Genomic DNA, 72,089 nt, shown 5'->3' with positions numbered 1-72,089 from the left:
CAGCAAATCATGGAGAAATCAATCTGCTACATTGCAGAATATGTGAACTGAACTCTTTTGATTAGTTGGCTGCCCTGAAAAGGGCAATGGACTACAAATACAACATATCAATGCAATGCAGAACAAATACAACATATCAATGCAATGCAGAACAAATACAATAGACTAGATGACATTTCAGCAAATGTATGTACACAAGCTAAAAATACAAAACAATGAAACAGTTGCCAAAACTAAATAAATTACAATTTGTAAAGAAATTTATCTAGCATGGTAAGGAATAAAACATGACTCGCACAAAGATACTCCACATGCTAGGCATCTAAATTTCATTATCATCATTTCGCCTTGAGCAGCACTTACAAACTCTATATTTTGGTTTTTTATTTTTTCCTGGACTATTTAGCACTAGTCGATGAGGGGAAGAAGTTGAAGCGCAGGAACTAGTGTATTTGCGGCAAGATCCAGTGTATTCAAATATCTGTTCAATTAATTTATTTTGAAACTCTACGTCAGTTATTTTACAGCCGCTATGTACTCTATAAACTATGACTGCATTATACACACAAATATCTAATAAGTGAAAAAATAATTTTTTGTACCATTTCATGGTTTTACGCGCAGCGTTATAATAATGCAAGTTTTGATCTGATTTGTCAACTCCCCCCATGTATTTGTTATAATCCAAAATAGCAGCTGGTTTGCAAATTTTACCCCCTTTATAATTTACTTTGCCTGTATCTACGACTTCCAAGTTTTTATGCATAGTTGAAATTACACAAATAAATTTTTTATCTATCCAACAGCCAACCATATTATCACCATTAGAAAAACTCGTTGTTTCACCTTTTTTAATAGTTTTTCCATTACAAAATTTTAAATCTTTAGGAACACCTTTTCTGTTTGGACGCAGAGTTCCGCAAACATGAGTGTTATTTTTTATAAGTTCAGCAGCTAACTCTGGCGAATTATAATAATTGTCCATATATAAGCAACGACCTGTATTCAGCAAACCATTCATTAATTTCATTACTATATTGTGGGTGACTCCTCTGCCGGTACCTTCAGCTTGCTCTCGCTCATCACCTATGTACACAGACAGCTTGTGCACGTAGCCAGAGACAGCATCGCAGAGAGCAAATATCTTAATTTCAAATCTGGATCTTTTAGATGGAATATACTGTTTGAAGCTAAGCCGTTCTTTCCAAGCCAGCAAGCTTTCATCTAAAGATATAAATTTACCTGGCAGTAAAACAGAAGATAACCGCTCACATATCATGGATAACACATTGCCTAGCTTGAACAATTTATTGCCAGCAGGGTTTTCCGAGTTGTCAGTGAAATGTAAACAGTTTAAAATTGTTAAGAACCTGTCTCTTGAAATTATTTTCCCAAATATTGACGTAGATAAATGGGGACGGGTAGACCAGTAAGATTTTAGAGTAGGCTTTTTGACAATACCCATGAGCACAACTAAACCAAAAACTCGCCAAAAATCTTTGTCATCGACAGGCTCCCAGGCATCGCGATGTTTTTGAAGGCCATATCTATTTGTTTCGTTAACTATTACATTCATGATGGCCGATGTGATAAAAAGTTTTAAATAATCAAGAATACTTATCTGTCCAGGAATTCGACTTTTTACTCCTGCCAAGCTTTCATCAAAATGCAAATCTTTGGGTTTTAAGTCGGCTCCTCTTTGAAAGCCGTAAATACTCCCTGTTTCATCGCCGGCCGTTTCACTCTCATTTTCGCTATCAGATTCACTCTGTTGATCTTCTATTTCACATGCATCTTCTTCCCCACTTTCTTCTGACCTGATATCCTTTTCCTCATATTCGAACCAGTTGATGTCTTCATCTAAACGTACTTTTTTGGCTGAGCTGGAGCAATCACGTTCGTCCATGTTGACTAGCTTTCCAAAAAGGAAAAGCAATTTTTTGAAACGTGTTCTTCTTGCACATGCGTATTAGGGATTACTTTTCAGTCTCAAAACATTACTACAAAACCTACTGAAATTGATGAAATAATTTATTTTATTTTTAAACGCTATTTTCTTAAAAAATAAAATGTTTTAAAAAAGGTCTATCGTAGACTGATTTCTAACGGGCTTTCACGTGATTCGGCCTCTGAGACATTGCCCGTTTGACGGGCTTTCACGTGATTCGTCCCAGAAGAGTTAAAACGTTTTAATCAAAAAGTATAGCAATTTTTCTCTCACTTGAAATTGGTTTGTTGTTTGAGGTGATGTTATTGCCAGGACGTTTTTTTAGATTGACATTGGCAAAACTTGATCGTTGTTGAAATGCTCAAAAGAAAAGACATATTTTTCTTTTGAGCGTTTTACCCACGATCAATTTTGCCAATTTTTCTTTAAGTATATGCAAAGATTACCTCACGTTACTTTGCTTCCGAAGGGCGATCGCTAAGCAATTATGTTTGGTATAAATCAAATTTCACCAAACCTTTAGAAAAGACGTTGACAAAAATATTTTGCCGACGGTGGCAATAACGACGCTTATGAATTACGAAAAGTTGAGGTTTACCTCTATGGCTTGGAATTAAGTGATTTTCTAAAGCGATAACAACCGTTTCGGTAGCCGTTGGGCAAAAAACAGTTTGAGTTTACAGTGTTGAGTTCGAGTTATCTATAGCAACTTTTCATTACGTAGAAACAGACCAAAAAAGCGTTCGAGTTACCGTGTTCAAGCTCTCCGTGGGCGAGTTATCCATGTTTGACGGTATTCGGTTTCAAAAATGTCAATTTTTGTTTCTGCAGGTAGTGAGTATGGTTTGTTTATGTCACTTGTTTGTGAATGTATGCATTTGTAACATCTGATAAATTATTACTATAAAGCTTATAAAATTCCAGATTTATAGCATATATTATATAATAGCATTCTTGCGGTTATCCCAACCAGGCTTGCAATGGGTCGACCATCATAACTCCTCTGCTATTGCATGTAAATGTCAGATTAGACTGAACACTGTAGCAAACATATTGATGAATGCGATGAGCTTGTATGCAACTATGTTAAATATAAATATGCAAAATAAAATAATTCGAAGCACTAACAAATTGCAAGGCAGGGCAACAGAATAACGTGCTATACGTATCATCGCAGGTTAATTGCAAGCAATAGATATCAACCGGTAGAGATATTACTCGGATTCCCATGCTTGTTATTTAGAGAACCTCAACAAGTTAGCAGATTTATTACTTTCAAAAGAGTGAATGACATTAAGGGTAAAGACATTGACTTCGTATGTAAAAGGGTCGAGCTTAGATTCCAAAATTCAGACGAGCTACATGTATTTGCAAAATACAACACCACCGTCTGTTGGACTGCTATTATAAATAGGGAAAAGGTTAAAAATAAAATGCAATGTCGTTCAAATAGAGGTTTCACAGTAATTTTAGCAGTAAACAATTCTAATTTATAAACCGAACATCATCTGACATACCCTCCAAGTCAACTTGCTCTGTCATTCAGCCAAAGTTCCTCCGCAGATGACATAGTTTCATATGAGCAATGTACAGAATATTCTCCATGTATAGTGAGAATATATTGTCAACCTTTGGTTGGGTGTATCTAATCCTCAGATAGTTATTGATGAGTAATAAAATTCTTGATGATATCAAACTTTTTTTCACGTTGACCTGAAATTGTAAAAGAAGATGGAACTGTCCTGGAAGATTAAGCATGATTGCTACTCGCCATGATGCGCCTAAGATAAGAATTCCATATAAACACATAGAATCTTTGACAAATAATACAGGTGTGACGCAGGATGGAATTAAAACATGTGATACCACTTTTCTATATATTTAGAAAGCAAGAGAAACAGAGCTATAAACAAAATAATATTAATAAATTACTAGTTACAGTTGATAGCTATAAAGTACTATAAACTTTACTAGTATTAATATTATAATTACTATTATTACTTGTTACTATTATGTCTTACTGAGAGTCTCACCATAGAGTTGACCTCCAGCCCTCTGTATCACACTCAAAGCCCATCTACTATCCTCTATTGTTGAACTCCAACTGACAGTTTGTAGCTATTGCCACACAAGGAGAGACCACCCAATCTACAAGTTGAGCTATTTTAAGGCAGTGAATGGAAATGAAGAGAGCACTCAACCAATGTGACCAGCTGGCATTCACCAGATTGTTTTCAGTGTGTTACTATATGCTGACCCTCACCTCTTCATCTTGTGACAATCACCACATAAATTAGGTTATCTAACACTCATTGATAAACTAGGTTAAAAGACTTGCAGTGAAAAACCTGCAGGTGATGACAGTATTTTTGGTAATCTATTTAGTAATATATTATAGTACAAAGATATTCTTAGGTTGCCATATTAATTTCATGTGACCATCCCCTCTCTTCTTTTGTGAAACGAACAATAGAAACACTGTATGCCTCGACAAAAGAGCGTTCCAACTGGTAAGAAATTTGAGATACGAGATGAATTATGAGCCAATACATGGCTTGAGATATGAGACAAATTAGAGATACTAGCATACGAGAGAGTTTCAATGTTTACGAGAACAGCGTCGCTCATTCTTTCTCGTCGGATAAAAAGGATAGAGGAGGCTAGCTATGAGTGAAAGTGATAAAGAGTCTAAAAGTGAAGTGAAATGATCCTAATCGGAAAATATAATAAGCAAAAATGAAATTTGAATAAACTTAAGGTAAAATAAAAACTTATTCACAATTCTATGCGTAGTCAGCTAAATTAATTTAAGTTAAGTGTAAAGTATATTTAATGTTGCGTAGCGTGACAAAAGTGTAGTGCTCAGAATGAGTTGTAGTGAAGTATTTCTTGAACCACTGCTAGCCTCTACCGTCTGTCTCAAAGGTGAGAACTCTATACAGTACTGCATATAAAAATGTTGTTTTATTGTAGTTTGTAACCATTAGATAAGTACTTGTTACTCATCTAATTACCTAAACAATTCTTATTTTTTTATAATTTTCGGTTTTTTGATACATATTTTTTAAGAGATATTTGGCAAGTAAGTTAGCAGATTTATTGCATCCCAAATGTTTAATATCGCTCCACTGGTGAGGAGAGCAAAATATAGGCGACATTTGCTTTGCCCGTAACAGGGCCAATTTCGTTTTCTGAGAATTCTGACGAGCCATTACAAAAAAAGAAACACCGCCAGCCAATATTTGAAGGCCGCCTCCAATCGACCGCTACTGCAAAAAGGGTCGAATAGAGCACCATGGCGTTCAATTCGAGTTTTTACGGTAATATATTTTGATAAATTAGGTAAATTTTTTAAATTAAAACGAGGAAGGTTTTTGAGGCGGAAAAATCTGAAAGAGTCAGAACATTTCTCACTCTTGTTTTCTATTGAACATGACATGTACTAAGCCTTCTCTAAAGAAATTTCTGGGATGCTGAAACCGGAGCCAACCACTTACCTATCTGGCACGACGCTATAAATGCCAGAATAAGTGAGTAACTGGGAAAGGAACAGCACACAATGTAACAGGAAGGTTACGCAAGAACTATGGTAGCTATTTGTGATGATCAAGGTACATGATGAGCTGAGATGAGCAAGTCTTGTGGATGGTGAATAAGTAAACATCTCTTTAAAAATACAGATTAGCAATGACATGAAATCTCTGGAAATAGGTAATGCTTAAATGATATGATAATGAAATGCTTGTTATAGAATATTCATGGTTGACGAATGTGACAAATGCTCTTATTAGAGTCACTAATTGATCATTTCTAAATCATTAGGGAGATATGCATATGGAGAGTGTAACTCCCAATTTACAGACATGTGCAGGTCTATCTGATAGATAATCAAGTGTCTCTAATCTATGATACAAATCTGAACAAAGGCTGAACAATCAGATTATTTAAACATTGAAGAGTACATAACTCCTGAATATAAAAAATCGTATAATAGCAAGACTTTTTGATGCCAGCTGTCATATTGTAGACTGTAATTAACCAAAGGGGCAGATTAGACTTGAACTATGAAAATTTTATAGAAATAAAATGTTACAGTGGCAGTCAGAGTAAACTTAGTCTTCAGTTCATGGTTTGTTCTGATTTTAAAATATGGCTGGCAGCATCAAGCAGCAGCACTGATAATGTAAACATCGAGTGCAGATGTATGTAGATGCTTCAAATGAATGAAAAGATGAAAACTTTAAATTTGAAAATAGGATTTGAAATACAAATAAGATGACATGTCGTTTATGTCATGTGACTTAACACCACAGTCATTGACTATCGTGTTGATAGTCTAAAAATAGAATAGGGTAAACTTACTAAATAGATGATAAAGAGAAGACAACTGAATAATAGAAATCAATGGAAATCTGAGACTAGAAAATAAACTGATATGTTTCTCATTTCATCAGACTTTAAGAGCATGAAAACTCACAGTCAATATTAAAACTGATGATGAGTGAATAATGAGGCAGCAAAACCACAAAGTTTTACTAAAGAACATAGAAATACTATTTGTCAAGTGTTTTGACATCTTCCAAAACATCCAGCTCAACTTGAGGTTTCAACAAAATCGTTTTGATATTGTAGCTTGCATACGATTAATGAATCTAGCTTGGCTGGTTGGGACTGCATGTGTGTACACTGCAAATAGCTTGATGAAAGCTTTGGCTTATTGGAATGACGTCATTCTAAGAAATAAGGAGTGGAAAAGGCACCGACTGAAATGGAAACTAGTGTTTAGGTGTTGTGAATGTGTTGGAAACTAACATAACTGACTTATTCATAACATATTCAGGAGTATATTAATGAGCTTATGATGGTAGAGCTAGCTGAAGGACTTGGATGAAATGTACCTGATAATAGTTCTGTAAGAGTGTATATCTATATGTATAAATCTCAAAATATGTCACCAGCCCAGTGACAGCGATTAAAAATTAGGAATCAAAAGTCCGCCTCGCAGATGATTTGATCTCAGAATCTCCTTGTCGGCAGGCCAGCAATCTAATCCACTACACTATGATAGAAAAACTTTTAATGGCTGCTAGAATTTTTATTGCATTGGTTAAAATAATCAAGCTTGAAGCTCATGGAGTCATTACCTAAACAGTTGATTATAGTTACGCAAGACGTAACTATTATTTAGTCGTCTGCAGACGCAGTCATTGTTTTAGTAAAGATAAGTTTACCTTCGCTGACTTACCAAGTATGTTACTCAAATTCATCGGGTTGTTGTTTATCACTCGCGCAACTCTGCCGGGCATTTAGCTAAAATATATAAATGTGGGAGTCTGTCTGTCCAGTGATAGCGATCAGAATTTATTGACAAAAAATACGCTTCACAGATGATTGGACCTTGGCACTTCTAGAGGCCATGAGCTTACCCATTAGACTATGCCTTCAATTGAGTACAGCAATCAATAAATTGAAGATATTCATTACGTTGGTTATAATATGCATAACGTCATTGCATCTCACGCTTGGCTCTCAGCCTCACCAGATGATTGCACGATGTAGCAGGAGTAACGAAAGCAGCTTTTAAACAGTTGTAGGTAGTATAGTGTAGGGATGGCATTTGTTGTTTGAAAACGTGTTATCGACTATCGTTGGAGTTGTCCCACCGATAGCAATAGTATCGAATTATCAATGAGCAGACAGAGTTCACCGATAGTTATCAAGTGATTTGGCAGCTGGTAAAACTATCGAATTATTGTGCCTGAAAAGATCGAGGATTGTGGGATAGAATAGGAAAAGGTGTTCGAGTTATCAGAGCGTTCCAGTTATCAGAGCACTGACAAAAACTATCACAAGTCCATATATTTATTAGTAGATAAATGTACAAACTATATATAAATCAAACCCGTTGACAGCTTGTTGCAAATTAAAAGGCTTCTAGTGTGAAGTTTAAAAAAAATTTCATCAGGAAGTATCGAGACTTTTCTATCATTTGAGATTGGTTGGTTGTTGGAACCATAGAGTTATCTCCCCCTAGAGTGATAACTACACGAGCGTTTCCGGTGCCAACAAGGAGCGTTTAGGCCACGCCTCTTTTTTGTGCTAGTCAGTCGTAGTGATTGACTAGATCAATAACATCAGCCATGAGAAGGGTTAAACAAGGATCATGAATTTCCAGTTGAGATAGTAATTAATGCTCATATTAAAGAAATGATGATTATAGTTTATTACTCTAATATATGCTTATTATTTAAAGCAATTCAATACCTACCAGGGATTGCTAAACATATTATGGAAATGTTTACTTTTTCATCTCCATAAACATAAATATTTCCATAATTTTAGGGAAATGGATATGGACATTTTATTTTACAAGTATGAAAATGGTATGAAAATGGAAATAATATGGAAATGAATTATGGAAATGCTATGGAAATGGAAATAATATGGAAATAAATTATGGAAATGGAATTAATATGGAAATGAATTATGGAACTTTTATGGAAATGGAAATAATATGGAAATGGAAATACTATGGAAATGAAGTAGGGAAATGGAATTAATATGGAAATTAATTATGGAAATGGAATTAATATGGAAATGAATTATGGAAATGGAAATAATATGGAAATGGAAATAATATGGAAATGAATTATGGAAATGGAATTAATATGGAAATGAATTATGGAACTTTTATGGAAATGGAAATAATATGGAAATGAATTATGGAAATGGAATTAATGTGGAAATGAATTATGGAACTTTTATGGAAATGGAAATAATATGGAAATGGAAATAATATGGAAATGGAAATAATATGGAAATGGAAATAATATGGAAATGAATTATAAAAATGGAATTAATATGGAAATGAATTATGGAACTTTTATGGAAATGGAAATAATATGGAAATGAATTATGAAAATGGAAATTGTGACATACACGTAATCCCTGATACCTACATAACTTGCCAAGGCACTGAATAGATAGTGAGTGAAAGTGAAGGTAATGCAAGCAGTTACTCATAGATAAGATAGATAGTCATACTGGGGTTGTATTACATTAGTGTGATGGGAAGCTAATCAACTGCCATCAACTATGAGCTGTACTACCCAGTGTTGCCCGAGTAATAAAAAAGTATTTGGACAGAAAATTTATTTTTATATAACATTTACTATTCTAACTTTTAAACTTCATATCATGAGAAAATATTTTTAAGCAGTTTAAATGAATTAAGAGGAAAAAGAAAACAACTCTAAAGGTTTGCAAGCTTTTTCAAACAACTACAACTTTTAAATTTCATATCATAAAAGAAGTGTTTTGTTGAAATAAATTAGGAAAAAAAATAAAACTGTAAATGTGTTTAAATGTAAAATAATTAGCAAGTAATGGCTAGATATAATCTGTTTAGCTATGATTACAATGAAAAATTATTTAATAAATAAGGTAATAAAAAAGTCTATTTTATTTTTATATAATTATAGTTAGTAGAATTAAGTATAATTTATTTTTATTTAACATATAACAACATTTACCACTTTAACTTTCAAACTACATATTATGAAAAGTGTTTTGTGTAATTGAAATAAATGAAGAGAAGAGAGAAAATAAAAACAATGGTAAATGTTTTCAAGCTTTTTCAAACAACTGCAACTTTTAAACTTCAATCATGAAAAAGGTTTTTTGTTAAAATGAATTAAGAAGAAAAATGAAACTGCAAATGTGTTTAAATGTAAAATAATTAGCAAGTAATGCTAAATATAATCTGCTTAGCTATGATTACATGTACAATAAAAAATTATTGTAATCATAGCTAATTTTTATTACTTTATTTAATAATAATTTAATTTAAATTTAATAATTAATAAATAAAGTAATTCACAACTACTTTTTTATTACTTTATTTAATAAATAAAGTAATAAAAAGTCTATTTTATTTTTAAATAATTATAATTTAGTATAGTTAGGTATAATTTATTTTTATCTAACATATAACAACATTTGCCATTCTAACTTTCAAACTTTTTGCTTGCTTACATCAAGCAAAGATGTCCACTAACTAGTGGACATTTTTGCTTCAAGCTAGTCTATGTATTTGATATGTATTGAAATCTAATATTACATGCAAGGGCTGTTTGTGAACTGAGGTGACAATGAATCACTCTATCACCATACAATGTCAATACTTTCAGTTGATGGCAGTCGATTAGCTTCCCATCACACCAATGTAATACAACCCCAGTATGACTATCTTATTAGTGAGACTATGAATAACCAATGATATACAGACCTGCCAACCCAAGAGTGGGGCAATGCGTGAGATTTGGTTTTGGGGCAATTGATGTATCAATGATAGTATGTATAAAACTGTGGAAATTGGGGCAAAAATCTCACGCATTCTTATTTTTTCATTGGGGTGATTGCGTGAGTCTCACGCCCAATGCGTGAGAGTTGGCAGGTATGATGATATACTGCCCCTCATGTGTGGGGGCTGTATATCATTGGAGTAACTGATTGCATTAACTCACTTACTTAACACCATCTATTCAGTGCCTTTGCAATGCATGTAGGTATTGAATTGCTTTTAATAATAAGCATATATTAGAGTAATAAACTATAATCATCATTTCTTTAATATGAGCAATAATTACTGTCTTAACTGGAAATTCATGATCATTCTCATGGCTGACGTTATTGTTCTGTCGATCACTACGATTGACTAGCACAAAAAAGGGGCGTGGCCTAAACTCTCCTTGTTGGCACCGGAAACGCTCGTGTTGTTGAATGCGCAGTTATCACTCTAGGGGGAGATAACTCTATGGTTGGAACTGATGTGATTGCCAGGACGTTTTCAGATTAAAATAAACCAAACTTGATTGCTGTTGAAATGCTCAGAAGAAAAGACATCTTTTTTTTAGCATTTTAACCAATGATATTGAGCTCCCAGGAATGATATACAGAGGGGCTGTTTATCATTGTTTTAACCAAGATCAAGTTTGCCAATTTTTCTTTAAGTTTATTCGAAGATTAGCTCACTTTTCTTAGCTTTCGGAGGGCCATCGCTAATCGGATGATTGGCAAAATTAGATTTTTTCAAACCATTAGAAAAGTTTACATAACATGAACACTGTTGTCACTTTTCCAGAAGAAAGGGTACAGCAAGTCCACGATTGCTTTCTATCTCTATGTTACAAAAAAGTTCCTCTTTGTGCCCTTGGCGTACTCTCAAAATATATTGTATTTTCTATACTGTCTCATTTTTGTGGATGTCTTTTCTAACAGATCATATAGCTACAATTACTCTAGTCTCTCAAAAGAAATAAACTGTTTCGGAGGAGATTGTAAGCCTTAGCACCTAAAAAATCTACAGTCTGGACTACTACCCGCAAAAATTAAATTTCAGGATATTCAGAATAATTTGCAGTTAAAATTAGATAAAATTTCCAATTAACTAACGGGACCGTATCTCCTCACCTGGAAACAATTTGACATATTTGAGGCTTACCGCAGCAACTGCCCTCCTAATGTGCTAGTCATAGTAGTACTCGGAGGTTTAACCAAAGTTCATATGCTTATAAAACTTTTATAATAACTTCGTGAACGTTTGATGGAAATTGTCCTATCTTGTAAAAAAATTTTTTATGAAGAAAACTAAATAATTAGATAAAATATATGTATTTGGAAAACTGATTTTTAATTTAATTAGCAGCGTTTTTATAGTATTTTTTCTTTAGATTTATAATCAAAAGCAGCATATGGTGATTAGATGGATAGATATCAAGCTTGCTCAGGAAATAAACAGTAGTTTGCTTGAATACAGCAGAAATGTTAGAAATGAAATAAAGCAGGTATGTAGGAGCTGCGAGGCCAAATCTCAAAGAGTCTGTATCATATATGTAGTTTGAGTTATCTTGCCTATTACTAGAGTCTATGTCTGTATGTAGTTACAAGTAGTTGAGTCAGTTTGAGTCACTTCATTCCAAGTATTTATCAAGTTAGTCCTTGCGTTTTTTATAGAGTCGATAGCCGGTGCGTCGGGTAATGCTAGTGAGTATGTCTAGAAGTTTTTCTTACCATAGTCTCGGAAATCTTGCATGAGACTAGGCCTTGCAGTGTTGGTAGGTTTGTTAGTTCCAGTAGAAATTGAGAAACTGAAATTGAAAAGTAATCAGAAAAAGGAGTCGTTTAGTGAGTTTGTGGAGAAACATCGTCTCAGCTTGTGAAGACTTCTTGTCAAATGGAAAACAGAGTTGAATGTTTACAAACAGAATCATTCAAATCATAGTTGTTTAACAATAGCAATTATCATGGTTTGCAAACTTGAAAATAATCTTTTTATATCAGCACACGAGAAGCAGTATTTCAGTTCATATGAAACTAAACAGCCAACTAAAATTATCATGTAACACAATTCAGAGGTCTATGGATGATCTGCTGACATTGTTGTAAGTCCTATTCATGTTAGTAGGATAACTTTAAAATCAGCCACTCCTAATTCTAGCTATAGATAAACCATCTTTATTACTACACTTTTTAAGTTTTCATTAACCTCCCTAAGGATCTGCTTAAATACAAAATAATAACTCAGTTGGTCACTCGTTGGTCACTAGTTGGTCACTTAGTTCCTATAATGTATGCCTATAAAAAGCTTATCTCACAATTGGAAAATCTAATTTTTGCATACTTTTAGCAAAAAGCTCAATACCAAAGGATTTTGATTTGGTAATTAGTAAAAGTTAATCTTATACAAATAATTGTTCTATATATATTTTAGTAACATGACCCTCTACCTTAAACTGTAGTGGTTTACACATTAGAGGTATCGCTAGATGTGATAAATCTACAGCAAAGAAAAGGAAATGCCATAATTGTATTGCTGTGTTATTGACTTTGAGTTATAATTCCATTGTAAGTAGGGGTAGAGATGCCATAGAACTTGAGCTAGTTGTACAGTAGATTAGAGAAATATACACTGTGTAGCTATAAGATTACTAATGAAGTAGAGCCTTGGGAGTTGTACAAAAGGAAACTGAATATAGATGTGATGTGAAACTAGAGATAGCCGTACCCTAGGACACTTATATTTTGCTAGTATTTAGTTTCGTGAGTGGCTCACAGAGTAAAATTTCGAAGCAACTTAATTTCGCAGCTCTGATGAGTGCGAAAATATAGTGATGTGAAAATTTATGCAGTGGAACAAACATAATTAGATTCCTCAAGTTCAGTTCACCGATAAAAAAAATTTCAATTTGCGACTAGTTTGTAATTGTGAACCGCAGGTAGAATGGTGTGGGCAATTAAGGTCGATAATGCAATTTGATCGCTTGCTGCCATTTGTTTCTTGGACTATCAACAGGCCCGTTTTCACTGGGGCAGCTGGCCGGCTGAGCCGCCCTAACTTTTTTGGGAATTTTTTACGGTAAGTACAGTCCAACTCGGATAACTCGCTCTCAGATAAAATGTAACATTTTATCTCAAACACAAGGTCAACTCAAACGGATTTGTTTGGTCAGTTCCAACACAATGATAAATTCCTTCAGATAACTCGACCTCAACATCATTTATTCGAAAAGTTATTTGCCCAACGGCCATGGACACGGTTTTTATCGCTGTAGAATATCACTTCATTCCAAGCCATAGAGACAAAAATCAATTTCTAGTAGTTCTTAGGCATCATTATTATCAACATCAGAGGCAAAATATTTTTGTTAACGACTTTTATAAAGGTTTGCAGAAGATTAAGTTTTATCAAACACCCGCTTGGCCATGTCCCATCGCAAGCGTAAAAGCCTCCGAATGAACTTAAAATAAAATCCGCAAAATTGATCTTTGTTAAAAAGTCCAAAAGAAAAAGATGTCTTTTTTCTGAGCGTTTTAACTGTGGTCATGTTTTGCCTATTTCAATTTAAAAACGTATCGTCAGTCACATCACTTAAAACAAAACAAATCTCAAAAAATTACAAGTTATTGAAGAGGTGTCAGTGGTGAATCCAAACTTTTCCAGAGCCATGCTGCTTGTGTAGTACTGCGAGTGTCAGTGTGTTTTATTTTATTTCAACACACGGTGCTCACTGCATTGATTGATGTCCCTAGCAAACGATAACGCTACTAATGCTGTGTGCATTGACATCAAATTCCTATCATTATAAATCATTCTTAATGGGAAAATAATCATAATTTTTGCAAAATAATAACATAATAAATCTTGACAGTCAGACTATTTTGTTGGTTTATATTTTAACGATGCTATGGTGGTCGTTAAAAACGTTAAAATAAATGTCGTTATAAAATTTCATTCTACAGTATCAATGAACAAAGCTATTTAGTTTCGCTTTTTCGCTCGTTTATTATGATAGTTTAGTTTCGCACATGAAACTTTCGCGAGAGGATGACACCGCGAAAACGCGAAAGTTAGATGCCGCGAATACATAAGTGTCCTAGGGTACATCGACGTTTTGGGTATAGATAAACATGTAAACCAAAAATGCATATAGACACAACATAAAGCAAGTTATTAGTGGAGCATTGCGCATAAGTCGTTTACCAATAAGTTGTTGCTGTATTTTGGCAATGACTGCAGCAAATTTAAGCATGTCTGAAGTGTGCTCACAAAATTTGGCTATGCTCACTATGCAAAAAGGATCCCCTCATTGTGAATTGGTTAATTTCAGCAGAATTTGATTTACAATCTCGTGAGTCGACTCTAACACAACATGAACAAAGAGTAAATTTGATATCTTCAAATACTTTTGGTACCTTCTTGGTTGTGTCCATATTTAAGATTGCATATTGAGCAGTATCTATTTCGACAGCGTGTTGGCCAGTATGATGATATCATTTTAGGTGCTAGTTTCAGCAAGTCAAATTCTAAAATTAAGTTAATCAAGTTTTATGAGTTATCTTCTCTTATCAATGTAATTATTATTAGGTCCAAGAGCCTTTGGCCTAAAATAATCTAAGAACTTAATTCAAAACAGAAATTACATAGTAACCTTGTGAATAAACAGCATGACTATGTAGTATGACCATATAACTGCTGACTTTCTACAAAGCTTACATTTTAATAAGGCAGCGGACAGCGATGACTGAGCGGTGGGTGAAACTGGAAACAGAAGAAAACAACTTTCAAATCTCAAGAAAAGCAGCTTTTGTTGTTGTTGCAACTGAAAGCGCTATTTAAACAGGATCTATGACATCATTAATTTGTGTGGAGTTCGTGGCCTCTATATAATGCAGTCTCATTGCCCTATTTCAAGGTTAAGACTTGATGCTTGTAACAAGCTGTGCTGGTTTAAAAGGTTGACAGTGTTGAGCAAGTGTTACTCATTTCAGCTAGAATCAAATACAGGTTGTAAATGAATAAAATTGATCTTCCTAGCTACATATAAATTGGTGCAATTAGAATATTCGCTATAGCATCTAGAGTTGGTAACTTCAAAGGATAGGCTGTAGTGGTCAGTTATAACATGCTGTTGTTATGGTTTACCTAGTTGTTATGGTTTACTTGGTTGTTATGGTTTACTTGGTTGTTATGGTTTACCTGGTTGTTATGGTTTACTCAGTTGTAATGGTTTACCCGGTTGTTATGGTTTACCTGGTTGTTATGGTTTACCCGATTGTTATGGTTTACCTGGTTATTATGGTTTACCTGGTTGTTATTGTTTTAGCGGGTGGTAATGGTTTACCTGGTTGTTATGGCTTACTTGGTTGTTATGGTTTGCCTGTTTGTTATGGTTAACTTGGTTGTTATGGTTTACCTGGTTGTTATGGTTTACCTGGTTGTTATGGTTTACCCGGTCATTATGGTTTTCCCGGTTGTCATGGTTTTCTAACTATAGATGTAGCTAGTCTGTCCCATTAGGTTGCCTGTTAATGGTATGACTAAGGTATAAGATTTATACATCAATATTTTAATTTCAATATATGCTATTCCAGCAGCATCAATGTATCTTCTGTAAAATGTTTCAGCCTTAAATTTGTGACATTAACCATGGAGGTGTACAACTTATATAGGGAATTAATATGACAATGGGATCTACTGGTATTGCTTTAATAGCTGACAAAATAATAACACGTTTTACATTGTCTGTGCAAAATAATTTCTTGTTTAGAGCTCAAATTAATATTAACACTTGAGTTGTCACCTCTTCACCATGCTTCTTGAATATGCATTCTTTGCTGACAACCTTGCTATGCTTTCGGGTGGGTAAAAGCAAACGTCCCTGTTAAACCCTGGTTAATTAGCTTGTACTAAACATTTTAGGGGGGAAAAGTTGTTGTTCCACCCTATCTCTGTGGTCCTGAGATTTCGATGCTTACATAACATGAACACTGTTGTCACTTTTACAGAAGAAAGGATACATAAAGTCCATGATTGCTCTCTATTTCCTTAAATATTTTCCTTAATGCACCCTTGGCAAACTCTCAAAATATATTGTATTTTCTATACTGTCGCATTTTTGTGGATGTCTTTTGGCTACAATTACTCTGGTCTCTCAAAGGAAATTAAACGTTTGGAAGGAGATTGTAAGCCTTAGCACCTCCAAAGTCTACAGCCTTGACTAACACCCAGACAAATTAAATATCAGGGTATTCAGGATAATGTGCAGTAGAAATTAGATAAATTCTCCAACTAAAGTTTTAATGTAATAAAAAGGCAATTTCCCCTCTAAAAAACTGCCCAAGGCTTGACTGTTCACTATGACTTCCACAATTTGCACATCTATGCATATAAATTGGCATCCTGCAGCAGAAGACAACTCCTTTTACTAGCCAACTTTTACCATCAGGCCTGTTGGTACCAGAGCAGTAATCAGTGCAGGTATTAGTGTGGCAGTTAAACTATGAGTTGTGAGTTTGAACCCTATGTGAAACAATCATTTTTTGAACATTCAAGCCTTTCTTCAGTCAGGCGGATGTACCGTATATACTCAATTATAGGACGCACCCTAGTATAAGACGCAGCATAAATTTCAGCCAATTATTGAGAATAAAGGGTGATTCAAGTATAGGACGCACTTCAATTGATTTTTTCACAAGTGAAATTTTCGCACGATCAATCGATTGTTTTCTCACTTTGAGGGCTCAGTTGACTGACAGGTAAGTTTTAACGCTAGAGTAAATTCAACTGAAGTCTGCCGGCAATCAATTTTGTACCGTAATTGGAATCAATAAATCTTTTCACACGCGCTGTTTTTTGTGTTGTTTTTGTTTGTCATGAATAAATCTTTTGAAAACGAATCTGGTTGTTATTTTCTTGTCAGTCACGTGACTATCTTGGAAGTGAGCAATCATTCTTAATCTTCCTTATAAAGGCATCCGTTTGACTCAATAATAAAAAGCTACAAAAACGTGAAATAATTCCATTTATTTATCACCTCACTCAGACATAGAAATATGAAATTCATAGCAATTTTTACAAGTAATTGTATACATAACAAAGTGACAAATGTTTATTTTCAAATGCCGTGGAATTCTTCTTCATCAGATGAATTTTCAAGGCGTTTCTTGGTTTGTTCCTCGGTGAGTACATCGTCATAGATTTCATTTTTGTCATCAGTGTCTTCATTTGTGTCGTTCACTTGATCAGTCTAGAGGATGTCGTCTTCTGTTCCGTCGAGGTTGTTACTGATAGAACATTCATTGAAGGGTTTTTCGATCATCGGCGCTTTTCGCTCATCGGCGCATCATCTCACGCTTGTTGACTGAAGACATTTTTGCGAGCAATAAGTGGAGTTAAAAACAGTTAAAATCGCCGCATTTGTCTTCCGTCTACCGAGTGTCCGTCCCCTCTCATGTCCATGGTATATGGTATAGCAGTGACCTGATAACCGGTGCTGCTTCATAGAAACACATGGCCCCTCGTGGTATGTTGCGATAATAAGACGCAGGTGAAATGTAGGCTGATTTTCAAGTCAAAAAAGTGTGTCTTATAATTGAGTGTATACGGTACATGACTCTTATTATAGTAAAATCATGGAATACATCTGCAGATGTCTATAACCAGCTGGATTGTGTGGCTTCTTTGTATAGAAAACAAGAGAGTCCAGGGTGACTGACTGTGTTACAAATACAATATTTACTGTAATGAAACTCGTGTCTATCTGAATCTAAGGTTGGAGGTGAGGATAAAAGACTGCAATGGATATGACTTGAACCCTGGACATTCAACTTTGTAGATCAAAACTCTAACACCTGCGCCAAGCATCAGCCTTCAGACATCTCTGAACATTTATTAATATACATGTACTTATATGCTGATTTAGTTTTTGCATAGGATTTTTTGTCTAGAATTTTGATCATTTCTGGAATTGTCTTCCATTTTGTTTGAAGTAAGTCATGGGCATACAACTTTTTTTGAATCAAAACCAGTAATTTTCAATTGTTCCTTTGTTTGTAGAACAAAAGCTGAATGTGAAGAAGCTTGCCCACCTGCAGTGATTATCACAGCATAAGGACCTGTTAATACTTGTCAGTTGCCATTGGTGGCAGGACTGTGTAGGGTTAACTTAGGATCATGGGGAAGAAGAATAGATTTCAGCGAGTAAAGTTATCAACAAATCTTTTATCAACAAATCAGTCTGTTCTATAACCAGAGCCATGTCTGTCCATTATTTTGAAGTCATGCTGAGAGCATTATGCAAAAATACATGTATTCTCTGCACAGGAATCTAGCCCGGCTACTCGACTTCCTAACTAAGCTATCTACCACCTGTGCCACTCGACCACCTTATTGCTTTTTAAAATTATTGTACACATACTTATTACACATGACAGTCTCTCATAGCGGGTGAGACTGCCAGTTACTAGTCTGTGATCATTGCTTCATATCTGTTTATGGTTTAAAAGCCTCACTTATGCCTCACTTTCTCACTTATGCCTGATAGTATAACTTGCTTACATTAAATGTCTTGTTAATTACTGTAATTTGGTTAGACTAGTTTATGCATGCTGAACAAGGATAGGCTACATAGTGATGTATTTATAATCACAGTTTGGAAGTTGGAGTAAAATATTGCCCTGTAGAGGATTTGAACTCACAACATGCTGCTTGGTTGACAACACCTTAACAACTGCACTAATCGATCATTCATGAACTTTACAGAATATTTGTACATAAATCTGTCGATTAAACTTTATCAAGTGACTGATCTCTAACAGCACACTAGGCTGTCACCCTCTCAGAGTACTCATACTGCATAAATTCAAAAATTAAATGTTGTATCAAAATAAAATAAAATAAAATTCTACAAAATTTTATTGCTGTTAAAACTTTTCAAAAACTATTTTTATCACAATTTCTTCTAAGCAACAACGAGCCATGTCAGTCCCATTACGGGTACAGAGTTTTCACTCAGCGTACATCAATAGACTTTAAGTGCATTTTATTGAACAATAGTACTGCAGAGAGTGATTATTTTATTGTTAGCTGTAACAATATTGATAACTCTTTCGACTTGGACATGCTCACAGTAGTAGGGGAAATGGCTGATAAGGTGTCCGAGTTCTTTCTGCAACACATTTGGGGCTTTTTTTATGGCATCATCTGGTGTTTAATGTTATGCTGAATAATTTGCTATTTAACTGTTTTTTAGACTATGAGCTAAAGTTTATGACAGTTTATATGCACTTTTGTCAAATATTAGTTTTCATCTTTGCAATTATGTCCTGGTAAACGACTTCCTTTGGTAGAGAAAAAGTTAAGCAAGAAATCTTTACTATAAAAAGCTCAGTGTAAGTGTGAAGCCAGGATCTGAGATTAGGATAAAAAATTGCCCTGGACAGGACTTGAACTCATGATGTTTAGCATGGTAGGCAGACACTGTAATACCTGCACCAATCAACTTGACCAGTCTGTGATTTATCATACCACTTGATGATCTCTCACTACACTCTAGATTGTCAGGGTACTAGTAGATATTTATATTTATTTGGTGGTTTAAGTTGAGGCTTTTTTTCATTCTGTTATTGCAAATCATCTTCAAAGGACTTTTTTTTATTCTGAACTATGAGCAATATATTTTCATTCATAGAGTTTTTTTCACAATCTGCTATTAGCTGTTATTTAAAACTTTAAAAAGGTACAATGTTTATTGGCATTGTTATTATATGCAAACTTTTCTTGCATTTATTGAAAGTTTCAAGGCAATAAAAACAAAATTGCCACATTAACAAATGCCCAAGGGTTGACTGTCTATTATGACTTCTGCCATTACGCACATTTATGCATATAAACTAGAAAACTGCAGCAGAAGGCAACTTCTTTGACAAGCCAACTTTTACCATCAGGCCAGTTAGTACTTGAACCGTAAACTGTCATATCAATGTGACTAAAGGCTGTCATATGGACTCATCACTACTAATTATATTAATAACTAACACCCTGGTAGTCTGGTGTGTTGTGAGAAATTGTAAGGGGGAATAACTAACTGCATGATTATTACTAAATGTGAAAAGGTGATTAATTAGTGTTGGTATTGGTGTGTTGTGCGGCTGAAATAAAAGTAGTGAGTTCGAATCCCATGGGAAGCATTCTTTTTTTCATATCTAACATTTATACATTTAGATGTGGCAGCCATGCAAATAAAGCTAAATCAATTATCATATACCTACAGACTCCTGATGATATGAATTCTACTGATAATCATTATCACAATACAAACAGTTAACACTCTCATCTTTTCCTCTATATCTTATATTATATATATTTTATTTATGTTTTAATATTTTATTACTGTACAAGTAGCTAGCAAGGCTTTTCATGTTTTTCATTTTTGTTTTCTCATTGTACATGGATAAAGCGCTATTGCACTAACAGTAAGGAACAATGACTCTCTGATTTTTGCAGGGAACACTTGCCCTGGAGTATGAAGGTTTTGTCTGCACTGAACATGCACACTGTGCCCAGCGCGGCGGTATGATGTGTTTAATCATTTTTGTGGCAGTTAATAAAGTTATTCTCGTTGTAACCTGGTGCATATTCGTATCTTTCCATGAAGATTAATAAGGATACAGTTTCATGCAGAGGTGTACTTATAACAATCTCATAGACAAGTAGTACTACTTATAGTCATGGGGAAACATGACAAGAAATAATTAAGAATCACTGGTCTAGACTAAGAAGCACATTGTAATCTGCATAGTATTAACCAACCATATAAAAAAGTCTATCACTGAAGATATTTTGATCCAGCTATTTTTCTGGTGATATATAGCAAGAGTAGATAATTCCTTGAGCAATTGTGCACATGATTGTTTAAAACTGAAAAAACGTTTTGCATCCCTTTTAAGCCTATGCATTTTTGTAGCCTCAGGCCCTTTCTCTCATAAGTAAATTTATCGAAATCTTTTAAAATAGTTAAAGGGTGTGAATGACTGATATACTACAAAGAGCTGGAGGCTTTTGACGAGCGTTGAGAGCTAATGCGTTTAGATACGAGCTTGGAATGCTTGTGCTGGTTTATTAGTTTGTTGCCAGGTGATAAGATTATATACAAAAAAGAACTTGTTTTACTGATGAGCTGGAAAATATCAATAACAAACCTTTATCAATCTACTTAAGTTCATCTAAAAATCAGAAAGTAGCCAATTTGGTTGAACCTAGTGCTGTGCAATATGACACCATATGCCAAAACAATATATTGGCCCTGTGAGCTATCTACCCTACAGGATGAATTCATTCGCGGAGTTATATTTCGCGAAAATGGTCTTTTCATGCATATTCGCAGATGAATTTATTCGCGGCAGAAAATTGCCACTCTCTAGGAAAAGTTAACTCTATTGCGGCTAATAATATATATATTCCTACGCATGCGCACACCGCGTGTTCCGGTTTATATTTAGCTTACAACTGCTAGGCGATCGTGCTATTCTACAGTAAACAATTTTTGCTGCGTCCAGAGGTTTTCACGAATATTCATCGCTTTGGAGGCCTTTGATAAGCCAACAACTTGTGGTAAGTAACGAGTTTTTACATGTACTAAATTAGTTGAATTTTACTTTGGCTCTTCGGTAAAACGCAATACTAATTTTTTTCATCCCTACTGCTTCATTATTTGTTTTAGTGTGAGAGAGATTTTTCATCATACAACGAAGAGCAATGATTGCAAGGGTGGTAGATGTCATTCTTAGAAGATCACCAATCATTCAGGGAGGTCTGGAAATTGAGGTTGAAGTGACCGCAGCTACTTACGAGAAGAATATATCTGTTTTTAAAAAAGGAACAAAAATGCCTTTACGAGCACAAATCTTTGGCCAACCGGCAGAACTTTGCAATAGTAAGCCACGAGGAGAGTTCTGATGATAACTTCCTTACCAGCCATGTAGTAGCGAGAGAATCTCCTTCAACACCTACCCAAGACGGTGACAGCGACAAAGCTGCTATTACCAAAACAACTAGTCAGAAAGCATCATTACACGCTAGTATTCACATATCAAGAGTACCAGTTTAATTTTATTGCTAGACAACCGCCATATGGACTATTTATATTTATTCCATTCATCGTTTGTAAAATTTTATTTGTATTTGAAATATTTTATTTGTACACTCAAGTTTGTAATAAATTATAGTACATCTATACATGAAATAAAATATATAATTTGATCATGTTTGCTACAGCGTTATCAAGGAGTTGTTGTCGATGAAGGGGTCTAGGTTGACTGGTTGCCTCTGCCAATATTCCTGCCTTGATGAATATTACTACTTGTCTCTAGTTTTCGTAATCGGAGTAGGTTGTTTTATTCTCAATCTGCAGTAATCACAAAAAGAAAAAATAATAACGAGTGTTGAGGAAGTACAAAAACAATAGCTGAAGGATTTGATGAAAGCGATCAGTTTTTAAACAAAAGAATTAACTAATGCAGTTGATTATGGAAAAACGTATCTGCACTGCAAATCAAATACATAACATAATGTCCAGATCAGAATCATGATCGTCCTTGACTTCGGTATTAGAGATTGATGGAATTGATTCTAATGTAAAAAGACTAGGAGAGCTTTTTTGCTATGCTGAAGCCATGCCGAATAACTTGTAAAAACCTTGAATAATGTTGTAAAGTTTGTCGCAATGGCAATAAAGCTCGAAGCCTGGCGATGATTTTAATGAAGTTTTGGAACTCGGCTACGTTTAGTACTTCTGCCTCGCGGCTATTTTTGCGATGACGCCATTCTGCATATCTTGTGACAACCTCGAATAATTTTGTAAATAAATGTGATGCATTGGCAATGATGTTAGCTCAAAGCTCAGGCAATGATTTTAAAAATGTTTTGGAACTCAACTACGTTTAGTATTTACATTAAAAACTAGGCTAGCGACTAGTTTTAAGTTTGATGCAGTAGTTATTCTCTCTTGTGATTAAAAATAGGAACTAATTGTTCACTGAATTTAATAATTCGCGGGATTGACTGTTTGCGAAATCGCGAATTTTTATGACCAACGAATATTTTCATCCTGTAGGGTATATCATTCAGTATCAAAACTTTGGAGTTATGCTCTCTCGATATAGAGTATTGTGACGTAGCGCACAAAAAACGAAATACAAAAGCGATAATCGTGTCTAAGCACCAAAAATAGGAGTTGTCTTTTCTCTCTAACAGGGTGTTAAATTGCATCTAAACTAGCAGAGGAATGGAAATTGAGTATATTGGATTAAATCTGCTTCATGTCTAATCAGCTTGAATTGAATGAAAATCTTTCTTTGAGAAACAACCAGCTGTGACAGTGCCAAAAAACTAGCCTGTCCCCAGGCGCTGACTGTGCAGCAGCTGGAACTTCCCGCACAGTGATGGGTGCAGGGTTGTTGGCTGTTCCTTTGTATTGTCGATTTGAATTAAGCAGATTTGAATTAACAAACTACAGGCTAAAAAATTCGTTCATTGTCTTGGCTGGAAGGAATTTTTGCTGCATTGTCTCCATAATTGAGGATTGACAGGCTTTTATCTTGGTAGCGGGTCTCGAGGTACTTCTAACGGCTGGCACTGGTGAAATCTCATCATGGTTAGCAGGATGATAATAACGTAAGTGTGAACAGAGGTTTGTGGTTGAGCTGTACTTGGTTTTTACTCTGCTGGTCTGTGTATTGGCACACAACTGGCATATTACTCAATTCTTATTATCCTTGGATTTTAGAGAACAATGCCCACAGAGGTGAGCGTTTTCTGGTGGCTATAACTTCAACATTACTTGTGCTCGGACTACTCAGGGTACTACTACTAGCTACAAGTGTGTCAGACTGTGATATCATCTGAATATTGAACCCGCTGTCACCCTCCGTTTCATTCAAGCACAGCAACCTGCAAAACATCAACACGGCGCATTATGCTTTGCATACCATAAATATATGATGCACGCAACATAGACGCACCATAGATGATGCATACCATAGACATATGACGATGATGCATACGGTATTAAATGAATTGATTATTAAAACATTTCGTATTTCATGCTTATAAATATCTAAGAGGATGAGGTAACACTTTTCCCCTGATACATAAATGTTACTGACTTACTATAGTTACTATGTCCGCCGATTTTATTTCAGCATTTGACATTTAAACTTAAATTAATGAAATAATCACTGTCATGAAGTTTATCTTCAGTTCCTCCAGAGTTGCAACCAAACTGATACAACTACAGTCACTCACTGTATGTATGTAGTAATTGATTTATATATAATAAAAATTGACTTTGAATTTAAATAATGATAATTGGTAAATAAGTATTATTAATAATGTAATTACTTTTAGGCAATCAGTGCTGCGTTCTCTGGCCTTATAATAATGGTAATCCTATTCAACCAATTTTATTATTTGTATAATAATTATTATATATAGTTTTCTTTACTTAATGGTAAACAGAAAATAATTTAATTAAATTCAACTTAATTATTAATTAGTTTATATATTATAACATACAGACGAGTGGCAATAGTTGTGATCACGTTTTCTAAACACACTTTAGGTTAGAATAGATTAGAGAGCGATCACTAAAACCTGCTTTGTTTTACTACTTCAACTGTTCAACTTCACTTTGTAAAATAATGAATAAAATTATTGTTTATGAAACTTTTTGTCTACCTGCCAGCCTGTTTCTGGAAGATTCCCAAATGAGAAAGTGAATTTTCGGGCTTGCAAATGAGTTTTCAGGAGCTAGTGCTGTGCCGATATTGAGTCACGAAAACCCTCAATAACCGATGATGGTTCTTTCAATTAAAGACAGATATTTCTCATCTTCACAGAATATCGAAAGCGTGGATATACCCGATTACAGAATCGACCCACAAAATGCCCCAAAATGAAATCATCCCACACGAAATCGACACCTATCATGCAAAATCGTTTTATCGTGCAGCACTAGTTGAACCTCGTATACTATAAAACCTCTATTTGACTGTAACTATAGAAGAAGAGTTGAACAATAGAGTGCTACCCTTTAATTGAACGCCACCTCTAGTTGAACCACTAGTTTTAGGCTAAAAGTTGTGCATAACTCGTATGCGGCTAAAAGTTTATCATCACATGTATTTGTGCAAATTGCACTGTGTAAAAGCTTGCCTCTGCTAAAAAATACTTTTGACGTTAACATCAACTAGTTCAGCTGTCTTTGCGCTCGTCATTGGCTTGTTGTTCCCTTCATTAGCTTGTACCATGGCTGGCCGCACCCGCTTTCCGTAAAGTTAAAGTGGCCGAGTGTTTCTGGCTGGGCGTGGTTGTACCTAATGACCCCAGATGTTTTCTATCTTGGCTAAGAAGCTGAACTGGCGCTGGTTTGGCGGGTTCACCTGGGTCTCCTGAAAATTCTCTTTTTTTAGTTATTTCTCCAGCTCCTGGTTTTTTCCTGAGCTCCTGAAGCCGGCCTTCCAACTCTTTACTGAATGCAGGGAGGGTGTAAGCTTCTATTTTTGGCTTTGCTATTTCCAGCTCTGCTTCTACCTCTGGGCTCCTAGCCTTTTCCCCTTTCATGTTGGTCCCCTCTTCTTTGTTCTGCCATAGCTGGTGCTTGTCCAAGCACCTCTAGACAGGCATGCAATGGTTTCTGTCTGCTTTCTTCTGCACCAAGAACTGCCCCTGTCATTCCACTAAACATGTATTGTTTGGCTAAACCTTTTTTATTTAAAAAGGCCCTACAAATTTAGCCTACAATTTGGAGTTGTCTCATCACCTTCTTATTTTGTTTCTTTAGAAGCCAGGCTCAGTCTTCCGGTGCATATAGTGGAGGCATGGCTAGGTCCTCTTGTCAGATGGAATTCTGCTCCCCTAAAATGGTCGTGTGTCCTTCCCCAGCAATCTCAACGTCCTCACCATACCTTCATCAGAGGGCTGGGCCTCTGTTGGTGGAGGATTGTATTTGATTGGATTAACTGTCTAGAGCTAATAGAAGTTTTTTGTTTAACCTGGTCTTGATACTTCAAAATACAGTACTCGCTCTTACAACATAAATTATCTGCTCCTGCAAGTTTTATGTTATAAGGATTTTACGTTATAAGAACAGTAAACTGTATGTAAACGAGCTCATTTGTTCAAAGATCTTTTTAAACTCACACTTTTAGCCATACAAAATAGAAAAACTTGCCTGAGCTTTTTTGTTTGCGGGCTGCTCCATAACTGCTATATTATTGATTTGTATTAAATTATTTTCTCGTTTTCACTAATAAATATCACTGGTTTTATAGACCATTGTTGTGGCAATTCATAGAAGTTGATAGAAAAGGCTCATCGTCGAAATTCAACCACATAGATTTGCTTACTTTTTTATTTGAAAACATTTGAATTAGAAAACACACCCGACTTGACACTTTATATTACATGAAACATTTTTGGTGTTACAAAAGTAAAACTTCCCATAACTTATTTAAGTTATCTGAAACTTACGTTAAATATTATCTTCTCTACCTTTATTTCTGGAGCCATTGTTTGGCTTCTCCAGCTTTGCTTCATTTTTATTATTTTTCCTTTTTGGTCTATTTTCTTGATTAACCCATTTGTTATTAGTATTTTCATATCAGATTTATTTTGCCATAGAAGTTGTCTTCTCTTAGAAACAGTGTTACATTCTAAAGATACTGTCATGAAGCACTACTATTGTTGAATAAACTTCCCTTTGAGTCTCTGTTGATAAACATTGTATTTGGTAGTAGGCTACTGTATTGTATATGTATAGGTTATGTACACTGTGATGTACCTCCTTTCCTTTTCTCTTTCTTTACTTTCTATTGGTTTATAATATTAAGTGTAAACTTTTAACAAATGAACTAAATTTTAAATTTTAACTTTTTCTTTTCCATTCATCTTACACATGTACGAAAGCATGTAATCAAATGTTAGGCTACTGCAGAGTACATTGTGGTAGAAGTGATGTATTTTTACTCATTCTTTATATACATTCATTGTATTTCTCTTTTCATTTAGCATTTGTATTTACCATAGGTCTTCTGTCACAATGCTACCACTTCACAATTTTTTATCTAAAAGACGAGGTCGTAACTCCAAACCATTGAAAAAAACTGGCTTGTACTTGCTAGACATCTCAATCATCTATGGTAAATTTTGATCTGTGTCATACATTGTCTCACAACCAAACGAGGGGGAGTGAAGTTTGAGAGTTTTTTATGATGAATGAATGTGCACACAACTTACGAAAACTATTCATCAACAATGAGACGAACCAATGTTTTGAAATCTCATCAACAAATTTAACCATCGTTTTGTAAAGTCGTTAAAGTATAGTAATGATACAAAACACATTTAAGCCTAATAAAATATGTTATTAAGTCTTTGTAAACCGTCGGCATTATCTTAAAACTTACCCATCTGATCGGATTATACACAAATAAACAGATTAATTTGAACGAAAATCGCCACAAAATGCTTGAAAAGCTTGGTTTAATAACAGTTAGGACCGGCCGACGATACGCCAAAAGAGAAGGTAGAACTATTTAGCAGTGTGCATTTTACGAGAAAATCGTGCTCATTTCACCAGTCTATGGCATTGTTTACTTGTGATCGAAATTATACGAAAGTTTCTGTAATAAACGTAGACCGCTTGAGGGGTAGGCAAATTACAGTTACGAAATTGTGGTTCACAGTTTATCAGCCTATGTTTTGCTGTCCAATCACCGAAGGTTTCATTATTTAAAACGTTAGCCAAAATTCTTTACAACTTATGTTCAAGCTAGGGCCAAACTAGAACGCCCCTTTATGACGAGACCATTTTTTATTTTGCTGCAGTTTGCAGAAAACTTTCATACGCTTGAATACTCATTCTTGCTTTCTGTTAAAAGCGCTATCAATACCATTCTACATTCAATACAACCAACTTTCAAACTGTGTATAGTACACAGTAGCTTGCCATTTTACTTCTGCAGTGTACTTTTGCATTTCAGAGTCATAATAAATATATTTCCTTATTGTTTTTGTTAAAATACATACATTACAGTAGGTTAGGCCTACAGCTAAAATTAATATTTTTTTAATCGTTCTAAAACAGGTTTGAGATAATAGTAGATTAGATGTGATTTTTTGTGTGATTAGGTTTGATTTATTATTGTATTAAACCAAGCTTTTCAAGCTATTTCTAGAACATTTCTATTTCAATTTCTATTTCAAACAAGTCTCATTTACACTATACTCTGTCAATTCCTGCTGAGAACTACTTTTTCAACAACCAACAGTACCCGTTCTTTTTTCCATTATCACTTTGGTCGTGGGCTGTATGACAGTCGAATTTCTAGTTTATAGAGTGTTTATTGTCAGAATATATGACACGGTGCTAGCAAATGTCGTTCTATTTATTACGGAAGGCAATTTAGTCTATTAAGGTGCATCAGGCGTAGACATCTTGTTGAGCGAGTGCACTTTACCTGTTGCACAATATGGTTTGGAATAATATTTATAACAAACCAGTTGCAGTTTGTGAATTCAATCTTTCTGTACCAATCAGCCTGAATTGCTTAGCTAAGAGCTCAAATGGAAATTGATTCCCTATCCCTCTTTATCGACTATGCTATAGGAATGTTTGTTCCTCATCTGGTATTATACAAAGTGACAACCATGACAGGTAGCTGAAGTGTGTAACCAGACAGGTGGACTAGTCATGACTGGCATCAAAGCTCTGATAAAACAGATCACCTCACATACTCACAACGCCCCCTGATATCTTATTTATTAAATAAACCTGACATTAAGGATCCTTATGTATACAATTCATGTCAATGACTGTCTTGTCAGAGCATTGCAACACCCATAATGCCGGCTGTTGCCGAGTGATCATGAGAATAATATAGTTTATCTGAACCATATGCGGCAATACTTCCACCTTATCATAGTGATAGGAAGTAGCAGCTTCTGACCCAATTAAAGAAGGCGTAACAGCAGTAAATATCCGACTTTACAAAACTTGTCTCTTTTACTTTTGACTGTACAACAGCCAGTAAATTATAACTGATGATGCAAGTTTCTCTAATACATAGCCTAAGATCATCAACCGATCGTCTAAAAGGTTATTGGATAGTAGAATATTAAAGTTGCACACCGCTAGTAAATTTATTTTTGGGTTAATATTGGTTTTTGGTTTTTTGGGTATTATATTAAAGTAAAACTCATCTAAAAAGTCTAACTTCTGGATTCTTTGCAAATCTGACTCATGGTGTCTCTCATCAGGTCCTCATTCTACTTATTACTAGAGTTAGTCTAGAGTTACTTTGTAACTTTGACTATTACTTCCTCTTATTTATATTTAGTCATGTAATCACTTTTGAACATAGAGGGGAGATAACAACCATTTGTACTTGTTCATGCTCATATAAATGTATTATCTATTTTTGGTAATATACGCCACCTAATTGTGTCAAATGATATTGTAATTATATATTACAATTACTATAATTCATACACTATGACTGGAGTACAATGATTATCATAATATAATATATTTTTTCTGAACATTATCAATGCACCGTCTGCTTGTAAAAAATGGTGTAGGTATATTAAATATCTTTCCTAGCATAAATCTTGGGGATCGAGAAGATAATATAGCGGAGCAACAGGCTTCTTTACATAGATATATTTTCTTAGCCTCGTTTCCAATAGGTATCTAAAAATTCACAACTACGAAAACTAATTCTCAGGCTATGTCAGGCAGCATCTTATGTGCATTTTCTAAACAACCAGGCCAACAAAAATTACCAAGACAACCAGGTCAACAGAGATAAAGCTAACAGATATAAAAGCTACTAATTATAAGTTATTTTTTAATATATTTCAGTGAGATGCCCTGATTATACTATTATATACATGTATATATTGTGCATATGTATACAAAAACTACAGTCAAACATGGATAACTCGACCACGGATAGCTCGAAAACATGGTTAATTCAAACGGTTTCTTTGGTCCGTTTCTACGTAATGATAAGTTGCTATAGATAACTCAAACTCAACACTGTTAACTCGAACTGTTTTTGCCAATGGCTACCGAAACGGTTGCTATCGCTTTAGAAAATTACTTTATTCCAAGCCATAGAGGTAAACCCCAACTTTTAATAGTTCATAGGCGTCGTTATTACCAACATCGGCAAAATATTTTTGTCAACGACTTTTCTAAAGGCTTGGTGAAAATTGATTTATACCAAACATCCGCTTAGCTATCGCCCTTCGGAAGCAAGGTAAAGTTTGTTTGTGAATATTATTTATTGAGGTTTTCATGAGAAAATAGTGTTCTGTTGACCTCATAGTTAAAATTGAGGTAATCTTTGCATAAACTTCAAGAAAAATCGGCAAAATTGATCGTGGGTAAAACGCCCAAAAGTAAAAGATGTCTTTTTTTAGCATTTCAACAACGATCAAGTTTTGCCAATGTCAATCTAAAAAACGTCTTGGCATAACATCACCTCAAACAACAAACCAATTTCAAGTGATAGAAAAATCTCTATGCTCTTTGATAAAAAACGTTTTAAACTTTACATTAGAAGCATTTAATTTGAAACAAGCCATTTGTGCTTTTGATTTATATTATAGTTTGTATATGTACATGTATTTACTAATAAATAAGTAAATACATGGACTTGTGACAGTGCTCTGATAACTTGAATGCTCTGATAATTCGAACACTTTCGCTAGGTCCCGTGAAGTTCGAGTTATCCATGTTTGACTGTACTTCTGCTGTGGTATCAATGTGAAGAGGTTAGTGTAGCAACATATTTGATTGGCTTATACAAAGAGGAACATAAATTAAAATAGTAAAATTGAGCTGGTAGCTATACTTTCAAAATATTAAAATAGTTATAAATAGTTTTTATTATATATAAAGACACAGGAATATAATTGTATCTTCAGCTTCATATTGTTTCCATCAAAGGCTGAGTGAATGTTTAACAACTACATGTGATTGGCTAGTATAAACTAGTTGTTAGTTTCACTTTCTTTTCAGTAGATGGTCTAAAGCAGCGGTGCTCAACCTTTTTAGACATGTGATCTACTTTTATATTTGCCTGCCTTCAAAGATCGACTAGTCTAGCGAAGCCCCGAAACAAAAAATTAAAAACAAACTTGAGCCTGTAGTGGTGAGCCTATCACCTTTATTAAGTTCCACATATATGCTTATATAATGCAGTGATCCAGTAAGTAACATAATTTTAAAGGAAAAACATTCATTCTCTACCTTAGTGAGAAACCTGGCACTGGGAGGATGCAGCTAGTTTCTTATAGTCAGGGTAGTAGCAGGTTGTTGCAAGCCTCATACACGCCAGTAGGTGGTCATCTGTCATGGTGGATCTGTATTTTGATTTTATTATCTTCATGTAAGAAAATGCAGATTCACACAGGTAGGTTGATCCAAAGCAGGCTGATAAATTAAAAGCACATCTTCTTATGTTTGGATACTTCTCCTCTAACAACAATCCCCACAATTTTTCCCTCTCAGTGGTTGCCCTGGATTTCATCTCTATGTCATTTTGAAGGGAGACTATTTCATTTTCCAATGCAGTTGTATCCAGCTGAAAGAGTGCTCCCATTTTGAAGGCAATGTCCTCCACATCTATGTCTGTGGCAAATGGGAAACACATATATGTGGCAACAGGCTCAACTGATGCAAAGTCATTGAAGCGCTTGTCAAACTCTGATGAAATGCTTTGCACCTGCTGAATGTAATGTGCACTATTGAGTTCTGCAGAGGTTTTGCCCTGACGCGCAAGTTCGGAGTTCATGTGTTGAAAGTAGCGCAAGTCCTGGCGTTCAAGCTTGGTTGAGATCAGCTGTAACTTGCGTTTAAATGCGTTCACAGAGCTGATCATGTTAATTACATTTTTGTTTTTTCCCTGCAGCTCTAAATTCAGCTCATTCAGAAGAGCAGTAATGTCAGTAAGGAAAGCCAAATCCATGAGCCACTGTTCATTTTCAAGCTGTGCATATTCCGCATGTTTAGATTGTTTGAGAAACTCTTTTACATCAGGCAATAGCTCTCTGAATCTTTCCAAAAATCTACCTCTGCTCAACCACCTCACATCTGTATGAAGCAGCAGATCTGTGTGTCCTGCGTCAGCCTCTTCCATATGAGCGCGGAAAAGTCTCCTCTGTAGGCTCCTTGCTCGAACTGAACAAACAATCTTCATGACAATATCCATCACCTCCTGCATGTTTAATACTTTCCCACATAAAGCCTGCTGGTGGATGATGCAATGATAATGAATAAAGTCTGGAAAAGTGTCATTCTGTTTGCAATGAGCTATAAACCCATTACTACAGCCCACCATAGCGGGTGCCCCATCGGTTGTAATGGAAACAAGCTTACCTAGCGGCAGTTGGATTTTGTTAACGAACTCCATGAATGCTTGAAATATGTCTTCACCTCGTGTATGTCCTTTAAGAGGCAAGATGCAAAGCAGCTCCTCTTTTGCAGTCATGTTATCGAACATCATTCTTATGAAAAGGCACAACTGTGCCACATCCACAGAGTCTGTTGACTCATCAAACTGAAGTGAAAAACACTCACACATGGCAATATCTCTCTGCAACTGGGCTGTGACGTTCTTCTCTATTTCCTCACATCGCCTTGTCATCGTACTTCTCGATAACTGAACGTCTTTGATTGCGGACATGATTTCATCTTTGTTTTTAAAATCCACAAACAATGAATCAGCAGCTTCCATAAATGCTTCCTTGACCATTGCTCCATCTTGAAATGGTTTCTTATGCTTGGCAAGAACTTGGCAAACTCGATATGATGCTATCTTAGCTGCTTTGCCTCTCGTATTTGGCCTGGTAAAAATAGACTGCTGTGCAGCTAGTTGCGATTTCAATTCCTTTAATTTTATTTTCCTTAATTCACTTTGGGCAGGAAAATCATTCTCGTACCTTTTATGCATGGTTGTGAAATGCCTTTCGAGGTTACCCTTCTTAGGAAGCGAGATGATGGCTTGGCAGATGAGGCACATGCATTTAGAGTTGGAAATGACAAAGAAATAATCCTCTTCCCATTCCTTGTGGAAGTGATAGGTTTTTTGTCGTTTCAGATTTGTCTTAACACTCATTTATGGGTTTATGTTTTTATTCAAAAAGAAAAAACGAGATCGACTGCTAGCAGAAAGCTGCATAACATTTTAACAAAAGTTATTTTGGGTGCATGAAGAACTATACACGGTTTTGTATCGAGTGCGGACCTATCGGCTTTTTCTGCGGTCCTGTGCTGGGAACTTATGAATGGCGTTCACGTGTATTTTTGTTGGTCTTGAAATACACAATCAAACACGACTATACATAAACAACGATAATAGGTAAATAATGTTATTATTAAAACTACTTTTTTAGTGCAGTAGTTTAGTAAAGTGCTGTGCAGCAATAGTAGTTGCTGCTAGTTAGTGAATAATTATTATTTTATGTTGTAATTATATGTTATCCTAAAATCATCCCGCGATCGACTGCCAAGCACTTGAAGATCGACTGGTAGATCGCGATCGACTGGTTGGGCACCCCTGGTCTAAAGGACATCTAAACTTTTACTATAAACCATCTGTTATAAAGGGATCTTCTAGAGAAATCTACATCTCTCTACCTTCATAAACTAGCTAATTAGTAACAATATAGCTCATAATTGTTAAGATTTATAAAAAAAATAGAGCATTTCATAGAGCTACTCTCCTAACATATAATAATATTCCCTCTAATGACAGCATCACGTCAGTCATGTAATTTTGAGCTATGCAATAAAATAGCCAGTGATCAGTTTTCTACTCATCAACCCTCCACACTGAGCAAACTTTGGAACCTCTATTGTTTATTCGCAGTCAGTTGTTTGTCAAACATTAAATACCATCCTGGCATCTGTTCGGTGTACAGCTGGTAATAATTATAAACAAAGAGATCTAATAGGAAGTTGAGGTATGCACACAAGGTAAGTGATTATTTATATATGAAGTTCTGGTAAACCTCAATGACTCACTGATATCAGTGTATGGCTGTCATTTATAGTAAACAAACCAATCACAGTTTTTCAAATTATTATACTTCTGCATCCCTCAGCTTGAATTAATGATCCGGCTAAGAGCCCAAATTACGGCTGGTTATTTCTCCCTTTTATGAACATTGCTATAAGAATGTTCATAGCTTATCTGATGTTATACACAGTGACAACCTTTACAGGTGGCTGATGCATGTGGACCAGGCAGGTGACTAGTCATGGCTGCATCAATAATTTTATAGAATAAATCAAATGCTGACAACAAAATTCAAGAGAATCTTATTATCTGTACATGCCATGAGTAGGATGATATGCTGACTGGTCTACTGCAACTAATATTAATACTAGGGTGAAGGACTTTAGCTAAATCATCCCTGTATAAGATGTAATCCCTATAAACGGTCTATACAAGCAGTGATTTCCACATGAGTAGTAATTCATGTGAATAATCAATCAGCATATCAAACAGTTCAGTGGGTTTCTGCTGCTAGGAGGAGAGTTGGCCATCAAGCAATCCAATCAGAAGCTACTCTCTACCCCACCATCCATTCGTCATGCTTATATAAAAGGATGAGAACCTTTGAACCCTCCGGCTGACCAACTCTTACAACATTTACCTGCTGTTCTATTTGTTACAAGAAGACATAAGAATCATTTTCTATATGTTTACTGATATACAGCCACCTGAACGGGCATGTTAGTGTCTGTATATCACTCAATACAGCCAATTTTTCACCAAAAACTAACAAAGACCTGCCTACATATTGGCAGAGCATCAATCACTTTCACTGAGTTACATGATGCTCCATGTTATTCTATTAATTGATGTCCATGCAGTATCACATCAAACACAACTAGCAACTAGCTATTAGTATCTTTACAAGTTGGCTTTGGAACACTTTGGCTCTCGGCCAACTCTGTTATCGACCAATAAATTGAGACTTGTTCATCTCGGATCTCAAACATAAGTTCGGTTCTCGAACAAAGAAGAGCATGTGCATTGCAAGTAAGCGTTCAGAACAGCTCCAGAAACAGCATAGAAAATAGCTGTAGAGCTGTTTAGACGTTTAACGACAGTGCTATAAGCAAATTTCGGAAGGGTTTCAAACAAAGGGAGAAGCCGGTTATGTTTCATAAATTCTTTACAGAATAGAAGGAGCCACCGTGAACGATGCATCTTCTACCGAAGATATTTTCTCAAGAAAGACAGCCGAGTTACGCTAAATTATTTTGCATGAGGATTCTCCTTCAAACATGTGAAATAAATGGGTCATTGCTGTTTATTCATGCTTTCTTTTGTACGCAATTTTTTATGTAACTGATTGATTTCACTTTTTGCCAATTCCTTATCAATTTCTGAAATGTTTGTTATTGTATCTTAACCTTTAAGGTTTTCAATGTTCTGAGAGCAATACATAAGTAATGTTTACTTTTTGTTTTATTTTTTCATCATGATAATAAATACTTTACTAAAATTAAACACAATCTTTATCTGCCGGTTTTTATTTATAGTATGCAGTGTACAGTTTACAGTGTAAAACGTTAAAAAATACTTTCTTGAAGTGGATTTCTCGACTTGGAACGGATTAAAATTTACATGCATTAATTCTAACGGGAAAGATTTTTTCGGATCTCAAACAACTTGGTTTTTTTAACAACCTTCTGAAACGGATTATGTTCAGAATTGAGGTTTCACTGTACCAGTAATCCTACCAATTGTAATCATGGCCAAAAGTATTAATATTCTCATCATTTTGTGACATTAATTAGGTTTTTGCTGTTTTAGTGCCACTGTGTGCCCAGACCAGACATACATTTTTTTATTTTTTAAAAACAAGAGGTGTTATGTCATTCTTGTCATCAGCACTCCCCCTCACTTGAGCTCCGGCAGCGCTGTGCTTGTTGTGCTCTTCACTGGCTCTCACCATGGCTGATCTCTCTAACTTTCCATAACGTTCAGGTTGCAGAGCATTTCTAGTTGGCCGGGGAGCAACATTTTTTTCTCAATCTGGTTTACCTATGGCAGTAAAATCTTGGCTCCTTATTGGTTTACAGATACATGCGTAATGAATATTCATATTATGAGCTGTGAAGGTAATACTAATAGGGTAATAACATCAATACTATACTTATAAAGTTGTAAGTGATGTAGCAGTGATCGTTAATTGGCATTGTGTGTACCGCGTCCACGATCGAACGGTAATTCAACACTTTGTCGTTGATCGATGGCACAAAACCGACATTAATATATTATAAACAATGTGGTAGTTTGTGGTACCTGTAGCCATACATAACATATTTTATGTAACAATCTTCAAGAATTTACCAGTGAACAAATCTTACATTGTCGAGACAAGTTCAATGTATTCCTGTGTGTGAATACGCATGCATATCAATTATCATGATTACAATATGTTCAATGCATGAGTAGAGCGCAGTTCATGTGATCTGAACCAATCAGGAGCCAAGATTTAACTGCCATGGGTAAACCTGTTTGGGAAAAAGATTTCGCGGCCGGGAGTTGTACTTACCGACTCCAAGTGTTTTTTGCTAGCGACCAGGAAGCTAGAATGGTGCCGGACTCACGGGCGCAGCTGGCTCTCCTAGAATTTTTTCTCGTTAGTCATTTTTCCAGTTCCTGGCTCCTTCGGATCTCCTGCAGCCGGTATTCCAGCTATTTACTGAATGCAGGGAAAGTGTAAGTCTCTGATCGTCGCTTTTCCATCTCAAGCTGAACTTTTTCCTCCTGGCTCCTAGCCCGTGTACCTTGCATGTTGGGCCCTTTTCTTGGCTCTATAGTGGCTGGTGCTTGTCCAAGCTTCTCCAGACAAACATGGAATTGTTTCAGCTTGCTTTCATTCTGCACCAAGAACTAGCCCCACTGTTCTACTACGCAATTATGATTTCACCATACCTTTTTTACTCGGAAAGGCCCTACAAACTTTACTTTAAATTTGGGGTTGTCCCCTCGTTTTTTCTTTCATTCAGAAGCCAGATTCAGTCTTCCGATGCAAATAGGGGAGGCTCTTTTTGGTCCCCTTGTCCGATGGCCATATGTTCCTTTCAAAGAGTTGGGTGTGCTTCCTTCGGCCTTTTCAGCATCTTCACCACATCTTCATGAGAGGGCCGGGTCTCTGGTGATGGAGGATTGTAATGGTTTGAATTAACCGCCTCAGGCAAATAATAGTTCCTTGTTTAACACAGTCGTGATACTTCAAAGTACAGTACATGCTCCTACAACTTAAATAATATGTTCCAGGAAAGTTTACAATGTAAGGATTTATAAGGAAGTAAAATACAGTTAAATTGGCTAATCTGCTCCAATATCTTTTTAAACTCACCTTATAGCCATACAAAAAGGCAAAACTTTACTCAACTTTTCTAATTGGTGGGTGTACCATAACTGCTATATTATTAGTTTGCATGAAGAACTTTTTTTTACTTACAGCTAAATCTTACTGGTTTTATGAACCATGGCTGCCATAATTTTATAAGAAGTTCATAGGAAATGCACATCTTCGATATTCATTAACAATGATTTGTCTATTTTTTCTAAACAACAAAGTCTATTCTGCAAAGTAAAACTAATAACAAATATTTTATACGTGTCCAATAAACCGAAACAGCAAAATATTTCTAATATTATAAAAGGTACTGTCTGTTTGTCGTCTATCTGTATGCAAGGGCCAAGATTAGGATAAAAAATAACTTTTGACGATACTCCAACTCGTGACATTCAGATTGTTTGACCGACACTGTAACGCCTGCATCATTCTATCGATATTCAGCATTTATAAACAATTGTGCAATTATTTATTCCCATTTTTGTTGATACAGCTGACAATCTATCGCGACAAACTAGAATGTCATGGAAGTTGTAAATATAATAGATGTAACGCTTTACATATTTCATTCTTTTTCTAGCGAATGCGACAAGATTTGTTAACATTCAAGTTGAAACTGAAAACACACCCGATTTGACGCATTACATTATGAAAAATTTTTGATGTTGTGCGACGCAAAACCTTCACATAACTTCTATAAGTTATTTGGAACTTATATTATGGGAGCATCTACTTACCTTTATTAGCGGAGCCCTTGCTTGGCTCCTCCAGCTTTATTTCATTTTTATAATTTTTCTTGTTGGTCTATTTTCATGATAAACCCTTTTGTTATTAGAATTTTCATATCAAATTTATTTTGCCACAGAAGTTGTCTTCCCTTAGCAACAGTGTTACATTATGAAGATCCCGTCATGAAGCACTACCATAGTATTAACACTGTGATGTACTTCCTCACAATTTCTCTTTCTTTACTTTCTATTGGCTTATAATAGTAAGCGTAAGCGTTTAACCAAAGAGCTAAGTTTTAAATTCTAACTTATTCTTTTTCATTAACCTGTCACATGTGCAAAAGCATGTAAAAAAAATGTTAGACTACTGCAGAGTACATTGTGGTATATGTGACGTAGTTTTAATTATTCTTTATTTACATTCATTGTACTTCTCTTTTCATTTAGCATTTGTATTTACCATAGGTCTTCTGTCACAATGTCACCACTTCACAATTTTTACTATATTAAACACGAGGTCGTAACTCTGAACCAATGTAGAACAAGCCTGTAACATGAGGACAACTTGTATGTACTTGCTACATAGATACATGTATGTCAATCATATATGCTAACCTTTGTCTTGTGTTATACATTGCTTACAGTGCTTATTGACTGAATAAATGACAGGATTTTAGCAAATATCATTCTCTGACTGAAGGTAATTTAGTCGATTAAAGTGTGTCATGCTTAAACATCCTGTTGTGCATTTTACCTGTTGCACAATGTAGCGAATCCCCTGGTTCGTAGTTATATTGTCACATACGGGTGATGAGGCATAGTGTATATTCTATTAAAAGTTTATTATGTATGCTTGTCAACACCGTGAAACTACAATAAAACAATAACTCGATTGTCGATAAAGGTTATTGAAAGTATGCTTATTATACAGGTAGTCATCTGCAAAGCCATTTAGAAACATCTAAAATAAAACACATAAAATGAAAGATATAATATTTACCTTAATAACACATCCAGGAGATTGCTAAATAGTATGTGATTTTCCTTCTGTTTAATTCTTGATTATATGTGTATGCGATAGATATTGGTGTAATGATGAAACTTAATACAGATAAAAGAAAGTATCAGCATCAAAAATGAGGCTTAAAAACTACATGTTGTTGGCTCAACGGCTGACAAAACAATGACACCTAATCAAACGTATGGCACTGTGGCAAGTCAGACAGACCACACAAGACCATTAGACCACCCAAGATCAACAGGTCAACTGGCATTCACTCTGGGTAGGAGCAGTGAATCACACAGGGTGACTAGACATTGCAGTGCACTATCAAATTAGGAAATTTAACAGATAGCAGAACTTTACACACAATATGGTTTGGAATTATATTCATAACAAACCAGTTCAAGTTTGTGAACTCATTCTTTTTGTACCAAACAGCATGAAGCAAATACTTCAAAATGGCAAAGCCCAAATGGCAGTTTTGTTTCCTCTCCCTTCTATGACTGAAGGTAATTTAATCTATGCTTTAATATCTTTGCTATAGGAATGTTTGTTCCTCATTTGGTATTATATATAGTAATATAAAAGCGCCCATAACAGGTGACCGAAGTGTGTGAACCAGGCAGGTGACTAGTCATGGCTTGCATCAAAGCTCTGATAAAATGTATCACATGCTAACTACAACTACAACGCCCCCTGATATCTTATCATTTAATAAATAAAACTCTCGACATTTAGACTCCTTATGCATACAATCCACGTCAATGACTGTCTTATCAGAGCATTGCAACACCCATAATGCCGGCAGTCGCCAAGAGATCATGATGATAATGTTTTATCTTTACAATTTGTGTAAATAATTCCTCCGTATCATGGCGACAGGAAGGAGCACCTGTTAACCCAATCAATGAAGGCGTGACAGCAGTCAGGTCTTTGTATATTATATCAACAGTAAATTTTAATCTGGAGGACTTTTTCATGAAATAACCTTCAATTTGTATTTAATTTGATAAGGAACCAGACATTACATTGCTGGGTATGAGACAATGTCTTGTAACTTATAATTAATGGTGCACTCCTTGACATAGCCTAAGGTCATCAACAAATTTCTTATGGTTTATTAAACTAAAGGCTATTTTAATACCCAGGAGACTAGTTATTTCCATCAATTAGGAACTATTAGTCATGTTCATCAATGTGACTCCATTGCTGCTTCATATAGCAAAGTTATGAATTTTAAAAGAAGAAATTTAGTTATATAATGCGGTTGTTTAAGAGAGTTTAACTGTGCATTGCATATGGATGAAGAGAGAAGGTTGAAATAATAAGTATATTTAATCAAGAATAATAAAATACACGCAGGGTGTATTACAATATAGAGAACAACATCATGTGATCACTTTGACAATGCGTGTCTAGTGGGGCTCCCGCGTGTCCTTATTTACTATAAGCCTGTCCTCTGGTTTGAGGGCTGGCTGGTCATTTCTCTTGTCATTGCTCATTGGCTGGTTGGGCTAAAATGTAGGTCACTCGGCATCGCTAGTGTCTGTCTGGGTAGATTGTCAGTCTCGGCTGCCACACTATTAACTATCCGGGTGGTGACATTGATTGCCTGTGAAATTTGTATCACCTGGAGTCTGTAGGTACGCAGCAAATTGTTCCAGACTCCTCTGAGTAGCAGACAACTCTGAATAAACCAATATTTCTCATTATAATTAATATATAAACAAGGGTTACTTGTACTGATGAGCGGGAGATATCAATGACAAATCTCTATCAACATGCTAAAGGCAGTCTAAAAGTCAAACTGCCGCCATTTTGATTTAACACCATGAGCTTATGCAGTAAATTCTCACATATTATGTAATTGAAGCAGCATAAACATATCTCTATAAAGTTACCAGGAGTGAGCCATGTTTGATCAACAGCCTTATAGAATAAGATCATCAGATTAATACCACAGCTAGTATAAAATATACTAGTAGGTATTTTTTAGGTTACTAGCATTGGGTGATACTAGATACTCAGTACTATACTAACAATGGACTAATGTAACAATAACATAGGAAGTTACCTTCTGCTTGCTGCTGACTATGTCTCTGTAGAGCAGTGAATTTCTGGTCACTTTCTCTCTGTAGATCGGAAAGTTTCTGCTCACTTTCTATTTGCAGGGTTGTAATTTGTTGTCTAGCGTTTTCCAAAGCTGCAGCAGAGTGAAAAAAAACTTGCTGATAGACATTCAACACTTTCATTGCTCACATTTGACAATGACAGAAGATGCTGAATACATTGGTGAGTAGATGTACCTTAGCACATTTGCATGCTAACAAGGCCTTCATATGAATTGTTAATTACAGAAGGAACTGAATGACTGGGCATAAAGGCAGGAATGTAAATGGTAGCACAGAGACTGAGGGGTGTTGAAGCAGGGACGTATGTAGAAGCACAGAGGCAGTGAGTGGGTCACAGAGGCAAGTGCCTAGCGGCAAAGGCAAGTGCCTAGAGACAGAAACAAGTTGGCCTGGCAGGTTTGGGTGGCCGAGCTCAGTCTGAAGCCGTTCTATAAATATACTCTACTGTATTTGCATTGTATATAGAAGCGTAGAGGCTGGCGATCTTGCACACAAATAGGCAGGCAGATTATGTGGTGCAACAGACTCGTGTACTCAGCAGTGAAATTGCGCAATCGGCCTTCACTTGAAATCAAAAGCGCATGAGCTTCATGGACTCGCGCAAGCTTGCGACAGGTTGGCTAGCTGACTTCCAAGCAGGTGGGCAAACAGGCTGTTAGGTGCTTTTTCGTAGGAGCTGAGGCCTGCTTACTACTAATGATAGCTTGACTGCTCAGCTTGCTAAACACTGCAAGTTTGATCAAGCTTCTTGCAAGGCAAAACTTTCGTGAACATGCACACCTATGCATTCCTGCAGGCTGGTCACTTGATGAAGTTTCAATACACTCACTCTAATTCAAAAGTAAGCTTATTTCCCTGGATGAATAGCGACTGGCCACTAGATGCATTGTAGTAGTACTGAGTTTTTCACTCGCATAAGCCATTCACGCTAAAAAAAAGTGAAATTTTTTAAAAAGTTATAAAACTTTTTAGTTATTGCCAGCCAAGTCAAACATACCACAATATCTGATCTGTGGGATAAATAAAAATAACACATGATTTCACATCGACAGGTGTTAATGGAAGAGAGGTTGAATGTATCTAGTAAAAAATAAATTTTGATGTTATTCTGTAAAAGGTCCTTTAAGCAGCTCCATCAAATAAGAAACTCAGCCAAAATGCAACATCGCCCTAACTGTTCCTAATACACCTGCCACAGAAGAGATAAGACAGGCTGTCTTATAGTAAAGAAGTGCATTGTTTCATATCTAAACACCAACTTGAAGGAATGACTCACTAGTCTATCCCCACTGACTTCTCTCCCTCAGTACCACACTAACAATGGACTAGTAAAACATTTACATAGGAAATTACCTCCTGCCTGCTGCTCAGTTTGTCTCTGTAGAACCAAGAGTTTCTGCTGGCAATCTATCTGTAGAGCGGAAAGTTTCTGGTCACTTTCTCTCTGTAGAGCGGAAAGTTTCTGGTCGCTTTCTCTCTGTAGAGCGGAAAGTTTCTGGTCGCTATCTCTTTGTAGAGCGGTAAGTTTCTGGTCACTTTCTCTCTGTAGAGCGGTAAGTTTCTGGTCATTTTTTTCTTGCAGTGTTTTTATCTGTTGTCTAGCGTCATCCAATGCTTCAATATAATAAAAAAGAACCTGTGAATAGTACATAGAGCCATAGAGACACATGAAGGGTGTAGAGACAGAGGGGTGTAGAAGGAGAGGGTTGTAAATGGAAATGGGTGTAGAGGAAGGCAGGCGCAGAGGCAGTAGCCTACTAGCAGAGGCAGGCTGGCCTGGTAGATATGCTCAGCAAAATTCAGACTCGAGCTGCAAGCATAAAGAATTGTCTTGATCAGCCAGGCTATATGGCCGGCAGATATTTATGCAGGCTGACAAGGGCGGGCCTGTTGGAAGACAAACTCCATATTAGTGCAATCAAGTCAAACAATCAGCACAAATAAACACGCAATCGTGGTCAACTTGGAAGTAAAACGTGTGATCATTGTGAACTTGGCAGCATAGCGTGTGATCATTTGTTGAGTCGGTGAAGGTGAGCAGGCTTTCTTGTGGGTATGACAATCAATTCTTCTATTTAGTGACCTGAACGTATAAGCATTGTCTACTAGAAGACAAAAGCGAGCAGTCGGTTGTCAACTCAACTGACTCAGCTAAGCTGGCAGGCGAACTGGCTGGCAGGCAAGCACGGTCAAGCAAGCGGTGGACACAGCAAGGTAGACACTGAAAAAGCAGGGGCCAGCAGGTCTGGCTGGTAAGCAAGCGGACTGGCAAGCAGAGAGGCTGGCAGGCAGGCTGCTAAACTTCCCGCTTGCTTTAAAAGACGAGAGTTGCAATATTAGTAGTGGTGGAGCAAACCAACGGCTACCTATTTGCTCCAGCTTCTTGAGAAGTGAAACTTACTGCATACATGCACTTGTGCCCTCCTGCAGGCGGGTCGCTAAACAATAATTTGATCAACAAGAGTTTGGTACACGGTTTGGTATACTGAAAAATAGCAGTAAAAGTGTTTAGTTGTTGCCTACCAAGCCAAACAAGAGACAGTATCTGATGTGTATAAATGTGGCTTGAATAAAAGCTTATAAGATAGAGAAGCTCATTTCACATCTACCAGTTTTAATGGAATCAAGGTTAAATGCATCTAGTAAATTTAAATTTGATGTTGTTTGGTAAGGAATTCTCTAAGCAGCCCCACCAATAATGAAATTCTAACAGAACTCAGCACCATCGTAGCTGTTCCTATTAGCATCTGCCATAGAAAATGAAACCACACATTGTCTTGGAGTTTGTAAATTAAGAAATAGTTAAAGAATAGAGAAAGCATAATATTATTATGCTTTATTATTTATCTTGAGGTGTTGACTGGTGTTTTAAAAAAAGAATCAAGGAGATTGACCAACCAGAAGCTGAGATATAGCCAGCCAAACATAGGTCTACCTAAAAACGAATCGGAGGAAAAACCCTTCGAAAACCCCAAAAGTTGTGACGTATAAAATCGACTTATTGGACATGTGCCGGAGTTGCGCACCCTTACCTCCATTGCGTATACTGATTGTTTTAGGCTGTGAGATGCGAAACGCTTCTCGCGGTAGTAAATAATTTACAGACTAGCTTTGGTTTCTCAAAAAAATCAAGCAAACATTGTGTGGTTAAGGCAACTGCCCACAACCCCCTGCCATGATTTGTCAAAACAGAAGAGGATATTTTGATTATTGTGCCTCAAACTTTAACTCTATATGCACCGAAGATCGTCTGTTGAACAAACGGCGCGTGTATAGTCTATGCCGGTCTATAATTTACAATATCCGCTATTCGCAGTTTGTTCACCAGTCGAATAAGACACGCGGGTGTAAATCTTTGTTCCTTCTTCATCTTTGTACCTACTGCAGCATTCAGTTGATTTTTAGGATTATTGTCACTGTTAATTAAACTGTAAGTTCACTACATCCATATTTTTGAAAAGAATAACTTGACCGTGCTGCTCTTGTCGTAAGAAAAGAAAACAACTTTTGATTTGATTCTTCTGTCTATGTTATCTATAATTGTTTGTTTATGATTAATTAATATAATCATAATGCATATTGTACAAAATAATAATATAACTTTGTATAGAATTAACGATGTAATTAATATAATTTGTAGAAAATTCCAAATGATAATCGCGATTGATGATTGATTGAAGAAATTACTATGCAGATACTTATGCTGAAGTTCATATATTATCATTTAATATATTACTTACTGAACTAAACCCAACTATCATCAATATCCATTTAGTTTTTGGTCATGGTAATCAAATTGAGTATGAAGTGCTTTGACACTTGAGACTGAAGTGGTTACCAGCAATTTCATTGTTACCAGATATATATATATATATATATATATATATATATATATATATATATATATATATATATATATATATATATATATAATTTGCTGATCTTTGCTGGGAGATGTAAATGAAACCAAATGATATTCTTCTGCTGGTCACAATGAATATCATGCTCAGTAATGATTTCTTATCTTTTTAGACTAACATTGTACGCTTCTTACCATACTGTTGGACACTGATACCATGGCAACTTATGGCTCTAAGAAGTCTAAGCGGTCTCACTGTGTTGCTGCTCTCTGTGAGAACACAGAGAGGCTATTTCATTGGCCAAAGAATGAGGCGGTTGCCAATAAATGGACTAAATTCGTATTGGATAAGGTATGTCAAAAGCCATCCTGTGTCTGTTAACCTAACCCCAGCACTAGCAATGATTTCCTTGAGCTGGCAAATTATATTTGTGGGCCATGTTATGATGTGATTTAAACTAGTAACACCTCTTTCTGTGAATTAAGGTAAAGAACTTTGTCAGAACAAAGACAAGCCAGCTTTGCTTGAATCATTTTGCACCTGATATGATTTCTAATTATCAAATGATGGTGATGATGCCTCAGGAAAATATAAGGTAAGAATGATTGATATGTCAATTTCTTGTCTGCCGATTATAACCATAACAAATGTTTTACACGCCACTAACCATGTTTTCTATCTCCAATCAGACCACATTTAGTACCAGATGCACTGCCAACCATCCAGGTGCAGGCCACCCTTCCTACATCTGTCATTGAGCGCATGGATGACACAGAACTAACTAAGAGAGAGAGATCGGCTATCATCCGAGACCTGACACTAGAGAAGTACTACTAATATTATATGACATAAATCATTTGCCTGAACAATAATAAACTTTATAAAGCTGTTAAAATCACGACTAACTAACAATACACAACCACAAGGGCATTCAGTCATTCCTACTTGTTGACAATCTGAACTATCATTTGTACAGTTGAGGTAGACGCCTATTGTTATAACACCTTCTTTCACAGACCTAAGATCAAACCCTTCCATGTTGTCAAACCTAAACCCTGGTGCTCTTTTCCAATTGGGGTGACACTTTCTAAGCCTGAGACTGAGGCTGTATCTCTACCAGCAAGCAGTAACTGCACAGGTAAGAGTCCTTCATACAAAATGTTGTTATGGCTGTTTTGAGTCTTATAGAACCGAAATATTCTGTATACCATTTACACACACTAACATGCCTCATGTAATGCTAAGGGATGTGGTTGTTTATTCATGATTGCAAGTCCACCTACACTATACTCATTTGTTCTGAAAACCTGACCTATTATTTCATTACATCAGGAACTCAGACAGGGAAGCGTCTTGGAAGATGTAAAAGACGGTCTGTTGCAACACAGTGCAATCTAATCGATGCGCCACCACTTTTCGCAGCAAATCAATCTGATGGATTTTCAGATGAAGAATTTTCATCTGACTATGACACTGGCAGTGAGGTAGGTAGGAGGTAATCTTACACCTATATACAGTTGCAAATTAAGCTTATATTCATTCAGCTGGCCTATTGTCATTTTCTTGCTTTCACAGGATGAGTTAAGCTCAGTGGCCCCTTCATCCAGTGAGTCTGAAGAGGATCCCGATAATGATGGGAATGATCCTGACTACGAGCCAGATAGTGGAGATGATGACCAGGATCCAGAAGAGGTTATGTTCAGTCAGGGGTAACTTACACCATTGTTAATCAACATCATATCAGCTGCCTATTATAATTGCCATACACACTGGCACCACATAGTAGTTCGTAAACTCATGTATTATATTCTTAGCCGAGGTACTTGGTTTGATGAGCCAAAAGTTATCGTGTCCGTAAGAAAGTTGGCGGAGTTACTGGGAGTTTGCATGTTGTGTGCCAAGTCTTGTGATGTAGAAGGAAGAAGACTCGGTGCCGCCCTCACATTCACCATCACTTGTCAGTATTGCATGCACACAAGGTTAGTGGAGCGGAAATCACGTCATTGTGAATATTAGATTTTGTAGTTTAAACGCTTCTTCATAGCTACACTGGTTTAGATTTTGTGGCGCTACACTTGTAGCGCCACAAAATCTCTCGCCAACCAAAGCTAAACCAGTGTTGCTAAAATCGTCATAATGTTGTTTGTGTTGGTCTCTCTGCAGAACATGGTCAACTTGTGATATGATAGGGAAAGCTGCATCCATCAATGCTCTTCTAGCTGCTGCAGTGCTATTCACAGGCTCCCTGCCAGCAAAGTCTTTAAGGCTTCTCAGTTCCCTGAAGGTTTGTGTACCGACGGTACAAACTCTTCACTATTACCAGAGGACTTATCTGCACCAGGTAGGGTATATTTATATACCATATATACAGCACTTGGGTTGATGAATGTGTTCTCTTTGGCACAGTTGTTATTGTGAGCACAGCTCTACACAATTGTGTGGTGGATTTGTGTAGTTGCTCACCCGCCCAAAAACCTAGACATGTTTCCAATACTGAGATGGATATTATTGTATGTGCTAAATTTGATTTGAATGCTGTTGTCATACAACACATCCATATGTAATAATATACATGGACATGGAATATAGTTATTGTGTCCACAGTCATCGTCTGATCAAAATACAAGGCGTTTATATTGGTCTCTGAGCTGTCATAATATATGTCCCAGTATCATTAATGTTTTGAGCAATCATATTGTATGAAATTTTTCAGATCATTAGAGATGAATTTTCTGCCATGAAAATTAATCTGTGGAAGACGGTGAGGGGACCTGTGGTTGTGGCAGGAGATGGAAGGTGTGACACAGCAGGGCACTCTGCCATATATGGGCTTTATAGCTTGATGGATTGTGAGACGAACTTCATCCTATCAGCAAAGCTAGTAAAGGTAGTTAAAACAATTTGTAATTCAGGGGACAATAACAGCATATTGTCACACTCTACAGTGCATTTAAACTTCCTACATGACATGGATTGGTGTTGTTTTATGTATGTAGGTAACAGAGGTATCCAGCTCCAACGCTATGGAATTAGAGGGACTCAAGAGATGCCATGGAGAGGTATTAGACGCAGGCTTGAGCATAAGAGAGTTAGTCACGGACCGGCACAAAACTGTGAATGCCTTTGTAGCCAAGAATTTGCCTAGCATTACACATACATTCGACCCTTGGCATATTGCAAAAGGTAAACATAAAGCTTAGACTGGAGCTGGTTACTGTGATGGTACTTTAATTTAGCTTTGTTTCATTCACCCAGATGGAATCACTTTTATGATATATTGACGATTGTAGGACTAAAGACTAAAATGCTAGACATTGGTAAGATTGTGTCGCTGAGAAAAACTCTCAACTGGATCAAGCCTGTGGTCAGTCATGTGTACCATTGCGCTGAATTTTCGCCTCTCAACTCCCCTCTTCGTCTAGAAATGTGGAAAAGTGTTTTATCCCATCTACAGGTTGGTAAATTTGTTGTAGGCCAAAACAATTACTTATACTGAACGTACTTGCAGAAGGCCACAAAATACCAGTATCATCAGTGATGGTGTTCAATTGGTTAACTTGCTATTAAACTGAAGCATTGACATATTTTGTTCTTCTGCTATAGGATATCCACGAGTTTCCTGCTAATATGCACTATAAAGAGTGTCCGCATGACGACTTGTCTGGTGTTGATGGTAATGGTGAAATAATAGACTGGCTGCTCAAAGGTAACTAACAGATATGATATAATAACATATTTATGGTAATCAATAACACAGGACAGTGAGGTAGTCTAGCTGCCTCAATTATTCATTTCTTCTTATCCACATTTAATCCATTGTCAAACAGACACATGATTTAAATAACCCTACAAATTCTTATTTATATGGCTATGTTTTAGGTGGAAAGGTATATCAAGCCCTAACTCCTGTGGTGCACAAAAAAGACATTCTTGAGGCAGTGATGAGAGCCAGCTCTGCAGACACGGCAGCCCTCGAGAGCTATCATGCCGAACTAAACAGAAACGCACCAAAGATGAGTTACTTCTCATACTCTGGTATGCAGTCAAGGTATGTAGATCACAAATGTGTAGCATTATTTGACCGTCTATACAGGGACATCTGTTGGTAAATTCAGCAATGTGGATGGTATCACGTTTGTATGATATTGACTCAAGGTCATCCAGTCATAGCAGTTTGTAAATGCATGAACAAAATACTATTCTGTAACCTGGACTTGGCCCTATGTTGAGATAGGCAAGCCCTTGTCCAACCACAAACAGGGCACACAAAACATTGCCCACCTACTGCTCCAAGGTGTTGCATCATTGTACATATTTTGCTTCATAAATGCTTTTACTATGGCTGTAAATGTTGATGGTAAATTAATGTTGTCGTAGTGGTATATGCAGTGCCAGTGTGTTTTACTGAATATTCTATGAATCATTGTGTTCTTTGGTGTGACAGGATTCAATTGACAGTTATGCACCATAACGAGAATGTCAATCGGCCAGTCATCATCAACAAGGATGGGACTGTAAGGCAGCAAATTGTTAGAAAGAAGATTACCAAACAACAGCAAACTTCAATTCCTTTGAGGGTGCCACCAACATATGGTGAGTTTCGGCTATCAAAGTTTTGCATTGGTATAATATTTCAACATGTTCATGGCCACAATAACTCAAAATGGGCAATGGGAAAAGACCAGAGAATCTCTTCTCATCCAAAAGAAACATCATTGGTCATTGCCACTTGATGCATACCGCATTTACGAGGTCTCATAATTATATGAACTTAGAAGGTTATAAGAAATAAGGTTACTAAGAAATATGTGGTGTGGTCACTGTTCTATTCAATTAACAGAGAAAAATGCTTTCTTTTACCAGCATACAGAGACAGGATGTTTCTACAGTTCGAATCCTACCTGCAAAGCAGAACAAAGCCTATTCCACTAGAAGACATAATACCACCAACACTAGCCTCGACAGGATCCCAGTTAACAAGGGAGGAGGTAATATCAAGACAGAAGAGCAGACCGGGAGTGATACGAAAGCCACACCATGTTACAATGGCTACCACTGAAGCTAATAGGAAAAGGTTCGTTAATCCCTGACAATCCAGTCTGTAGCTAATGGCATGCTATGACATGTAATTTGCACTAATATTGTTCATGTCAAGGTTCGGTTATTGGGCCATCAGGGCTTTATTTCTCCTCTCTCCTTTCTGGCGGAGGACGGGTTAAATATAACCCAGATGGCTCATGGTTTGATTGTCCATTCCAGTCTGGAGCTGATGGCATGCTATGAATATTATGAAATTTGCATCGATATTGTTCATGTTGACAGGAAGATGAAAGCTACCTCAGCAGCAGCTAAGAAAATATTGGTAGCAGCTAAGACCACAAAAAGGGGCACAGCTAGGAAATCAAGAGTTAAGAAAACTGCAACGTCCAAGGTGCTCATCATCCCAAAGAAAAAGGCTAAGAAGCGATAAAGAATCATCAAAGACTGAGATTGGTTACAATGATTATATATTTATATATAAACATCTGTGTGCATAAAATATGTATAAACTAGAGATAAATATAAAAATAATCACCTCGAAACAAATTTGCTGAACAAAAGTGAATCAGGTTCATCATCGTCATCATTATTATTATTAATAAAGGGGAATTTCTTTCTCACATACTGATAAACACATGCAGGCAGGGCACGTCTGTCCCGTTTCTTTAGGCCTGAGAACAACCAAAATACAATCGATCTGTAGGCACTAAACCTATCCTTGCGCCTGTAATCATCCTGGGTTGGGTTTTCTGGAAACATGTCTTCTGCAATAAAGGAATAAACAAACATTATATTGTTATTAAAAGGTAAGTCGACCATCCATAATGCTATGACATAGACCAACAACTAGTAATGTATTTGGTATATGATGAAACCTGCAACTATAATGCAACATGAGATGGTAATTTTTATTCTTACCATGAAAAGCAAGATAGTGGTTGTACGCACTTTCTAGCACTGCCTCAGATGTCAGCTGCTCTAGTGCAGGGTTGTCAGTAAAGCATAGGAAGGTCTTCCCCATCATCTTCAGCCGTGCACCTTTGTGGCTCCAACAGCAACGATTCATTTCCGGGGTGGGTTGCAGCGTACAGCTGCCACACGTACACCACTTCATGTGGCCAAACTTAACACTGACCTAGAATGATGAAAGGACTGCAAGTCTCAAACAATTATACAATAAGCTCAATGAGAGCACCGTCAACTATCTACAGCTTTGATTTTAACAAACCTTCAGGTAGGAGTGATACTTAAATATTTTGCAATAGCGATCAATGATGTTAGACATTCGTGATAGATAGCGCTCAAATATATATATATATATATATATATATATATATATATATATATATATATATATATATATATATGACATGTATGATTATTAAAATGCATACCATACATTTATCGTTAGTATTGAATGTAACAACATGGTCATAGATATTAACTTATAGGCAGAGCGAAAGATTGATCATTATATTTACCAAATTTCGCATATCGATCCTCCTTTTTACTTCCTGCTCCTCGCTGTCAGGCTCAGCAGCACGCTTTCTAGGCTCAAAACCAGCCATTTAACAGATATAAATTAGAAAATCTGAGCTGCGCTAACGACGAGTACGAACACGGAAGCCAAGTGGGAGAACAACGAAACTGAGCTGGACTACCAAGATAGCGAGATACTGCGAGATCACAGATGCGTGTAATTATTTCATGCTAAAACTAATCTACACGTCAGAGGGACTGGTTCGGAATTTTTAGAGCAATGATTGTTAGGCCCAATTTGATTAGTCTATTCTTTCTACGATTAAACCAATTAAACCGTTGTGATTGTTATAGGAGCGCGCATTAGTTGGCTTGATTGACCAATGGCACACAAGTCGATTTCATACGTCATATTTTTATGCTAATATGAGGATCACCAAAACACTTATGTTTTTTGATAGACCTATGTTTGGCTGGCTATATCTCAGCTTCTGGTTGGTCAATCTCCTTGATTCTTTTTTTAAAACACCATTCAACACCTCAAGATAAATAATAAAGCATAATAATATTATGCTTTCTCTATTCTTTAACCTAATTTTAATCTCTATCTCAAATACTAGTATTGTTATAGATTAAAAGCCTGAATATAAAAGCAAGAAGCTGCTACAATATGTACTTTAGCCTGTCATTCAGTTTACTACTAAACATGACAAAGGATAGAGTCATGTTATGTTAGGAACAATTAAAATGCTGTGGATAATCTACAGCGATGTAAAACATAGTTGTAATATTTTCTAATTTTCATAAAAACTGATGCATAGATGATTAGCTATTCATAAAAAGGAGTGTGATGTTTAACCTCCAACCTCAGCTTGAAGGAATGACTCACTAGTCTACCACTACATACAGTAATCATAATATGATTACTATTGCGTTAAATTCTTCACATTTTAGACATTTCAAAATACAGAAATATTAACAGACAGAATATTGTGGAACACAAGAGTGAATCTACTGAGTCTGCCACAAGGAGTTGATATTTAAAGAGCTGCTAACATCACTTCAATCCTACCAGTTTTGAATATTAATATTAATTTAAATGCTCAGACTATAACCTGTTCAGCTGGAGGCTGAAGACAAGCAGCACTCTGTCTATGCGAGACTCAGTGAGTTTACAGAAAAATTGAGATGCAATTATCCAGGGTATGTCCCAGGGTTCAGCAGTAAATGTATACAATGAATGAATTACTAGCATTTAGTTTAGATTTTCAGTAGAAAGTTGCTGAGACTGAAGAATTTAGCAGTAGAACAGTTCAAGTGAGTAGCTGGTATCACACTGTATAACAATCCTACCTTCTACTACTGGCTGCTTCCCCCATCTCTTTAACAGCTCTGATGATTCCTTCTCCTTCCAATACTCAGCTTCCTCCAATGGAGTCCTTTTGTATATATTCTTTATGTTGAGGAGTGAAGATACAGTCACTAGAGACACGGATCCTAACATGACCTTCAGAGCAGTTGTCTGTCCATAGTATGCTGCACAGTGTAGTGGAGTGTAGAGGTAGTTACTCTGTATGTTTAATAGGGAGTCTCTCTGTAGTGAGGAGAAGTTGTAGAAGAGGAACTCTATACACTTGCTACTTCCACACACTGCAGCCAGTGCTAAAGCTGTGCTACCATCTTCAGTCTTCTCAGCTACAAACTCGTACTTCCTCTCATCACTCACTGTGTCTATCAGTAACTCTACACACTCACTGTCTCCCCTCAATACAGCAAAGTGTAGTGCTGTCCATCCATCCTTCCTCTTCATCCAGAGCAACTCGTCTGCTGTTCTTCTGATTGGTGAGAGAAGCAGACGACAGATTTCTGTGTGGCCTTCATATGCAGCTACCATAATAGCTGAGTATGAGTCATTATTGATAGTAATCAGTAGCCTCAGTAGCTCAGCTGGTTGGACTGACTCCAAGGCTGCCCTCAAAGTACTAATCTCCATCTGTCTATCTCTCACGTAACTCTTCAGCAATCCTTCCATGTTTAACTGAAACATATGTACTGCACTCTATTAGCTGCTGCATACAGTAAAATATGATAGAGAAATGAGTACAAAATGTGACCCAACTGCAGAGTTGGAAAGCTGCCAACCATAACAGAGTGGCTGCATGTGAACCCTGGATATTTACAGAGTATTAAAGGTAGCCCCAGGGATGTCAAACTCTGGCAGAGCTGAGAAACATGAAATATCTGCAGTAGGAAGTGTTTGCTGATCTGATTATGACTGAGGAAAAGACTAGAGCCTCCTGACCTTAACTTAACCTAACTACATGACAGACTCTATGAGTCCCTCAGGGTAGAGAGTGATAGTCTCAGGAGGTCAGAGTTATATTATAATCACACTGACTCAGTGTTTCTCCTCAGCTACTCTATTATTCCCAGTAAGTACAATATCTACAGATGCTAAAATAATATATAAGTTATACTTACCTGTTGCTATTCTGCTTGTCACCTGCTCTGACTAATAAGGCTTCTATATAGCTTGTAGCTGGTTATAATAATGTTATCTGTCTCCTGATTGGCTGAGCTGAATAAGATTAACTCAAACAGTGATTCATGGTGAATTTATCAGATATTGAATAAAGGAACAGGAGCTGATTGTTACTGCAGCTTCATGATTGGCTGGTTATACAGCCTTGTACTTCATGATTAGTTCTACAGCCTTGTACGTAGCTAGTTTCAACCGTTGTTTGTTATTTAAAGTGAAGTTTATCTGTTTAAAATGACTGAAATAATAATGGCTAAATGATTTACAATGACTAAAAAATGCACTCGAAATATTTGCAAATATTATTATTAGCCAGTTTGATAATAAACTTCAACTAAATATTTTAAATTTCATAGAATAAAAACCATTACTTTAGTATTACTTGTGGCAGAATAGCCTCGGTCACTATAAATATTCACATTGTGACACTGGCAGTAATGTGACAAATAGCAATTTTAAAAAAACCGAAAATATTTAATAACCTGAGTATGTTAAATATCCCAGCATATCAGCCACTCACACAGAGCTAGCAACAACAGTGCATAACTTATAGACACTTGCTAGGCAATGTCACACATAGTAAGATAGCTAGAGACAGGTACTATAGTCAAGGTCTACTAATTAAGGCTACTGTTTCTCAGATAAATTCCCAAATACCAAACACTTAGTTTAAGGGGAGATAATAAACAACACTGAAGTCAAGGATGCTTAAAAGCTTGTTACACTTTTCAAAGACACATGAAGTTTTGTTTGAAATAAGGATTTGTCTGCTCATTGCAAAATATGGCCATAGTTGTGATAAGTTACGCCAGCTTAAATCAATAAAATTAGATATTTTATCTTTGGTCAGTTTATCGTGTGACAAGGCAAGCTAGCAGTGAGTGAACACTATTTAAGTATTTTCACAACTTTTCTAAAGACAAAGTTTGGTACTAGCAGCTGCAACCAAAAAGCAGTTGATGAATTAGTTTCAATTAATTTTAACTTACTGTAAAACCTATAAATGAACGCTACCTCCATTTGAACATCACTTAGACATTCTTTTAATTTGACAAACCCATAATAGCAAGTGAACAGTAGAAAAGTATTCTCAAAATTGTACTAATAATGACTCAGTTATATTAATAACAATAATTATAACTAACTTTGAAATCAACACCGTAGAAATAATTAATAACTAATATCAGACTAATAGTAATTCCTTTGTTTGACACGGTCTGATTCTTTGATGTATGTAAAAAATGGTTTATATTTATGATGGTATGTGAGCAACTAGTTTTAGTCTAAAAGTTGTGCTTAGCGATGCCGCTATAGGTTTATAATTTGTGGGAAATGCAACACGTAGGTGTTTTGCTCTGCTCAAAAAATTGTTTGGACGTAATATATTTTAGTTCAGTGGTGCAGAAGAAGATTTGAAATCAGAAAACATTATGGAAGGTATTGAATAGTAAGAAAATGTTTGTTTTATAGAATACAGCAATCAAAACACAATTAGTGAAGCTAACGAGCAAATACAGTCAAACATGGATAACTCGAACTTCACGGGACCGAGCGAAAGTGTTCGAATTATCAGAGCGTTCAAGTTATCAGAGCACTGTCACAAGTTCATGTATTTCTTATTTATTAGTAGATACCCGTACGTATACAAACTATAATATAAATCAAAAGCACAAATGGCTTGTTTCAAATTAAATGCTTCTAATATAAAGTTTAAAACGTTTTTATCAAAAAGTATAGCGATTTTTTTATCACTTGAAATTGGTTTGTTGTTTGAGGTGATGTTAATGCCAGGATGTTTTTTGAATTGACACTGGCAAAACTTGATCCTTGTTGAAATGCTCAAAAGAAAAGACATCTTTTTCTTTTGAGCATTTTACCCACGATCAATTCTGCCAATTTTTCTTGAAGTATATGCAAAGATTACCTCACGTTACCTTGCTTCCGAAAGGCGATCGCTAAGCGGATGTTTGGTATAAATCAAATTTCACCAAACCTTTAGAAAAGTCGTTGACAAAAATATTTTGCCGATGGTGGCAATAATGTCGCTTATGAATTACAAAAAGTTGAGGTTTACATCTATGGCTTGTAGAGGTGGAACGAGACAGGTTTTTTAAGTTCGAGACGAGACTCGAGACACTGTCTTGTAAAAATTTGAGACTCGAGACACGAGACAGTAAAATAATGAGCATTTGGTGATGATTTCACTACACAAGTACTAGCTACTTGGTATATATAAAATTAATAAAACTATTTTTAAATTGAATTTTCACCTGGTGTAAACGATTTAAATACAACATTTGAATAGTGATATGCATGTAGTTTTTGTAAACAAAAGTGACACAAACAGCTCTAAAATACCGAAGTTATATATTCTAAGAATTTTGAGCTTGATCGATCATAATTAGTATGAACATATTGCTTTGTACATGTATATTTTACCATCTATTGAATAGTTCTTACTTTTTAATATAATGAAACCGATAGCCGTCGCTCTACAAAGAATTACCGCAACTAAAAAAACACACGATAACACTTTTATTCTTATCGCTTCATTAATGTTACGTGTTGTTTGTGTATTAACTGTAGTATGTGAATTATATTTAACCCTTTCGCGGGCAGTGCGACGTTTTTGTCGTTTCGGTAACGTATTTTATTATTGCCGTTTCTGGTTAGCTAAATGCCGTTTTTTGTTTACTTTTTTTACCAATAGCAAGCTACGATATAGTAGTTTAGGTTAGCCTTAAAATTTGATTTCAAGGTTGAAAAAAAAAACGATCGTTTTTAGCAGGGATGAATAAATAAACTTTCGAAAAAAATTAGAAAATTGTTCTAAATAATTTATCCACTTTTATTTTTCTTGCTTCGGTTTTAGCTTTTATTTACCGAATTTTTTGAGAGTTTGACTTTAGTTTACCGTCATGGCGACTTTTAAAAGAACCTACCGAGATTATTCTAATAAAGCAAGTACTAGTACCGAAATTACTAAGAGATTCAGAGCTGACAGTGACTTTTTAAATTTAGTAGCCAGAGATGACAGTGAATCAGGTTTGAATTGTGATTGTAATGACTTCAAATCTGGAAGTGACAGTGATAAAAAGGCTGGTAGCAGTAATGATGAGGATGTGAGTAGGAGTGATGCCAGTGCCTGGCAGAATATAACCAACATAAACAGAGATAAATCTCCTACAATTCAGCAGTTTATAGCAGTGATAGGCCCAGTATTTACTCTAGTAGATGCTCAACCAGTAGAGTATTTTGAAAAGTTTTTAAGCCTGTCAATCCAGGAAGTACATTTTTGTGGGAGCTCTTTGTTACACAAACAAGTACATGGTGCAAAGACTGTGATGTGGGCCTTTGTAAAGGAGAATGCTTTTGAAAATATCATTCGTAAATAGACAATTATTATGAAAAGCATATATTTTATGTTATACATTTTTATTTGTTTATAATATATATATGCCTATAGACATATACATGTATACATATGCACCTTTAAACATAGATGTATGCACATAATAGCACACAGAAAGTGTATGAACCTTTTAAAAAAAATTGATTTTTTGGAAAATAATTCGCCCATGGGAGTCTGATTTAGTTTTGAAAATTCGCCCGCGAAAGGGTTAAACTGTACTCATGAAATTATATTAATTACTGTATACATGCACATGTATATTCTTATATTGAGCTAACAAAACGTCATTGTTAACCGAACACGGACTATGTTCGACACGGCCTTTCGTTCGTTTTTTCGTGTCCGGGCAAGTTTTACCGGCGATTGGTAGTATATACCTAAAAGAGGCCCGAATTTTAGGAAGGACACTTGGTGTTTAGACACGATACGATAAAATATAGACATTTTAACCGCAAGTCTTATTTATTAAATTGGATTATCCGAAGAGTAATTAGATATGACCCGGTATCTGTTTTAAGGACACAGAACCGAACTATAATATAACAGGGCCGTGGTCCGGACTACATGATTAGACTCAGTGGCCAACATAATCAATAGCAACAGGTAGTAACGGACCGGGTATAACTTTAAAGGCAGTTGCCCGCAATCCATTACAATATATGGAGTTGTTGCTACTGCAAGAAGCCATGTTTTAAAAACCGTGCGCAGGCGCTTTAGTTTTATTTCCTGTCTCGAGTTTGGCAATGGTTAAGTCGAGACGAGACCGATACGAGACAGGTCGATACTCGAGACGTCTCGTGTCTCGTTCCACCTCTAATGGCTTGGAATAAAGTGATTTTCTAAAGCGATAGCAACCGTTTCGGTAGCCATTGGCAAAAAACAGTTCGAGTTAACAGTGTTGAGTTCTAGTTATCTATAGCAACTTATCATTACGTAGGAGCGGACAAACAAAACCGATCGAGTTACCATGTGTTCGAGCCATCCGTGGGTGAGTTATCCATGTTTGACGGTAATCGGTTTCAAAAATGTCAATTTTTGTTTCTGCAGGTAGTGAGTATGGTTCGTTTATGTCACTTGTTTGTTAACGTATGCATTTGTAACATCTGATAAATTATTACTATAAAGCTTATAAAATTCCAGATTTATAGCATATATTATTTAATAGCATCCTTGCGGTTATCCCAACCCGGCTTGCAATGGGTAGACCCTCATAACTTCTCTGCTATTACATGTAAATGTATGATTAGACTGAAAACTGTAGCAAACATCTTGATGAATCAATGAGCTTGTATGTGCCAATGTTAAATATAAATATGCAAAATAAAAGAATTCGAAGCACTAACAAATTGCAAGGCAGGGCAACAGAATAACGTGCTATACGTATCATCGTAGGTTAATTGCAAGCAATAGATATCAACCGATGGATATATTACTCGACTTCCCATGCTTGTTATTTAGATAACCTCAATAAGTTAGCAGATTTATTACTTTCAAAGGAGTTAATGACATTAAGGGTTAAAGCATTGACTTCGTCTGTAGAAGGGTCAAACTTAGCTTCCAAAATTCAGACGAGCTATTTGCAAAATACAACACCACCGTCTGTTGGACCGCTATTATAAATAGGGAAAAGGTTAAAAATAGAATGCAATGTCATTCAAATAGAGGTTTCACAGTTATTTTAGTAGTAAACAATTCTAAATTATAAACCGAATATCCTCTGACATACCCTCCAAGTCAACTTGTTCTGTCCTTCAGGCAAAGTTCCTCCACAGATGATATAGTTTCATATGAGCAATGTACAGAATAATCCCCATGTATAGTGAGCGTACATTGTCAACCTTTGGTTGGTTGTATCTAATCCTCAGATAGTTATCGACGAGTAATAAAATTATTGATGATATCAAACTTTTTTTCACGTTGACCTGAAATTGTAAAAGAAGATGGAACTGTCCTGGAAGATTAAGCATGATTGCTACTCGCCATGATGCGCCTAAGATAAGAATTCCATATAAACACATAGAATCTTTAACAAATAATACAGGTGTGATGCAGGATGGAATTAAAACATGTGATACCACTTCTCTATATATTTAGAAAACAAGAGAAACAGAGCTATAAACAAAGTAATATTAATAAATTACTAGTTACAGTTGATAGCTATAAAGTACTATAAACTTTACTATTATTAATATTATAATTACTATTATTACTTGTTACTATTATGTCTTACTGAGAGTTTCACCATAGAGTTGACCTCCAGCCCTCTGCATCACACTCAAGGCCGACCTACTATCCTCTATTGTTGAACTCAAACTGACAGTTTTTAGCTATTGCCACACAAGGAGGGACCACCCAATCTACAAGTTGAGCTATTTTAAAGCAGTGAATGGGAATGAAGAGAGCACTCAACCAATGTGACCAGCTGGCATACACCAGATTGTTTTCAGTGTGTTACTATATGTTGACCCTCACCTCTTCCTTTTGTGACAATCACCACAGAAATTAGGTTATCTAACACTCCTTGATAAACTAGGTTAAAAGATTTGCAGTGAAAAACCTGCTGATGATGACAGTATTTTTGGTAATCTATTTAGTAATAAATTATAGTACAAAGATATTATTAGATAGCAATATTAATTTCATGCGGACATCCCCTCTCTTCCTTTGTGAAACGAACAATAGAATTACTGTATGCCTCGACAAAAGAGCGTTCCAACTAGTAAGAATTTTGAGATACGAGATGAATTCTGAGCCAATACATGCCTTGAGATATGAGACCAATTAGAGATACTAGCATACAAAACAGTTTTCAATGTTTACGAGAACAGCATCGCTCATTCTTTCTCTTTGGATAAAAATGATAAAGAAAGCTAGCTATGAGTGAAAGTGATAAAAAGTATAAAAGTGAAGTGAATTGATCTTAATCGGAAAATATAAAAAAGGAAAATGAAATTTGAATAAGCTTAAGGTAAAATAAAAACTTATTTGCAATTGTATGCGTAGTCAGCTAAATTAATTTAAGTTAAATGTAAAGTGTCTTTACTGTTGTGTAGCGTGACAAAAGTGTAGTGTTCAGAATGAGTTGCAGTCAAGTATTTTCTGAACTACCGCTAGCCTCTACCGTCTGTCTCAAAGGTGAGAACTCTATACAGTACTGCATATAAATATGTTGTTTTATTGTAGATCCTAACCATTACATATGTACTTGTTACTTTGTGACTGTGGGTAATGAATTAGCCCAATGAAAAACACATTTCCATTGTAATATCCACTTTAGCTTCTTTATTGTACTGGAAGGAACCAATTAATTCCTTTTTATTAATTACATAAGAAAAATTGTTTTGAGATATGAGAATTGAAATGGTTGCTATGGTTCCAGAACTCATTAGGCTCGTATGTTGAGGTATGGCTCTATTTCTATTGATGAACCAGAAGATATTAAAAAGGAAGACAAAAATTAGTGAGGTATCACTTTGTTAACATCTATAGATGCTTTGACTAGTAATACATAAAAGTACTTTGATATCCTAAATTAACACTCTCCCTATAGCAATTCCTATCTGATATACCGTAAAACCTCTGAACGCTACCTACATTTGAATACCACCTCTATTTGACTGTCACTTTTACTTTCTTTGACCTTTATGGACTCATAATATCAAGTGATCAGTAGATAAGGGCCCACAAAACTGTATTGATAATTGATCGCTACCAATAATAAAAATCGTTATTAATGTAAACGATACGATTATGTTTAAAAATGATAATATTTATGTTTCGCTTCACCCGCAATAGAGCTAAATTTATCTTTCGAGAACTCTGACGAGCTATTCAAAAAATACACTGCCTGCCTCTATATGAATGCCACCTCCAATTGACCACCACTGTAGAAAGGGTAGAAAATAGAGCGCCATAGCGTTCAGTTAGAGGTTTTCTGGTAATATATTTTAATACACAAGGTGAAAACTTAAAATTAAAACCAAGAAGATTCTTTGAAGTGAAAAATTCTAAAAAAGTCAAAACTTTCCTCACTCTTGTTTTCTATTGGACAAGACATGTACTAAGCCTTTAAAAAAAGTAATGAGATGCTGAAACTGAAGCCAACCACTCACCTATTTGGCACGACAATAGAACTGCCAGAATAAGCGAGTAACTGGGAAGGGAACAGCACACAATGTAACAGGAAGACTACACAAGAAATACGGCAGCTGCAGGTAGTTGTGATGATCAGGGTACATGATGAGCTGAGATAAGCGAGTCTTGTGTGTAGTGAATAAGGGAACATCTCTTTAAAAATAAATATTAGCAATGACATGAAATCTCTTTAAATAGGTAATGCATAAATGCTCTGATAATGAAATGCTTGTTGTAGAAGATTCATGCTTGATGAACGTGACAAATGCTCTTATTAGTGTCACTAATTGACCATTTTCTAATCATTAGAGCAATATGCATATGGAGAGTGTAACTCCCAATTTACAGACATGTGCAGGTCTATGTGATAGATAATCAAGTATCCCTAATTTAGGATATATACTGTTGCACCACAATTGTTCTATTCCATCTGCTAGTTAATGAGGCTGAACAATCAGACTATTTGAACATAGAAGAGCACATAACTCCTGAATGTAAAAAAGACGTATAATAGCGAGACCTTTTTGATGCCTGCTGTCATATTGGAGACTGTAATCAACCAAAGGGACAGATTAGACTTGAACTATGAGAATTTTATAGAAATACACTGTTACAGTGGTAGTCAGCGTAAACTTAGTCTTCAGTTCATGGTTGGCTCTGATTTTAAAATATGGCTTGCAGCACCAAGCAGCAGCACTGAGAATGTAAACGTCAAGTGCAGATGTATGTGGATGCTTCAAATGAATGAAAAGTTGAAAACTTTAAATTTGAAAATAGGATTTGAAACACAAATAAGATAACATGTTGTTTCTGTCGTGTGACTTGACACCGCAGTCATAGACTATTGTGTTGATAGTCTAAAAATAGAATAGGGTAAACTGACTAAATAGATGATAAAGAGAAGACAACTGAATAATAGAAAGCAATGGAAATCTGAGACTAGAAAATAAACTGATATGTTTCTCCTTTTATCTCATCAGACTTTAAGAGCATGGAAACTCACAGTCAAGATTAAAACTGACGATGAGTGAAAAATGAGACAGCAAAACCACAACTACTAAAGAACATAGAAATACTCTTTGACAAGTGTTTTGACATCTCCCAAAACATCCAGCTCAACTTGAGGTTTCAACAGAATCGTTTTGATATTATAGCTTGCATACAATTAATGAACATAGCTTGGCTGGTTGTGACTGCGTGTACACTGAAAATAGCTTGAGGAAAGATTTGGCTTATTGGAATGACGTCATTCTAATAAATAGGGAGTGACAAAGGCACTGACTGAAATGGAAACTAGTGTTTGGGTGTTGTGAATGTCTTGGAAACTAACATAACTGACTTATTCATAACATATTCAGGAGTATATTGATGAGCTTATAATGGTAGAGCTAGCTGAAGGACTTAGATGAAATGTGCCTGATCATAGTTCTGTAAGAGTGTATATCTATATATGTATACATATATAGATATACACTCTTGTAGAACTATGATCAGGCAGATTTTTGATTCCTAATTTTTAATCGCTATAACTGGCTGACATGCTTTGAGATTTATAAATCTCAAAGTATGTCGTAGTTATAGCGATTAAAAATTAGGAATCAAAAATCTGCCTCGCAGATGATTTGATCTCAGAACCTCCCTGTCGGCAGGCCAGCAATCTAATCCACTACAATATGATAGCAAAACTTTTAATGGCTACTAGCAATTTTATTGCATCGGTTAAAGTAATCAAGCTTGAAGCTTATGGAGTCATTAACTAAACAGTTTATTATAGTTACGCAAGTTTACCTTCGCTGGCTTACCAAGTATGTAACTCAAATTCATTGCGTTGCCGTTTATCACTCGTGCAACTCTGCCGGGCATTTGGCTAAAATATATAATTGTGGGAGTCTGTCTGTCCAGTGATAGAGATCAGAATTTAGTGACAAAAATACACTACACAGATAATTGGATCTTGGCGCTTCTAGTTCTAGAGGCCACGAGTTTACCCATTAGACTATGCTTTCAACTGACTACAGCAATCAATAATAGTGAAGATATTCATTACGTTGGTTATAATATACATAACGACATTGTGTCACACGCTGGGCTCTCAGTCTCACCAGATGAATGCATGGCGCAGGCAGGAGAAACAAAAGCAGCTTACCCTAGCACACTTATGTATTCGCACCATCTAACTTTCGCATTTCCGCGGAGTCATTCTCTCGCGAAAATTTCATGTGCGAAATTAAACTATCATAACGAACGAGCAAAAATGCGAAATTAAATAGCTTTGCTCATTGACAGTCCAAGAAACAAATGGCAACAAGCGATCAAATTGCATTATCGACCACGCCCACACCATTCTACCTGCGGTTCACAATTACAAACTAGTCCCAAATTGAAATTTTTTCTGATAGGTGAACCAGGCCAGTATTTCCGGGGGCATCTGGCCGAGCCGTCCCAACTTTTTAGGAACTTTCCGTGGCTAAGTACAGTCAAACTCTGATAACTCGCCCTCGGATAAAATGTAACATTTCATCTCAAACAGAGGGTTAACTCGAACAGATTAGTTTGGTCCGTTCCCACGCAATGATAAATTGCTTCAGATAACTCAACATCATTTATTCGAAAAGTTATTTGCCCAACGGCTATGGAGACGGTTTTTATCCCTGTTGAATATCACTTTATTCAAAGCCATAGAGACAAACATCAATTTTTAGTAGTTCTTAGGCGTCATTATTATCATCATCAGTGGCAAAATATTCTTGTTAACGACCTTTATAAAGGTTTGCAAAATATCAAGTTTTACCAAACATCCGCTTCGCCATATGTCCCTTAACTTAAAATAAAATCGGCAAAATTGATCTTTTTTCAAACGCTCAAAAGAAAAATATGTCTTTTTTCTGAGCGTTTTAATTGCGGTAAGGTTTGCCTATTTTAATTTTAAAATGTCTCATCAGTCACATCACCTAACAGTAAAACTGTTAAACAGTAACTGTTAGTGTAACAGTAAAGTGTAACAGTAACTGGTAAAACTATCGAATTATTGTGACTGAAAAGATCAAGGATTGTGGGATGGAATAGGAAAAACGTGTTCGAGTTATCAGAGTGTTCAAGTTATCAGAGCACTATCATGAGTGCATGTATTTATTAGTAGATAAATGTACAAACTATATATAAACCAAATGCATAGATGGCTTGTTGCAAATTAAACGGCTTCTAGTGTAAAGTTTAAAACGAAATTTCATCAGAAAGTATCGAGACTTTTCTATCTCATGAGATTGGTTTGTTGTTTTAAGAGATGGGATTGTCAGGACGTTTTCAGATTAAAATTAGCCAAACTTCATTGCCATTGAAATTTCTCAGAAGAAAATACATCTTTTTTGAGCATTTTAACCAATGATATACAGCCCCCAGGAATGATATACAGGGGGCTGTATATCATCGTTTTAACCAATATCAAGTTTGCCAATTTTTTTTAAAGTTTATTCGAGGGTTAGCTCACTTTTCTTTGCTTTTGGAGGGCCATCGCTAATCGGATGATTGGCAAAATTTGATTTTTGCAAACTTTTACAAAGTCGTTACCGAAAATATTTTGCCGATGATAGTGATAACGACGTCTAAGAACTACTAAAATTGAAGTTTGTCTCTATGGCTTGGAATAAAGTGATATTCTAAAGCGATATCAACCGTCGTAGTAGCCATTGGGCAAAAGACTGTTCGAGTTAACCAAGTTGAAGTTGAGTTATCTGAAGCAATTTATCATTGCGTGGGAACGGGCCAAACAAATCTGTCTGAGTTAATCATATGTTCGAGCTATTCAAGGGCAATAACTATCGAGTTATATTATTCTATTATTCGATAACAATATATTTGTTTCGGATGTTTCGATAGGCTAAAATAGGCAACATATTCATATCGAGAAAGACAACTATCGACTATCGACATCGACTATCGAGCTATCGTGCAACCCTAGTATAGTGTAAAGGTAATGTATTAGGTAATATAGTCTAGGCATTGTAATGTCAACTGTAATGTAAGGTAATGGTAATTTAAAGGGCATTCACTTACTATTATATATATGAGTTTAATAAGTTACACAAAGGCTACAGTTTAGACACCCAAAACAGTTCTCACATGTCAGGCAATGTCTCAGCGTCATGATTTTCCTTTTTGGCCATTTGTAAGGAAGACTGACCAAATTATGGCCTATATGAATAGATCACATTTTTACAAAAAATATCAGGAGTAGGCTACAATGACCGAGGATGAGAGTGGAATTAAAAAATGAAAGGTGATGACAGTGTAGAGTATTTTTAATCTTTCATTTATTTTTTTACAATTTAAATGTTTGTTGGTTACAATTAGTCCGTTTCTGCTTACAGGTACAACATGTGTGACTATTAAAATTGGAACTCGGCCATCGAATTAAGGAACTTTGCTCATACATTATTGCTGAAAAAAAAACACAAAAACTTATGAAAATTATAGCCTTATACCCATTATTTTTAGCTACGGCGGTTTCATGATGGCGGCGATTAACTGTTCGCTTTTGGGCTTTTAAGAGCTTGTAATCACATTTCCACATATTTTGTACCTACAACACAGCAGAGTAAGAGGTGGTGAATCTTTTGATACCAAATAACTGTAATGTAAATTTTGTTGCAAGTAAGCCTTTAACATTAACGCTTCAGTCAGCTATTCAAGTTTTTGCATTAATTCAGTTTATTTAATAGTCATACCCTTCTGTTTAGTTCACAAAAACAATATATATAATAACTTTCTTATAATTTATTATTGCTTCTAAAATATTAAAATTACAATCTAGCTATTAAATTAATGCAATTTGCTCACATCTTATTGCAGAAGAAAAAGCACAAGGAGGCTGCTATGAAAATACCCAGTATTTTTATAACAGGAGGCGGTGAGAAGAAAGAGAGGACAAAAATATTGCACCATCATATTGACGTTTCCAACTGTAAAAATTTTTTAGACAAGTTATAGTGGGCCTAAACTGAAGCCTACTGTAGCCTGTAATATATTAGAATTCGACTTATAGCAGCTACTGTAAAATATTATGTTAAAAATTTTAACCTCTCCACTGGGCTGGTTACAAACGCATGAAGCATCAATGCCTTAACGATTGCATTTGCCCAAACACAATTGCGCCCATACAACAGCAAGGTTAAAAGGTTAAAATAATATGTTCATCATGAACATATTCTTTCACTGCAGCCGCTACATCTGTATATCAAATTTTGGTATATATGAAGATCTGCCATGGACTTTTTCTGCCAGACACCGACTTTGAAAGTTGTGTATTATTGGATGTTTTGAGTACTAAACCTTCCTGTTTCTCGGTTATTTGATGTCTAATTCTGTTGAATGTAATTGAAGAGTAAGTGAGATGTTGTGATGCTTGAACTGCAGACTTCTCTGTTGCTTCTCACCACCACCATTCACAATGCATGTATTGCTGGCGATATGAGCCCGTTTTTAATTTCTTTTTTCTCATGTACCACCTATGCTCATGAAACGATAGCTAATACTTGTGAAACTACCATATACATTTTCATATTATAAAAAACTTGGAAGCACCAAGTGGCCTACTCGGGCAAACAGGTAAAACGTTTGCACTACTTCAACAATTTCAGACGTAGATATTTATGCAAAACCTTATGTAGTGGAACTAAGCTGGCTTTACTCTAAATGTTGTCTTTCTTGCTTATATTGTGCTACAAGCTTTAGTCCATGACATCGGCGGTAATTCATGGCGCATGTTAACACTAATAAACTTCGAGTGAAACTGCAATTCTTCAAGTATAAATTTAGCCACCGAATCGCCAATCGCAATAAAACGACAGTGAAGAAATCAAAACAAGTTCTTAGTAGAAACAGCTATTTTTAATTACCAAGATTTTATGTTCTCCCACACTTACGCGCTGGCTAAGTTGAGGGAAATCCAATTATAACGATGACGATAATAAGAGATCTGACCAACTTACGTTGACCCAATAGCAAAAAATACCGCCAAAATAGTATAACACAACAGATACAATACATTGTTGAACATTCATAATCATTGAAAATTGGTTATATAATTGATTAAACACATACGTGTACAGTTTCACAGACAACAGGTGTAGATTCTTCTTGAGACATATGGCTTGTGCGTAGCCCGAGCGTGAAACGCAATAAAGCAATGAAAAGCAATAATAAAACACGTGAATAAAAACGTGATGATAAAACACGACATAATAATAATAATACGATACTAACATAATACGATAATAACACGATAATAACATGATAATACCACATAATAAAAACGCGTGAGCCGCAATAATAAAACATAATGCGCTTGTGGTGAGGTAACCTTAGTTCAATAGGTTAGCCTAGGTTGGTACGCGGGGTGCCAGAAATTACGCCTACAAGTGATTTTGCCTACAGGAGATTACGTCTACAAGTGGTTTTGCCTACAGGAGATTACGCCTACAAGTGGTTTTGCCTACAGGCGATTACGTCTACAAGCTGATAGACTATGCTTACGATCTAGGATATTTCCCTACTTTAATTCTGTGAATTGTGATCCAGAAAATTACGAATGGCACAATGAATGCATGTTATCAACGTGTGTTGATGTATTTTATTATGTAAATTATTTTTTATATCAAGTCCTATAATCATCCATATATCATTTCCTTGCAAATATATAAATTTAATTCGAGTTGATTATTGGGAACAATGGTGATTTAACAGCCATTTATTTGCAACAAAGCGTCTTATTGAAGTTAAAACCACATTTTTATTGAATCATTAAGCAAAAAATAAGCGAATGTATTTTTGAAGTTGTTACTCTTATACATACAGACACATGTCAATAACTGAGTATTTCTATATGTTATCAGCAGCCCATCACTAAAAGTGATCAATGGTTGTTGGTCAAGATATCATGGCATAACTTTGGAGTTGTGTTTTATCTCCTATTGCATACCCTTATGTTCCATTTTTACATGGAGCCCCTCTCACAGCCGGTTATAAGATCACCCTGAGTACATATGCATATATACAGAGTGAATTACAAATACAAGTTATATGATTTACAATAGTGTCATCCATCATAAATGAGCAAAAGAAGGCTCTCATAAAAATCTGATTTTTCTGCATATAACCTGTTATTTCACTTTGATACAAAATAAATTATTTACTAAACAATATTGTTTTAGCAAAAAAGATATTACATATAACTGAGCCAACTCTAAATTAACAAAAAGACCACAAAACAATTAAGCACGTTTGATAAAATTATGCTTAAGTGACCATAGCTTCAACCACTTTGTAATGCTGTAATAAATATCTTTGAAATGAAGTAAAAACCCATTTCTCAATCTCCTTGCATGGCTACTATAACTGCTCCTTCTCTTTAGCTTTGCTATTTAACAAGTTTAGATTAAAAGACTATTTCGAACTGAATATCATTTAGACTTATACAAAATTACTCACTTCTATATAATTTGGAGGAATTGGGCTACTTTTGTACACACAACAGTTCATATGCTAAGTACACATTCTTGCAGTATTTTTACTTGCTGAAGTTTTCCTATTTCATCAATTGAATCAATAGATAGATTATAAGTTTTGGATTTATTCTGCAAAAAAATACAAACATCCAGTTACAGATTTATTTGCTCCATTTTTTCATTCATCACATATAAGCACCATCATGTCAGCGATACATCTTGAAATGGTAGTATCTGTACTTGTACTAGTATTTGTTCAATAACGTATGTATCGTCATATCACCCTATCTTCTGACTGTCATCATTCTTTCTCAATCGACTTTCAATGTTCTACAAAGTAGAGTAGAAGGTCATGAAAAAGCAATATTTTCTTTGAGAATATTAGAAAGTATGATCATGCAATTTGCTTTCTCTAGCTCGATACATCAGAAACCCAACACTGAGCGGATACAAAAATTTGCACAGAGAGATGAGGCGAAAAAAGGCAGCAATTATAAACAAGTATTGTAAGTGTTTTGGCTCACCATAAACTAATGAGTTAACTTTATATGAGATACAAAAACAATTTGTAAAATTGGTTTCGTTGTAAATAGAACTTTGGTAAAATTCACTCAAAAGAACCTTAACCGTAGTGTACTAAGTACTAGAGTACGGGTTGTTCATCTGTGACTGGTTGTCTACAGATTGGTTGTGTAATATGTTTAAGGTGAAAGCACTGCAAAAACAACAAAAATTGTCAATGGGATTTACTGCTTGTTTGATAGTGAGTGATAATACTGAATCACGATGATCATGAAATCATAGGCATAATCAAAGTATTTACCCAGTAAGCTCGATACACCTTGATAAGGAATTTGAAACACTAATTATTAGATTTTTCCAACTGGCATTAATACAGTGTGATTGTATGTGATTCAATTATTTTGTAATTGCATGAAAAAATGAAGCATTCAAATGAAAACCTATTATATTTTTTTCAAAATTTGCTATTGACATTTCATCTATACGAAAATGGCTATAGGTATAATATTCTAAAATGCTCAAACAATAATATAATGATTAAACTTTTGCTTCATATTTTGTGAGACAAAAGCCCTGCTAATCATTGTATGAGCTGGTTTAGCCTGTTTAGACTAGCTTTAAGAAAGGAGTCGTGTGTTCAACAACAGCAAAACTCTAACAGACAACTCCCAAACAGCTTGTTGAGAGAGTCTAGAGCTATTTTTGTGCTTGCTACATATTGCATAAAATGATGCTTGGTAGGCTAAAAGACGAGGTATTAAGGGACTCCATGTGAGTGCCAAGAAAGTGGCCAAAGATGAACTGACAACTTAGCTGATAACACAAAGCCTCAACAGCTACACAAGACAAAGCTCTCATGCTGCAACAAGATTTATGCTCCCTTGAATCTTGAGCCAAAGTTTGGCACATGAAATTTAATACACAAAAGTATTACCATCTTTCTATTGGCAAGTCGTCTTTGCCGATGGATACAACTAACTTTCTCATCTTATGTGATCACCATCTTCAAAGTGTGACTTCTAATCCTTACTTTGTGGTAGAGTTGCAGAATGATCTGAAATGTAATCAACATATTTTTAAAATTGAATCCGAGGAAGAGCAGTTAATCGGCATGCTTACAATGGTTCTAAAATATGTGGATCAAAAGACAAGAAAGAAAGCTGATACTTCACGAGTTAGACCTGGTCTTAAGTATGGCTGCATGGTTTGGGACCCTTACCTTACAAAGGATATTACTTTACTAAAGTGAACTCAAAACGCTGCACTGAGATTTTTGTATAGACAAAAAAGCAGAGTTAGTTTTCTTCAACTATGAGAAATAATTATTTTGAAACCTTGAAAGACAGATGAGTTAAACTTTGTCATAGTGTTTTTAGTAAATTTCTGGGTGGTGATATTGACTTATTGATCAGGACCAATATCAATATACCAATATTGACATTGGCCCCATTCGCTACCTGGGACTTGTAATTTAGATGTTACGCACAAAGCTACATACATGAAAAATGGTAGCGTACAGCCTGCTACACGATGTTGGTTTTTCATAATTTACAGTTTTAGACTAATTGTACTGCTCAGGGATTGAAATTTTTATTGTAATGTTACTTATCACAATTAGCCATCTCAAGACAAACAATTTTAACTCATGATTCAATCTTTCGATCAATCAACCTTGCTTGCAACACAAAATAATAAAACCACTACATAATTATATGTAATATATTATGTATATGGTATATTTTACCAAATATATAATATTACTACTACTATGTATATATTATCAATGCACAAGACATTGCTAAAACAATGTTTTATAAAGCAAGCTAAAACAAAGCAATGCGTAAAACATTAAAAGTGACCAGAAGAATGGAACAATTTAGTTATAAAACAACTATTTATTTTTTTGTTATTTGTTTGCAAATAATCACATTATTTTGTCTCATTCATTTACTCACACTTGTTTGACTATTAAATTACTATAAGCAGACAGACCAATGCC

The 72,089-nt window shown here is 35.7% G+C and overlaps 4 protein-coding genes across 4 annotated transcripts; 1 reads left to right on the top strand and 3 right to left on the bottom strand.

Annotated features, from left to right (window-relative positions):
- Positions 1-31,603: 31,603 nt before the first annotated feature.
- LOC137404141 (general transcription factor II-I repeat domain-containing protein 2A-like) lies at positions 31,604-33,469 on the bottom strand. The gene has a single exon (XM_068090297.1). It carries the CDS (start codon positions 33,467-33,469, stop codon positions 31,604-31,606), a length of 1,866 nt encoding a protein of 621 aa, XP_067946398.1.
- A 3,600-nt stretch (positions 33,470-37,069) lies between these two features.
- Positions 37,070-44,640, bottom strand: LOC137404140 (repetitive organellar protein-like). Its single transcript, XM_068090296.1, has 5 exons — positions 44,635-44,640; positions 42,956-43,238; positions 41,545-41,673; positions 40,316-40,362; positions 37,070-37,255 (listed from the first exon to the last, which is right to left on the bottom strand). Exons 1-5 carry the CDS (start codon positions 44,638-44,640, stop codon positions 37,070-37,072), a joined length of 651 nt encoding a protein of 216 aa, XP_067946397.1.
- Positions 44,641-47,086: 2,446 nt separating this feature from the next.
- Positions 47,087-50,962, top strand: LOC137404310 (uncharacterized). The gene is made up of 11 exons (XM_068090500.1): positions 47,087-47,154; positions 47,277-47,441; positions 47,626-47,803; positions 48,176-48,343; positions 48,459-48,645; positions 48,753-48,916; positions 49,066-49,168; positions 49,342-49,510; positions 49,907-50,055; positions 50,326-50,536; positions 50,785-50,962. The coding sequence occupies exons 1-11, from the start codon at positions 47,093-47,095 to the stop codon at positions 50,930-50,932; spliced, it is 1,704 nt and encodes a 567-aa protein (XP_067946601.1). The 5' UTR covers positions 47,087-47,092; the 3' UTR covers positions 50,933-50,962.
- A 2,316-nt stretch (positions 50,963-53,278) lies between these two features.
- Positions 53,279-54,013, bottom strand: LOC137404139 (serine/threonine-protein phosphatase 6 regulatory ankyrin repeat subunit C-like). The gene has a single exon (XM_068090295.1). The coding sequence runs from the start codon at positions 54,011-54,013 to the stop codon at positions 53,279-53,281; it is 735 nt and encodes a 244-aa protein (XP_067946396.1).
- Between the last annotated feature and the right edge of the window lie 18,076 nt (positions 54,014-72,089).

This window comes from Watersipora subatra, chromosome 9 (genome assembly GCF_963576615.1).
Source record: "Watersipora subatra chromosome 9, tzWatSuba1.1, whole genome shotgun sequence".
Taxonomy (NCBI): domain Eukaryota; kingdom Metazoa; phylum Bryozoa; class Gymnolaemata; order Cheilostomatida; family Watersiporidae; genus Watersipora; species Watersipora subatra.
Note: the sequence above shows the minus strand (reverse complement) of the source record. Positions and strands in the feature narration are given on the sequence as shown.

What these genes read in the sequence shown, in the direction of transcription:
- LOC137404141 (XM_068090297.1), bottom strand. Translation starts at nt 33,469, where the DNA reads ATGAGTGTTAAGACAAATCTGAAACGACAAAAAACCTATCACTTCCAC.
- LOC137404140 (XM_068090296.1), bottom strand. An exon ending in AACTGAGCAGCAGGCAGGAG is followed by an intron (nt 41,674 to 42,955) that starts GTAATTTCCTAT and finishes ACTCTGCTGCAG; the next exon opens with CTTTGGAAAACGCTAGACAA. An exon ending in TAGTCAGCAGCAAGCAGAAG is followed by an intron (nt 40,363 to 41,544) that starts GTAACTTCCTAT and finishes TTGGGTTAACAG; the next exon opens with GTGCTCCTTCCTGTCGCCAT.
- LOC137404310 (XM_068090500.1), top strand. Translation starts at nt 47,093, where the DNA reads ATGATGGGAATGATCCTGACTACGAGCCAGATAGTGGAGATGATGACC. An exon ending in GTGTTTTATCCCATCTACAG is followed by an intron (nt 48,917 to 49,065) that starts GTTGGTAAATTT and finishes CTTCTGCTATAG; the next exon opens with GATATCCACGAGTTTCCTGC. An exon ending in GAGGGTGCCACCAACATATG is followed by an intron (nt 50,056 to 50,325) that starts GTGAGTTTCGGC and finishes TTCTTTTACCAG; the next exon opens with CATACAGAGACAGGATGTTT.
- LOC137404139 (XM_068090295.1), bottom strand. Translation starts at nt 54,013, where the DNA reads ATGGAAGGATTGCTGAAGAGTTACGTGAGAGATAGACAGATGGAGATT.